General features: G+C 46.7%; 6 protein-coding genes and 1 non-coding gene across 7 annotated transcripts; 4 read left to right on the forward strand and 3 right to left on the reverse strand.

The window, feature by feature from the left end:
* The first annotated feature begins 819 nt into the window (after positions 1–819).
* Positions 820–11439, forward strand: LOC146612674 (cadherin-7-like). The gene is made up of 12 exons (XM_085378878.1): positions 820–879; positions 1355–1642; positions 2566–2860; positions 3372–3491; positions 3950–4117; positions 6116–6303; positions 7922–8175; positions 8253–8389; positions 8459–8580; positions 8848–8965; positions 9658–9912; positions 10967–11439. The coding sequence occupies exons 1-12, from the start codon at positions 820–822 to the stop codon at positions 11437–11439; spliced, it is 2478 nt and encodes an 825-aa protein (XP_085235004.1).
* Positions 11440–17259: 5820 nt separating this feature from the next.
* Positions 17260–23789, forward strand: dnajc1 (DnaJ (Hsp40) homolog, subfamily C, member 1). Its single transcript, XM_085377311.1, has 13 exons — positions 17260–17346; positions 17426–17620; positions 18391–18492; positions 18589–18635; positions 18715–18880; positions 18981–19078; positions 19154–19247; positions 20779–20860; positions 20955–21121; positions 21227–21346; positions 21753–21801; positions 22104–22471; positions 23318–23789. The coding sequence occupies exons 1-13, from the start codon at positions 17260–17262 to the stop codon at positions 23384–23386; spliced, it is 1644 nt and encodes a 547-aa protein (XP_085233437.1). The 3' UTR covers positions 23387–23789.
* LOC146612676 (U6 spliceosomal RNA) lies at positions 17343–17446 on the reverse strand. The gene has a single exon (XR_014907115.1). It is a non-coding gene; the product is annotated as a U6 spliceosomal RNA (small nuclear RNA).
* Positions 23790–24563: 774 nt separating the features above from the next.
* lg18h7orf25 (linkage group 18 C7orf25 homolog) lies at positions 24564–28735 on the forward strand. The gene is made up of 2 exons (XM_085378209.1): positions 24564–24659; positions 27210–28735. Exon 2 carries the CDS (start codon positions 27236–27238, stop codon positions 28490–28492), a length of 1257 nt encoding a protein of 418 aa, XP_085234335.1. The 5' UTR covers positions 24564–24659; positions 27210–27235; the 3' UTR covers positions 28493–28735.
* A 142-nt stretch (positions 28736–28877) lies between these two features.
* On the forward strand, positions 28878–37706 carry LOC146612678 (E3 ubiquitin-protein ligase RNF31). Its single transcript, XM_085378126.1, has 17 exons — positions 28878–28965; positions 29610–29700; positions 30866–30931; positions 31020–31186; positions 31377–31501; positions 31579–31796; positions 31873–32270; positions 32352–32534; positions 32604–32702; positions 33701–33790; positions 33869–33971; positions 36051–36169; positions 36501–36614; positions 36696–36762; positions 36834–36927; positions 37005–37173; positions 37306–37706. Exons 1-17 carry the CDS (start codon positions 28921–28923, stop codon positions 37432–37434), a joined length of 2277 nt encoding a protein of 758 aa, XP_085234252.1. The 5' UTR covers positions 28878–28920; the 3' UTR covers positions 37435–37706.
* Positions 37707–38198: 492 nt separating this feature from the next.
* On the reverse strand, positions 38199–44797 carry LOC146612679 (inositol monophosphatase 1-like). The gene is made up of 9 exons (XM_085376911.1): positions 44744–44797; positions 42892–42971; positions 42324–42457; positions 42007–42111; positions 40476–40521; positions 38844–38952; positions 38640–38748; positions 38418–38569; positions 38199–38348 (listed from the first exon to the last, which is right to left on the reverse strand). The coding sequence occupies exons 2-9, from the start codon at positions 42952–42954 to the stop codon at positions 38218–38220; spliced, it is 849 nt and encodes a 282-aa protein (XP_085233037.1). The 5' UTR covers positions 42955–42971; positions 44744–44797; the 3' UTR covers positions 38199–38217.
* Positions 44798–51694: 6897 nt separating this feature from the next.
* Positions 51695–54032, reverse strand: LOC146612680 (inositol monophosphatase 1-like). Its single transcript, XM_085377048.1, has 8 exons — positions 53973–54032; positions 53552–53685; positions 53241–53345; positions 52942–52987; positions 52763–52871; positions 52573–52681; positions 51920–52071; positions 51695–51843 (listed from the first exon to the last, which is right to left on the reverse strand). The coding sequence occupies exons 1-8, from the start codon at positions 54030–54032 to the stop codon at positions 51695–51697; spliced, it is 864 nt and encodes a 287-aa protein (XP_085233174.1).
* Between the last annotated feature and the right edge of the window lie 14698 nt (positions 54033–68730).

Below are 68730 nucleotides of genomic sequence, written 5' to 3' on the forward strand. Positions count from 1 at the left end.
TTTCGTGATATTTAATGGATCGATTACATTTTTTATTTTTCTCCGATACCCGATCCAGTAATTTAGGTCAGTATCGGACCGATACCGATACGTAATATCGGATCGGTCCATCTCTAATCTTTATGTGGCCATCTCAGCCACAGCAGCCCCACCCACCTGTCCAAACCTTCAGTCAGAAGAAACTGAGTGGAGAGTCAGTATCAGAAGGATCATTTTGAACTGTGAATCATACAAAGCTGCTCTAGAGACCTGGGACAAACATACAGCACTTAAATGAACATGTTTGAGGAATGCTTTGCTGTGATCTATCCTTGTTAGGAACTTGTTCCTATTAAAAATGATCTCTTCCAAAAATATCTCTGTAAATGTCAGCGAGAAACTGTGAGGAAGAGGAGCAGGAGGAGTTTCAGACAATGAAGATTTTTGTAATGGGAGGAGAAAATGTTGCATGACGGTGAGCTGAGGAAACCTGGAGGGTTAGAAGTTGCAGGGATAACGTTTGTGCTCCATCTCCGTCCAACACAGAAACTCGGCAGGGTTCAAAAACCCGTAAAAACTTCAAAATGACAAAGTCCTCATTACAAGTGTTCAGGCTTATTGAGGAGCACTTATTGAGAAGATGTTCATTAAAACAACACATGAAGAAGCTGCCGTCCTCGGTCCAAGTCATTTGACTCCTCCCCCCCTGCTGATGAGGCGGAGCCTAACACCCCCTCCTCAAAGGGAGCGGGGTTTGTGTGACAGACAGAGAGTGGCAGAGAGGGATAGAGCGTCGGAGCTGCTGCTACTCTTTCATCAATAATCAGTCATCGTCATCTGATGCAATTGCTGTCAATAACCTACAGATCCACAGGGGACGGTCCGATCAGCAGCTGGAAGGTAAGACTGCTGGTTTGTGTATTTAAGGTCAGAGTTGGCAAAAACAGCAGATTTAAGAGTGAGGAGAGTGCTTTCAGATTACTGGAGCAGATTTAACGGGATGAAGAGGAGCTTCAGATTAACAAAATCCTTTAAACTGGGCTAAAATATGTTTCTATAATCACACTTCTCCAACGTTGTACGTTTGCTTCATAAAAAGTTCAGAGGGTAACACAAAGAGATGCTCTGCAGCAGCACTCTGAGATAAATCCTTCAAACTGAGCTCATTTACATCGCAGTAATGTTACCAAACTGATCATTGGAAAATGACTGAGTTACATTTTGATTCATTTGTCTCAGGATTTTGTTAAAAATTCAAAGTGAGCTGAGAACTCATTCATGCCCTGATAGAGTTTAATGACATCATCAATATTAAAAGAGAGGACAGGTGCTTACCGTAAACTTTCATTCTCTTTGGCTCAAACGATCCCACCAGCAGCTCCTGCCACTGACATCTTTTTGCTGGCCACGCCTGTTAACCTCAGAGATGAGCTTTCTGCGTCTCCCGAGCATGCTCACTGTAATCATCCTTTCCCTGTGGGAGACGTCCGGCTGCGGGGCAATGACGCTGAACTCCACGGCCCTCCTTCAGGTGTCAGCAAGAACACGAGGAGGGGGAGCGGGTGTCTACTCCACCCAGAGCAGGAGGAGGAGAAGCTGGGTGTGGAACCAGTTCTTCGTCCTGGAGGAGTACACGGGAGACGAGCCGCTCTACATCGGAAAGGTACGAACTGTAGATTTACAGATTTAGTTTAAATGACGGCTCCAGGCCCAGGGCCCGTGCAGGTGCCCGTGCAGGTGCCCGTACCGGTCCGGGCCTACGTCCTGGCTCTGCATCATAGATGTGGGGTTCAGATGTGTCGGTGCGAAGGAGATGTTTCTGTGCAGCTTTGTTGCAGCAGATTTAAAGTGTCTCTGAACCAGAACAGAAACTCGTTTTTGTTCCCAGCAGCAGTTCATAGCTCATACTTTTGTTTTGGATGAGAACTTTAAGCATGTCACAGACCCAGAAGTCCAAACAGAAACCAATAATGAATAAACAAAATTCTTCAGGGAAAAAATTAAGAAACATAAAACTAGCGGTAATTCTACTGAATCTAAAGTGGATTAAAAATATGACAAACTTTAATCAGGAAGTTCTTCTGGGTACTGGATTAGGACTTTTCCAAGAACATCGGATATCAAACTGGTATTTGGAAAGCGTTCATTTGGAGAAAGCCCAAAGACGAAAGGGAACAGAGTGAGGGAACTAAAGGACATCAGGAGGAACTCCACTCTGAGTTTATGGTGTGGATGGATGTACCTGGTGAACCTGGTACAGTGTGGCTGTGGTTCAGGAGTAAGAGTGGGACGTCTCCTAACTGGGAGGTTGATGGTTTAATCCCTGGCGTATACTGAGCTCTTACTTGTCCATTGTACTGTGTGAATGTTAGCAGCACTGAGTCAGGCTTGTAGTAAGAAATGTGGCATAAAAACACCAGTTTGTTGATTGTGCAGTTCAAAGGTCAAAACAGTGAAACAGGTGATGCTTATTTAAAGTGAAACGGGCACATTTGCTTTGTTTCACGGCGAGCTCCACCTTTGAAGGTTCATTTTCTCGAAAATAACAATAAGAAATATTTGTTGTACTCAACTGGTTTCCTGCAGCTCCACTCTGACCTGGATAAAGGTGACGGACAGGTGAGGTACGTCCTGAGCGGCGAAGGAGCAATGTCCATCTTCTCCATTGATGAGGACACCGGAGACATACACACCACCAAAAGCTTGGATCGGGAACAGCAGGCGTACTACACACTGAGAGCTCAGGCTCGAGACCGAAATACCAACCTGCCGCTCGAACCCGAGTCCCAGTTCATCATCAAGGTCCAGGACATCAACGACAACGAGCCCAAGTTCCTGGATGGACCGTATGTGGCCCGGGTGGCTGAGAGGTCACCTGTAGGTGAGTCCAGAACCAGCTTTTGTCTTCACATAGTCCCGTGTGAACAGGCAGATTTCATGTGTGAGTGGAGTTAGCTTTTTTACAGTCCACTCGTTTCTATCTGCACTGAAGTCACCTCAGCTGAACGTGAATTAGATCAGCAGCGATTCAGCAAGCAGAAGCCATTTTCATAGACTTCTGCTTGTAACGTGAAAACCTGATGTCATGCAGGCTTTTAATGTGAAAGTCTGAGGTTGAACAGGCAATGTACAAACCAGAGCTGAGCAGGTTCTTGTTGTGAAACACCTGGATAGGTTTTCTGTCCTCCAGGTGAGTCTCCTGTTGTTGGTCCCATTGCACATGCTCACTAGTGTTGATCCTGAAACGTTAAGACTTCAGTTAAGTCCCTTGGTTTGTTTTATGAAGACACCATCTCAGAATTCACTAGTTGGAGCAAATCCAAATTTAGGTTTGACAGCGTTTCTACGAGACGGCAGCACTCCCTGTTTGAATAAAGTTTGATTTTGTACAGGTACGTCTGTGTTGACCGTGGTGGCGACAGACGCCGATGATCCGACCTATGGAAACTCCGCCCACCTGGTTTACAGCATCCTGCAGGGGCAGCCATATTTCTCTGTGGAGCCAAAGTCAGGTGAGCGTGTGGCTGTGAAACGCAGAGAGCACTTGGTGACGCCACGACCAGTTGGGATTAAACTGCTACAGACCATGACTGACTTTACCCATGAGCGTTTGGCTGCAGAGTTGTCTGTAACCACCTTCGTGTTGAAGGTGACACGGTCACGCCTCCTCTCTGAATCCTCCTTTGCTGCTTCACACATCAGATGTAGTCAGATTGCAGCAGATTAAAGCGGATTAAAGCAGCTTCGGCCTCTTCGCCTGAAGCCGCTTTATTTACTGTGTGTAAATGAGGCCACATGATGTCACGTTCACATCGGTTTGTGTCGGCGCCGCACAACACCTGTGACCTTTTTAATGTCAGCATGTGGATCAATTATGAATGCGTCATGTTGATTATGTCACATTCCGATGTTTGTCATCTGGGCGCTCATGCTCACCTTCAGACTGTGCTAATGTCTCACCTGTCTGCAGGTGTGGTGCGTACAGCCCTGCCCGACATGGACCGGGAGCTGCGGGACCATTACCTGCTGGTCATCCAGGCCAAAGACATGATTGGTCAGATGGGAGGTCTGTCAGGAACCACAACGGTCACTGTGATGCTGACTGATGTCAACGACAACCCACCTCGCTTCCCCCGCAGTGAGTCTCACCTGAGAGCATCCTGTTAACACCTGTTCATTGATATTTGACTCTCTCCTTTTCCTGTCCTTCTGGATTCAAACCTAACAGAGTTTCTTTAGAAATCACAGCTCCTCCCTCTGCCTGCTGGATTTTTAACAGTGAGCCTGCAGAGCGTCGTGACCTTATTCCAACATGATGTCCTGAGATTGCGGAGTGTTACAAGTATTTAGGGTTGTTCTTGACCACAAACTGTGTTTTGAGCCTCATGCTGATGCCACTACCAAACAAGTTCAGCAAAAACTGTTCTTTTTAAGGCAAATGAGATCTTTTAATGTCTTATCTGAAATTTTGTCCTTGTTTTACAGAAGTTTTATTGAATCATTTATCTGCTTGGTTTGGTAACATGACTCTGAAGAACAAGAATCGGTTGGGACTTTGGGTAAAAACTTGCAGCGAACTCTCAGGGCGTTTGGCAAGACGGACTTTTGACCATTTGTAACAAGCATGTGCTGAGGAAGGCTCATTCTGTTAACCGTTTGAACCATCCACTTCACACTGAGTTTGACTTGTTGCCCTCTGGCCGTTGTTTTAGAGTACCTGTGAGGACGACCAAAGACTCCTGGTTTCTTTTATCCCGACTGCAACCTGTCTTCTTAATGGAAAATAAATGTCTTGTGGCTTTTTATTATTGTTTTGTTTATTCTCATTGTTGCACTGGTCACAGGCTGCCTCTCTGACCCAGTGCTTTATTTTGTATTTTTGAGTCTCTTATGTTAAGGTTGTATGATAAGTTCCTTTGTTATTCTTATTTAAGGTTTAGTTGAGTTTTGGTTTGCCATTATTATCATCTGTCTCATGAGTTTTTTAAATTCTGTTTCTTGTCTTTCATGTGTTTTAGGGCTGTGTATTGTGTTGTCATGTCTACGTCTCCATGTTTCCTGTTTTATTTTGAAAGAGTCTGGTGCGTTCTTGTTCATTGTGACTTTCCACCTCGGCTGTATCCCAATTCAGGGTCTGCAGCCTTAAAGGCCGCATTTTAAGGCCGATTACGTCACAGCGACGCGCCGAAGGCTGTCCCAATTCAAAGGCTGCTCGAAATGCAGCCCTCAAATGCGTCCTTCATTCCCCTGAATTTTAAGGACGTGGTGGTTTAGACTTCGTGGCCCACCATATCCCAGAATGCATAGCGCGGCGGTGGGTGTGGATAATTTTGCCGAAAAAAACGGCGGATGAGGGGCGGCCGAAGAGTAAACTTTAAGTAAGTACTGAATATTATGTCACTTATTTATGTGCAAATGTTTAATAACGAAGAACATTAAAACATTCCTGTTGGCCACATGTCGGCAAAGTCATGTGACATCAGTGACGTTTGTACTAACTTGGTTTTAAAGCCTTTACTTTGAAATATACGCCGTTCAATAGCTGAGCTTAATCTTACAGAGAATGATCAAAGCTCATGTAGAAACAAACAAATGAACAAAAGATTTTCTCCTTCATCTCTGTCAAACACAGCTGTATGACACGTTTCCAGCTGTTAGTATCATGGTTGCTAAGCAACCTGGGCAGCGCAACGGAGGCTAGACCGTCCCATCTCACAAGCCTCGCACTTCCGGCCTTAGCGGTCTTTGAGTACGCGGCCCTTGAGGATCGTTGAGGCTGCAGACCCTGAATTGGGATACAGCCATTGTGTCAGCTGTTTCCCCATGTGTCCCCACTTCCCCTGATCACCTCCTGTGTATTTACGTCCTCTGTTTTCTGTGTTTCATTGTCAGGTCATCTGTGATCCCCACCATAGTCTCTCATAGTTTTCATGTTTATCTCCTGCCACCAGCCAAATAAAGGCTCGTTTTTTGGTTCACCTGACCTCTCCCTGCTTCTGGGTCCTGTTCACAACACATACCCCGCTGTGACTGCGCTTGCTGTTGCACTAATTTCCCCAGAGACAATAAAGAATTGAATTGAACTGAAGGGGGCGCTGCAGGCACTCATTCAGGCTTCATCCTCTGTGACCCACAGAGAGTTACCAGTTCAGCGTCCCAGAATCCACACTGGTGTCAGCGGTGGTCGCGAAGATCAAAGCTCTGGATGCGGACGCGGGTCCAAACGCTGAGATGGACTACAGGATCCTGGACGGGGATGGACTGGGAACCTTCAGGATGCTCACAGACCCCCACACACAGGAAGGACTGGTCATCCTGATCAAGGTTCTGGATTGTTTGTAGGTCACAGAAATCTCCAGTTTTTGGTTCTGATGTTTCTGTCCACTGTGAACTCTTCCGAGTCTTCTCGGGACGCGTCCCTGTGATCGTTGCATCATCGCGTTAGCACTGGCCTCGTGTGCGTCCCAGAGGACGTCCCTGCTGCTCGGCAGCTGCTCACAGCTGTTTAAATTTAGCTCGCTGCGTCTCTTGCAGATGACATTTTTTTTATTGTTCTGATTTTAGATTCATCGCTCAGATAAAGGTTTCCTTTCTGTTCTCTTCTGTCAGCAGTCGTGTCTGTTCCAGCACAATGAGAATAAATGTGGGTGTCACCTTCACATAATCGCATGACCACGTTTTACTGATGGCCACGCTAGTTTATTCAACCCAGTAACATGACTTACAAAGGAGAACAAAAGTAGATAGGTTTCCAGCTTCGGTCAGTCTGACCTCCATGTGTCGCTGGCTCCAGCGGTGGGCAGCAGATAAATCATCTCCCCGTGTGTAGTTTCAGATCTGGGCACCACTAACTGAAAGCCCTGCTGATATGAAGTCAGATACATCAGGGCCTGAGCCATCCTCCGACTTTTAAACCATTAGCAATACTTCTTGGAAGCTAAGACAGGGAGTTGGAGTGATGTGCTCTGTTTTCTAACTGCAGCCGTCTTTCCAGCCTTAGAGGAAGCCAGTAAGTAGAGCATCGTCATCCCTGTACACACGAATAAGCCTCTCAAGTCTTGCTGGACACATAAAACATCTCAGGCTTGTCTCTGTTAAAGTGCCAACTGTCCACAAAAAGGTCTTTTTGTGACAGAGCCAACTCGTCTGTGTAACCCACCCTGCATTCATGACATAATGGACTGGAGGACTGACCCTCGAGCCTCCATGAGGCATGGAGCTAATTCCTGCCTTCTACCTGTCTGAGAAGCACACCTGAGTTCTCACCTGTACTGAGGTGTAACAGTAACGGGGTCTGTTTTCAGGTGACCATCTTTTAACACATTTATGAGAGCAGCTTCTGTGCTGTGACTGAAACATTCAGAAGTTTGATTAAAAGTCACTTTCCCTTACTGGTAAATTTCATGTTAATGAACACTAAATGCAGCAGGATATAATTTCTGTTCTTTAGCGATGCAGAGAAAACGCCAGCAGGATGTGTAAGACGGCAGAAACATCCTGGTAGCTTCAGTTTTCTTTATACAGAAAATAACTGATTTGAGTTTGTAGGTGAAATAAGCTCCTGAGGTTTTTACCTTCTGATTACGTTGGAGAGCCGTGTTCTCGTCTGACTCGCAGCTCTCTTAATAATTACGCTGTAGTTCTTTTCCTATTTGCTGCCAATGTGACGTTTCTAATGTTGTAAGCTGGACCGTGGTGCACAGACTCTGTCATAGCTCTGGCCTCCATTCCCATGAAGGCCCCTCTTGATGAGGTGCAGCTCAAACATCTGTTGGTGTGCTGTCAGGCGGCTCAGCTTTGTAGGAGCATCCACAGCGCTTCAGAAACAGTTAATGCATCGTGGCGTTTTTGTTACGCTAAATATTCAGAAGTACTCGGATCTCCAGGGAGAACAGCCTGCACTCAGAGGCACCTGTGATGTCATGTCCTCCCTCCTCCTCAGACTCTGGACTTTGAGACCAAGACCAGCTACGCTTTACGCGTCGAGGCATCCAATCGCTACATGGACACCCGCTTTCTGTCAGCTGGGCCGTTCAGCGACGTGGCGACAGTCCGGCTGCAGGTGGAGGACGTGAACGAGCCTCCGTGTTTTTCCCCCCGCATCAGCCAGATGGCGGTTTCAGAGGCAGCGCCGGTGGGAACTGAGGTGGGATCGGTTTCAGCTCACGACCCCGACGCCTCAAATTGTCCCATCAGGTAAGACGCGAGGCGGTAAAATCACTGCAAACACATTTCCACCAAAACGCAAAGACAACACCTGTGCTCCTCTGCAGGTACGCCATCGACAGGAAGTCGGACGTGGAGAACTACTTTGACATTGACAGACAATCAGGCGTGATCCGGACGAGCAGACGTCTGGACAGAGAGCTGAGCGCTCTGCACAACATCACTGTGCTCGCCACAGAGAGCTGTAAGTCACATGACATCAGTTTGTCTTCCTGCGAGCAGCAGGTGTATCTGACAGGTGTGTCTGTCTCAGTGGATCACTCTCAGGTGGGCAAAGCCGTGGTTCTGGTCTCTGTGACAGACGTCAATGACAACGCTCCGAGCTTTCCCGTCGAGTACCAGACATCCGTCTGTGAGGACGCCCAGCCGGGACAGGTGAGGCTCACTTGTGGCTTACAGACAGGTGTTCACAGAAAGGTGAGCGAGTGAGCAGAAGGCGAGTGAGCAGGTGTGTAGACAGACAGGTAAATACAGCTGCTGTGGCTGTGATGTCACTGATATCCGTTATTTAATGAGCATCGTCTGTGAAATCTCTGTAATCTGTTACTGAGATGGATCCAGAAGTCCCTTCTCAGGTCACATGAGCGTTGGTGACTGGATGTGCTTCTGATTTTCTGCCTCTGTTTGACCTTTGACCTTTAGATCATTGTGACGCTGAGCGCCGTGGATTTGGATGAAGCCAAGAATGGACATCACTTCCTGTTTTCTTTGGCTGCCAAGGCTGCCTGGAACCAAAGCTTCGTCCTGAGAGACAACAACGGTACAGTCCACCTTAATCAGTATACAGCAGAACTGTGCAGTCCACCTTAAAACCAAAGATAACTTCAATGAAACAGAGCAGCTCTGTGGTGTACATGGACCAGCCTGAATTTAAGGTTTAACGCCTCCTGTGTCAGTGATGTTGTGGCTGGTAGTCACATTGGAACCTGTCACTCATTGGTTCATGAGGAAAATAAGGGCCCTTAAACTGGGTGTAAGGGGATCACTTTAGTGCTGCAACAGTGAATTTTATGTTAACAAGCTGACGTCATGCACCGCCTGTCCTTGTTGTTCACTGGTGGCTACCTGCACTGAAACAGGATCCGCCCGTTAGCCGTAATATTCCCTTTGGAGAGACTGTGAGTGAGGACTGTGTGGAGGACGGCCCGTTTGAGTTGTGTGACCTGTCGGTTCAGCGGACTGCCCGGTTGGTGTCCCACGTTGTCCCGTCTGTGTGTGTTTGTCCCTCGTGGTTTCAGCGAACACACTGAGCGGTGCCATCTCTTTCTAACCCATTACCACAAAGCAAAAACCTTCACAGGATCTCCAGCTGCCAATCATCCATGAGCTTCTCGCTGTAGCTCCTCCCACACGTTTTAGTTCTTTGCTTGGCATGGCACCCCCTTAGATAGCACTCTGTGTTCCACCTTAAAAGCTGCTGGTGATGACGTCGATCTGTCTGTCTGTCCTCAGACAACACGGCGTCTGTCCTGACGTGGCGGGCCGGGTTCCTGCAGCGGGAGCGGCCGCTCTACTTCCTGCCGGTGGTGATTTCAGACTGCGGGACTCCGCCTCTCAGCAGCACCAACACGCTGACCGTCACCGTCTGCGAGTGCGATCTTCATGGAAATCGTCGCAGCTGCGTCCAGGAGATGTCAGCGCTGCTGCTGCCAGAAGGCCTCAGCCTCGCCGCTGTTGTCCTCCTCACCGGTCTCCTCACACTGCTGGGTATGACCTGAGACAACGTCGTGCCTCTTCAAGTTAAACTCAGTAAAGTCAGAAACAAGAAGTAGAACCTGGTTGGCTTAGAGCTGATCCAGAACCTCTGTCCATGAGGTAGAATAAAAAAACTAGCTGAAGCTGGAGTAGATCATCAAACTGATGAAACTAGAACCAAATCTGAAGTCACCTGAAAGCAGCGAGCTTTTAGTTTTTCTCCTGTTTTTTATTTTATTGGGTATATTTTATGTTTGTTTTTTATTATTTAGTTCCAGTGTAGAGCATTTTGTGTCAGCTGTGGAGTGCTCTATAAATGATGATGACTTCATTGGGACACTGACGGGCTCAGCTTTCACGTGTCTGCCAGGAACATTACCCCGACCAGCTGTTCTCAGCGTCACCTGTACCATCTTGTCAGGGTTTGGTGGGGTCTGTGAAAATGATCGAATCAGCTGCCAGTCAGACGCTGCATAAGAAAACCTGTAGTGGTCTTTGGAGAATTTCTGACATAGAAAGGGTTACAACAGACGACCTTTTAATGTAATAGTTTAATTGTGAATTTTGTCTGTTTGTCAGCTCGTCTCTATGGAGATGGGTTTGGGGGGTAGCAGGAGGAGAGAAGCTGCAGAGAGGCGTGTAAGACTGCAACTCTGCTTCCTGGTCCCAACTCTGGATAGTCATATTTTGGGGGGTTTAATAAATTTGTCCATATTTCTAGAAATAAGAGCTGCTCCATCCAAAGTGGGATGGATGCAAGACCAGGTTTCCTCCAGAAGGCTTGCCAATTATCTATGAAGATAGCTGGAAGCTGTTCGTTGGTCTGTAGCAGGGAAGCAAACAACTCTACCAGTGCAGAGAACAACAACAAATATCACACAAGGAGTAAAGTAGGATTCTGATATTGTGTGTGTGGAATTCTGAACCCATGTCACTTTCAGGAAGATGAAAACTTCCACATCCAGGGTCGTGCTGCAGAACTTCATTTAAAATTACTTGACTTTGCCGCCATCACCTCTGCCTTGTAAACTTTTTAAGATGACTCCACCCCTTCGTCTGCCCTTAGGTGTCGCTATGGTAACAGGGGCCATCAGACGCAGAAGGAAGGAGCCTCTGATTATTGACGATGAGCGAGATGTTCGTGAGAATATTGTTTGTTATGACGATGAGGGCGGTGGCGAGGAGGACACCGAGGCCTTCGACATGTTCACGCTGAGACACCTGAACGAGACCAAACGGAGCTACCATGTCACCGCCCCTGAGCCCCCGCCATCCAGGGAAGATAAACACCAACTGTTCCAGGAGTTCATCGAGGACCGGCTCCGGGAGGCCAACCTGGACATGACGGCACCACCCTTTGACTCTGTGCAGACGTACGCTTTGGAGGGCAGCGGGTCAGCTGCTGTGTCGCTGAGCTCGTTTAGCTCGTTAACCTCGCTGGAGTCGGAGCAGAGCTACCACTTCCTGAGTGAGTGGGGGCCAAAGTTTCGGAAGCTTGCAGAACTCTACAAAGACCGCGAGGGAGGTGGTGCCTCATAGAGTGCACGCCTTGCGGCAACAGGTGTGTGGTCTGTTTAGCCCATATGAACTGGATTAGTCCTCACACCAGGAGCTCTGAGCACCCTGAACCAGAGCAGAACCTGTAGAAGTACCGGCAGCTGGACCTGGAACCAGCCAGCTCGAGCTTGAGCTGCCTGACTGGACCTTTACGTAGTTACTGTGAAATATTTCCTGCTGTTGCTATTTCACAATAAAAGCTTGCCAGTGGTGCTGCTTTTATTTTGTAAGCCTGAATGTGTAACAACAGAAATAAAACTGAATTTATGAAAACTGCAGCTGCTGTTTTTACTGCTGTAACACGTCCCAAACGCTCAGCCTCTCCATGCTGACGTCGTCCTGTGACGTATGCACAACTCTGAATTTGGAGGAAAAACTTTTCAGCAAAAATGTTTTTAGTTTGTGACTCACTTTGATTTATTTTTTTTTAAGATTCTGATGAGTCCAGACTGAACCACTGATGGTTCTTCACGTGTGCTCACGTGTGACAAGCTTAGTGGGCGGGGCACAGAGATGCTTTCCACCATACAAAAAACATCTGGTATGTTAAATGGAAAGAGTGTTTGCTGTCCACTGAAACTGAAATGAGTGACTGTGAGTCGCTGCTGGAACAAACCAAGTATTACAGATATAATGCATCTTTTTTTACCTCCAACTTTATTTCAACAGAAACTTTTAACGACCACCAGCATCATACAACTGTAGTGTAAAATTATCATACAGACAAAGATGGGTGTGTATAATTAAACACATAGGAAGAAATACCGATTAAAGGGGAAAAACAGTGAGAGATACAGTGACGCCAAATAATTAAATAAAGACATTAAAAATATTACAAATATGAATGGTTTTCAAAGTTTTCTTGTTGTGAGGAACAAATTGTAGATTTCTGTTTCTGTGCTGAAAGTCTGAGAACTTCAGATGAGCGAGTCTCTCAGTCAGTCGTTTTGATCAGACGCCGTCAGAAACGAGCGACTTGTTTCCACGAGACCGGAGTAAAGCTAAATGTTTCTATATCGCTCTCATGGGTTTAGAGGTGTTGGATTGTGTGTCCACAGGTGTTTGTACTTTGCGTCGTAATAAAATGACGGTAAAAGGCTCCGCCCACTCTCTATCCATGTCTTACCATGCAACGACTCTGTGAATGGACTGGAGAAGTGTAGTGGTAGAGTCCTCCGTCAGGAATGAGATATGTGTGTCGACTTTTTATTCTCCCTTAAAATTATTATGCCATAACGCTGCCCAGAGCAGCTCTGCTAACAGGTTATGGGCCCAGAGCAGCAGTAAAGAGATCCTAGAGATCCTGTAACTGCCAAAGGAAGGGCAGCGTTTCCTGAAACCGCAAGTTACCGGCAGGTGTTAAAAGTTTGGCACGATTGAGTGAGTAAGCGTTTTTGTGCATCATGAGCAGACGCACGGCAGAGTCGGGCAGTCGATATTCCCGTTTGCAGTTTGATGGAGATGAAAGGAAATATGAGATATGGGAAACGAAGTTCCTTGGTCATCTCAGACTACAAGGTTTGAAAGATGTCATCTTAAAGGCTGAGGGTGATGAAGAAGCCGATGGTGAAGATGATGACAAAAATGCAGAAGCATATGCAGAGTTGATACAATTTCTGGATGACAAAAGTTTATCGTTAGTTATGAGAGATGCAGTTGATGACGGACGGAAAGCCCTAAATATTTTGAGAGGTCATTATGCAGGAGTGGGCAAGCCAAGGATCATAAGTCTGTACACCGAACTTACTTCTCTCACAAATGAAAAGAATGAAAGTGTGACGGACTATATTATCCGAGCAGAAGCAATTATCACAGCGTTAAAAAATGCGGGTGAGTCATTAACTGATGGACTTCTGATCGCAATGATAATGAGAGGTCTACCAGAGACGTTTAAACCCCTGATTGTGCACGTTACACAGAGCGAAGCAAAAATCACATTCTCAGAGTTTAAAGTAAAACTCAGAAGTTATGAAGAAACCGAGAGAATGCGTGCGGCTGTAACTGATGACAACGTAATGAGGACAAAAGTGCAATTAGACCAGGATTCTACTTCATGGCGAGCAGATGACCGAAGATCAAAGAATAATGAGATTGTGTGTTTTAAATGTGGACTAAAGGGACACACTGCAAGAACGTGCCGATCCAGAGTATGGTGCAGTTTTTGCCGGAGTAGTACACACAAAGATGCGACCTGTAGAAGGAAGCTAAGACGGGATGAAGCGAGAGGGGTTGTGGAGAAGGACTACGCGTTCAGGACGGGCTCCGAACCCCAGAGGGTCCCGGACGGCGGCCAAGAGATGCTGAATAACCAGCTACTGGTGGATACGGGAGCGACGTCACATATCTTTACGAAGATCGAGAGTTTTAAGACTTTTGATGACACATTTCGACCCGAGGCTCATTGTGTAGAGTTGGCTGACGGAAGGCGGAGCAGAGGAGCTGCAAAGCGGCGAGGAGATGCTGAGATAAGTATGATTGACAGTAAAGGACGCAGTCACAAGGTAACATTGAAACAAGCACTCTACATTCCATCGTTTCCACAGGACATTTTGTCAGTAAAAGCAGCTACTAGTAACGGAGCCACTGTGGTTTTCAAACACGGGGACAGTTTTCTTAAACATGTTGATGGAACAAAATTCCCTATATATGAACACGAGAGACTGTTCTTTATAAACACTGTGCAAGAGTTTGAAGAGAAATGTAATGGATGTTTTGATATGCAAACGTGGCATGAAATTCTAGGACACTGTAATTATGAGGATGTTCAAAATCTGCAAAATGTCGTTGATGGAATGGAAATTAAGGGTAAAATCAACAAAAATATGCAATGTGAAGCCTGTATACAAGGGAAGTTTACTCAAACTAGGAACCGAGAACCAGATGAAAAGGCCAGGGCAGCATTAGAGTTGGTACATACGGATTTAGCTGGTCCGATTACGCCAAACTCTAAAGAAGGGTTTAAGTATGTTTTGTCGTTTGTTGATGATTATTCAGGTGCAACATTTGTATATAATCTGAAAAGCAAAAGTGATACAACTCAAGCAACTGAAAGATTCATTGCAGAGGTGGCGTCATATGGGAAAATCAAGTGCATTCGTTCTGATAATGGAACTGAATTTACAAGCAGACAGTTCAGAGATTTATTAAGTAGACACGGCATTAGGCAGGAAACTTCGGCGCCATATTCGCCTCATCAAAACGGAACAGCAGAGAGGAACTGGCGTACACTTTTTGACATGGCGAGATGCATGTTAGTTGAGAGCGAATTGCCAAAGTCTTTATGGCCATATGCAGTACAAACCGCGGGAGTGATTCGGAACCGATGTTTTAACAAACGCACAGGTCAGACAGCGTATAAGATGTTAACTGGAAAAAGACCTGATCTTTCTAGAATGAAAAAATTCGGATCATTGTGCTATGCTTATAAACAAAATAGGGGAAAGCTGGATCCAAGATGCGACAAAGGTGTTTTCTTGGGATATGACAAAAATAGTCCAGCATATTTGATCTATTTCCCAAAAACCGGGAAAGTTGAAAAGCACAGATTGATAAAAATACTAAATCCCGCGACAATGGATCAACAAACACAGAGTGATCAGATGTATGAAGATGAGGTTTATGAATCCAGAAAAGATGGTGAACCCAAACAGACGAAGGATGAGGATATTCCAGATGGTAGTGAAAGCAGTCAAACTGAGTCCGAGGTTAAAACTGATGATAAAGTAGATGCTGGAGCTACACGTTATCCATCCAGAATCAGAAAGAGACCTGATTATTTGAGTGATTATATCACGGATGTGAAAGAGTGTGAAAATGAACAGATGCAAACCAGTGTTGATTATTGCTACAGATTGTTGTGTGAAATACCCACATCATTTAGCGAAGCTATTGTGTCAAGTGAGTCAAAAGAATGGGAAAAAGCGATGAATGAAGAAATCCAATCCCTTAAGGAGAATGACACATTTACTTTAACCACTTTACCAGAGGGTAAGAAAGCAGTGGGGGGTAAATGGGTTTATGCCGTTAAAAAGAACTCAGACGGATCAGACAGATATAAAGCTCGATTTGTGGCTAAAGGTTTTAGTCAAACAAAAGGAGTTGATTATGAGGAGACTTTTTCACCGACTGCTAACTTATCGAGTGTGAGAGTTTTGATGCAGAAAGTGGTTCAGGATGATATGTTGGTTCACCAGATGGATGTAAAAACCGCCTATCTACACGCACCAATAAATGAAGAAATATATATACAACAACCAGAAGGTTTTGAGACAGAATCAAGTGAGACTAATAAACTGGTGTACAGATTAAAGAAATCACTTTATGGGCTGAAGCAATCGGGTCGTAACTGGAACCAAACCTTACATGACTATTTAAGCAGTTGTGGATTTAGACAAAATATTGCTGATCATTGTGTGTATTCAAAAGAAACTGAAAGTGAAAAAGTAATCATAGTGTGGGTGGATGATTTACTCATTGCAGCTAACAATGAAAATGTGCTTTCAGGCGTGAAAGAAATGCTCTCTTCTAAATTCCAAATGAAAGATCTGGGGAAACTTAACCATTTTCTAGGAATAGATTTTATTCAAGAAAAAGAATGTGTCAGAATGTCACAGAAAATATATATTGAGAACATTTTAAAGAGATTTAACATGCAAAACTGTAAGCCAAGGTTAACACCCTGTGAACAGAAATGGACTCATTCTGATAAATTCGAGACATTACCAGATGTGAGGAGATATCGTGAAGCGGTAGGATGTCTTATTTATCTGAGCTATTGTACGCGACCTGATTTAAGCTATGTTGTCAGCAAACTGTCACAACATTTCAATGCGCCAACTGTTGATGATTGGACAGCAGTGAAACATGTTCTGAGGTATCTAAAAGGTAGTCGAGGAAAAGAACTGTGTTTTAGGAAATGTTCAAGTGGAAAACTAGGTCTACAAGCATACAGTGATGCAGATTGGGCATCCGATGTTTCTGATAGACGCAGTATGACAGGTTATTGTGTAAGCCTAAATGAAAATGGTCCTTTGATATCATGGAAAACCAAAAAGCAGACAACTACAGCACTATCAACTTGTGAAGCCGAATACATGGCATTAGCAGCAACAATTCAGGAATGTATGTATTTGACTTATTTGATTCAAGATCTTGATGAGTTTGAGTATGAAATACCTATGATATTGGAGGACAATCAGGGAACAATCGCTTTGTCAAAAAATCCAGTGAACAAAGATGTAAACACATTGATGTGAAATATCATTTTATAAGGTCAGCTGTACATGAAAGGAAAGTGCTCATTGATTACTGTCCAACTGAGTCAATGGTAGCAGATATGATGACGAAACCAGTTTCAAAGTCTAAGTTAGAAAAATTCTCTGTATTTGTGTTTGGAATGTAAGATGTTTTTTCCGGAGGATTGTTTTTCCCCAACCTGTGTACAAGTGGGGGTGTTGGATTGTGTGTCCACAGGTGTTTGTACTTTGCGTCGTAATAAAATGACGGTAAAAGGCTCCGCCCACTTCCTATCCATGTCTTGCCATGCAACGACTCTGTGAATGGACTGGAGAAGTGTAGTGGTAGAGTCCTCCGTCAGGAATGAGATATGTGTGTCGACTTTTTATTCTCCCTTAAAATTATTATGCCATAACGCTGCACAGAGCAGCTCTGCTAACAAGAGGAAGCTCCAACAGGGTAAAACGAAATGACGTCAGTACTCCAACGGGGCGGAGCATAATCACGTGATTGAAGAGGCGCGCGGAGCTGCAGCGGGCCCGCGCGGGGGCGCTGCTCCTCGCAGCCATGAACGCCACAGACGAAGAAGAAGAGCCGGATGTTCCGGACCGTGTGAGGTGGCTGTCGAAGCGATCGGGTGCCCGGGTCTCTATGGTCTCTGTAGCTTCACGAATTTGCGTGTCATCCTTGCGCAGGGGCCATGCTAATCTTCTCTGTATCGTATCCAATTTAGCGTACGCGCTTGCCGAAGCAAGTCTCTGTAGCCGGATCCAGGAGCGGGTCCTCGGGGATGGGGCTCCTGCTGGTCTGCTTGGCCCTGCTGGTCTCCGCGGTCCCCCCTCTTAGCGCATGGGACGAGGACCTGGAGCTGCTGGACCTGGTGGAGGAGATCCCGCAGACCTTCTACCAGTTCCTGAACGTGGAGCAGGTCCGTGCCGAGCCGGGTCTGGTTAACTCTTGTCATAATGAAAGATTATTGCGACGATCACAGCTGATAGATCCGTTAGAGAAGGTGATCGATAATCAGACCAGATGTTACCTGATCATGTGTTTTTTAACCTGATCAATAGAACCTGCAGCAGGTGGAGCCAGGTGGGTGGGGAGGCTGTTATTGGTCCGTTATTGGTTGCTTATTAATGTAATGCTGTGTTTCTGAGCATGTGCAGTTCGCACAGCAGCAGGTTGCTCTGTGATGCAGACGGCGGCGTTGAGCTGCTCAGAGGAAGTTGGTGTTTTTAAGGGCGATGAAAAAAAACCACAATGACTCTTCTTCTTCTTTTAATAAACGGGCTGAAGAGGCCTTCTCTGATTGGTCAGCAGGTGCCTTTATCTAGCTTTGACTGATTCTAATGCAGGTGCTCAACATCTGTGACATCACAGGAACCCTGGTGGGAATCAGCTGCGAGAAAGTAAATGTTCAAATAAAGACGAGTCACAGGAAGTTCATCATGTGCAGGTTTTCTCTTAGTTATCTCAAATGCCATCAGAGATGATGTCTGTGGCCACGGTGGTTGTCCGCCGTCTCCGTTAACCCGGGCTCTGCCGCCGCTGTGTTTCCTGAGCCCCGTGACAGAGACTCAGCAGCAGATCAGCGTCGTGTTCTACACCATCACACGGGCCTTCATTCACTGCTGTCAGAGCAAACATCACCTGGTCTCAGGTGTCCAACGCTGACCTCTGACCTCTGTCTCTCTTCAGGAGGCGTCGGGAGCAGAGATAAAGAAGGCGTACCGCCGTCTGTCCCTGATTCTGCACCCCGACAAGAACAAGGACGAAAACGCAGAGACACAGTTCAGACAGGTGGGAACAACGACAAACAACAACAACCTTAAACACAACAGCAGCACAAACGACACTCGTGAGACCTGATGACTGTTAGCGTGTGTGTCTTTGCAGCTGGTGGCCATCTATGAAGTCCTGAAGGATGAGGAGAGGCGCCGCAAGTGAGTGTTTACATCTGTTTACGTCAGTCAGTGAGAGCCAATCAGAGCTTGGCGTTCTGACAGGTGTGTGACTCCTCAGGTATGATGACATCCTGCTGAACGGGCTCCCTGATTGGAGGCAGCCGGTGTTTTACTACAGACGGGTGAGGAAGATGAGCAACGTCGAGCTGGGCTTCCTCCTTTTCGTCATCCTCACCGTGGGGCACTACGCCGTCATTTGGTCCATCTACCTGGAGAAACAGCTGGTGAGTTGGCCAATCAGAGCGAGGTCATGGTATATCTGCTGCAGCCAATCCGAAAGGAGCAGATAGAAATAGCCAATGAGGGCCGGTCTTCTGTCTGCAGGATGAGCTGCTAAGTAAGAAGAAGAAGGAGAAGAAGAAGAAGCTGAACTCCAAACCTGCAGAGGAGCTCAGGTGTGTCAGTCAGGAGCGGGCTGACAGGTACGGTGTGACATCATCACCTGTGGAGTTCCTTTGTGTGTGTGTGTGTGTGTCTGATGTGTGTGTGTGTTTCAGAGACCAGGAGCGACCTCATTGGCAGGACATCCTCCCTCTGAAGCTCAGCATCTGGATCTACCTGTCCATTAAGAACCTCCCCCAGGCCGTGCAGGTAAGAGTGGGCTGGTCTCCTCAGTAAGCCATAGCCACAAGGCCTGTTTGAATCCACAGCTGTGAGATGTGCCCACACTGATCTGGGTCACATTTGTGATCTGAGGGATTCTTTAAAGTTTAACGCTCTGGATTCAGAGCAGATCTGACCCCAGCTCAGCCGGTGTTTTAGGACCAGAACAATTAAACTGTAGCAGGATCGTGTCAGATGCTTCACACCCTAATGCTCTAACCACAGTGGGATCTTCCAGGAATGATGACACTATTTTCCAGTGATACGATTGGTCGATGAAACCCCGTCAGAGATGACGACCGTCAGCACAGAACCAGCTGAGACCCGAGGGCCCTCCTGGGCTTCCTGCTGAAATCAGTGGAGTGTTTCTCTGCAGTTACAAAGCTGTAAATATCACAGCAGATGTTACGGTGTCAAAGAGGCTGGGACACAGGAAAGTAGGTCGCCTCATTGATTTTTGCATTTTATTGCATAGAGCCTCTTTGAAAATATGCTTCAGTCGACAGGAAATATATTCATCATCTGTGCAAAGATTTGTGCTGTGAAGCAGTGAGAGATTACTGTTGATGATAACCAAGCGTTTGGCACATCTGTCAGTTACATTTAGAGATGAAAGCAGAAATGATGGAAGTTTATTTACACACCTAAAAATGTTTGGTTTGAGTGTTTGTCAAGAGTCGCCTCCACTCTCAGCGGCTGTAACTCTGGCTTCTATTGGCCGGTTTGCATGATTGACACCTCTTTTTAATCGTTGAGCCAATAGAATCACGGTATCGTTGTCGTGTTTACGTCAGTTCCATCAATCAGAAGTTGCAACACGAAAAGTACACGTGTTACTAAATTTAAGATCCTCGTCCAATCAAATGTCTGTAACTGGGCAGAAAACTGGATTTTTTTTTAACAGGAAACGGCTCTGAGGCATTGTGGGAGATTGAGTTATTAAGGAAACAAGCTGGATGTTTATTCTGTGAAAGCAACAGGAAAAGTCTGACTTCATGAGCGGTCTGCTTCTGCGGCTGGTTCGGTAAATCTTCGTTGGAGCGTGACGAAACTCGCAGTTTAGGAATTTGTGAAATCTCTGCTTTCAGAAAATGTACTGTTCGCTCGGGTAGCTCGTGCTATCGAGGCTCTGTTCTGCTTGTTTATGGACATTTCATGAAATGATGTGACCGTTAACTGTTTGTTGTTTTCGCTGTTTGGTGTTCGTAGAAACAGTTCATACGAGCTTGTAGCTGAGATTCAGAGGTTCCTGTGGATGCCACACACGCTGGGACTTACACAGCCTGTAACTCCTGTTACAACCGATGTAACGGGAACACACCCTCGGTACCGGTACGCTTTGAGCTGGTTAATGTGGCGATCTTTGGCACAGAGCGGGAAAAGGTGACAGCTGCAAGATAGAGCTGTATCCATGGAAATATGAAAGCTTCCTGTCCCACAGCCTGATGACGTAGCAGTGGAAATCCCTTCTGGTCCCGGCTCTGGTGCTCCTGGTTCTGACCCAGTCTCTCTGTTGCAGGAGGTGAAGCAGTACTATGAGGACTATCAGCAGATGAAGCAGGAGCAGAGAGAGGCTGAAGCTGAGCAGGAAGTGGCTCCACGTAAGAACAGCTGATCAATAATCAGTTTTCAAGCTGCCAGTTTGCCTTCAGAGTGATCAGTAATCAATCAGTAATCGCTGACCCGTCCTCCTAGGAGAGAAGCGGCCGAAGGTAAAGAAGCCGAAGGTGGAGTTTCCCATTTACGAGCCATCGGCAGAGAACCAGAACCACACCCAGAGCTATGACCCGGCCACATCTATCGAGGACATCGAGGAGCAGATGGACGACTGGCTGCAGGACCGCAGAGCCCCCAAGAAGAAGGTTATTGATCGCGTATTGATTGCTCACATCAGGTGTTAAAGAGGACCTGTTCTGGTTCTGTTAAACGCGATCCAGCCTCTGTGAACGCTCTTTGTCTGTCCTCAGGCTGCCGATTGGACTGAAGACGAGCTGAGTCTCCTTAGCAGGTTGATGGTAAAATTCCCAGGTGGAACTCCGGGCCGCTGGGAGAAGATTGTTCATGAGCTGGGTCGATCTGTCAGCGATGTAAGTGTGTTTGGTCTTCACTCTGCTGTGAAGGCTGTCCTGTCATCATCTTCTCCAATCAGTTCAGTTCAATTCAGTTTTATTTACACATAAATCACAACAGTCACCTCAAGGCGCTTTATATTGTAAGGTAGACCCTACAATAATACATACAGAGAAACACCCAGCAATCATATGACCCCCATGAGCACTATGAGCAACAGTGGGAAGGAAAAACTCCCTTTTAACAGGAAGAAACCTCCAGCAGAACCAGGCTCAGGGAGGGGCGGGGGGAGGAAGACGTGCTGTGGAAGAGAGCCAGAGATGAATAATCACTAATAATTAAATACAGAGAGGCGTCATTTAACAGGGACATACTCTCCTGGACCTTCTCTGCTTCCTGTAACAGAGTCTGTTTCTTCTACAGGTGACGGCTAAAGTCAAACAGATGAAAGACAGCGTGAGCCACACCTCAGGTAACTCCGCCCACCTCCAGCTTGCCTTCTGGACAAAAATGTCGCTGCAGTTCAACGTCGATAAACTTTCCAGGTCGTGTTTCTGTGGCGTAGCTTTGATTACTGATTACCGTGAACAAAGTTTGTAGATGACCAAATAAGACGCTGTAAAAATATGTTGTTACATTTTTGACACCAGTGATAATGTCAGTCGTCTCCATATGTGTCCAAGTTCCTTATAGGACAGTCACGTTCTATTCTTTGGTTCTACTGTCGGTTCTGTCCGGTTTCATCAGTCGTACTCCGATTCTCTCGTGTTTCAGGTCTGGTAAAGCTGTCGCAGCTAAAGGCGCCTCCTCTTCCTGTGAAGTCACATAATGTGGACGACAGCATGATGACTCAGAGGGAGGGCGAGGCTTGTGAGGAGGAACAAGAGGAGGAGGTGGAGGCACCGACGGTTCGCAGGAGGAACAGGAAGTGTTCGGATGGGGGGGGGGTGAAGGTCAGAGGTCGTCGGCAGAGAGATTTTGACCCGGCGACGGTGGACGAGGAGGACGCGGAGCCTCAGGCGGAGCCCACCGTGTGGACTCAGAACCAGCAGAAACTGCTGGAACTCGCTCTGCAGCAGTTCCCTCGCGGGACGCCCGAGCGCTGGGACCGCATTGCCAAGGTGGTCCCGGGAAAGAGCAAGGTGAGGTGGGGGCGGGCGAACTTTCGACAAGCGATTGAGAAGCGATCAATAACTTTTATTTTTTTTATTTATTTATTTTTTTAGAAAGAGGGGCAATACATATTAATGAACATTTTAACAAATGTAAATATGCCAGATTATAGCCTTGGGCTAATTTCCATCTGCAGACCCTCTGGCAGGTTGGTGTTAAACACAAGTTAGTAAAAACATACAGAGACACTATTTACAGGTCATGTGACAAGGACAAAAACAGTGATCACATTATACTAGAACAAACAATGACAAGGAGAGTGGACACAGAGGACAGATAACAATAACGGAAACACATCAATTATATTGCACAAACCCCAGTATTGCACATGCCCTGACCGTCGTGATATTGCGTTCACCCATTGCACTAACAGTTGTTTCCCTTTTTGTAATACACTAACTCTTTTTCCCGTCCAATATAAAACATGATTATTAAACATGATTACATGTTTGTGTGTCCCTCAGCCGCCCTTTTAAGTGACTCTTAAAAATGGGTAGACTTGTACTTTCCCTCACTGACAGTGGAAGACTATTCCAGAAGCTCACTCCCTGATATGACAGAGCATCTGTGAAAAGGTGGTCCGCCTGAGTGCCAGTTCACAATCACCTCTAACAGTGGCTCGAGTCAGTCGAGACCCGGCAACACTGCTAGACTTTTGTTTAATAAAATCACTCATTGGTGGAGGCACCAGACCATGTATAACTTTGTATATTAGACAGGCAGATTTAAATAATTTGAAATTAGTAAAATTTAAAAACTTGTATTTTTCTAAAATTTGACAATGGTGACTGACGGATTGTGTGTATCGATTACAGGAGGAGTGCATGATCCGGTATAAGATCCTCGCTGAGCTCATTCAGAAGAGGAAACAAGCCAAGAGCTGATGCAAGGTTATGACTCCACCCCCTCTGGTCAGGTGACCTTCCGCTGCCTCCTGATTGGACAGAATCACAGCACTTAGAGGATTGGACAACGAGGCGACACACACACAGATAACTGATCAGAATATTGATTAGACGTTCTTCCAGACTGAGCATGCTCACAGCATTGATCAGAAATTCTGTGTGATATCAATCGACTGATCGATATTCTGATTTGTGATCATCAGCCGGTCACGCCTTTGCTTTTGGGCCCCACCCTCTGCTGTGTGTGTGTGTGTGTGTGTGTGTGTGTGTGTGTGTGTGTGTGTGTGTGTGTGAGAAACAGGAAGTGACCTCACAGTCTGATGTGCCTTAATCTCTCTTCAGCCAATCACGTGTTTACTCATCAATAAACAGTATTTATTAGCTGCCTATTTGTTTTTCTTTGACTGAAATATTTACAATAAAACCTTGTTTCGTATTGATTGATTGTCATCGGCACTGATCAGCTCATGAAATAAACGTCTGATTTCTTTTCCTCTTTACCTGTGGTCAATAGTTTGAGTTCTGCTCTTTAACACGTTTTTAAAATATTGATCAAACTCAGTTGATAATGTTGTATTACAATATTATTTTATTGATCATTTTCACAGATCAGTGCCCTGTAGATGCTGAAGTGATCAATAAGGTTATGCTTATTCAATTCCACCGTCAGGCCGCGGTCTGTCTGTGTGTGGTTAACATGTTCCCGTGTCTGAGTGGCTAACTGCCCACAGGTGTGAATGTTTGTCTTCCTCTCTGTGCTAGCAACACCTGACCAGGGTGTTTCTACCTAAGACAGCTGGGATAGGCTTCAGCCGCGAATCAGAATGGATGGATGCATATTTCCATGGTAACCAGGTAACCAACTGACAAAGAAATGAAGCAGCAGGAAGCGCTGTGGAAAGTACAGCGTTTATAGAGATTGACAGACCACGTGACTTTCGCGCATTGCATTGTAGGTACGAGTGGCAACAAAATCAAAACACTGCATCAAGCGCTAGCACCGGTAATCACCTGGGATCACATCCATAACAGCAGCAGTGACCGGAACCTGGTCTGTGCAAGCCTCTCTTATTACGAGCTCTTATTTTCTATTTAAGGTTTGAACTCCGCCTTTGTTCTGAAAATCCTGCCGGAAGCGGCCGGGCTCTTCCTGCCAGCTGAGCAGAGCCGCAGAGGAAAAAACTGCTGTCAGTTAGCGTTAGCATTAGCCTCGCAGGTAGCACATTTCTGCCGCGCACACGTCACTGCTGCCGTAAGTAACGTCAAAGTTTCCTTTTAGCTTCTGGACTTTTTAAAAAATATATATATTTAAATGAATTACGTCACAGATCAACGTTTAATACCGGGCTGACGTCATGTTAGCATCATAGCTAACGTTCAAAGGTATGCGAGTTTGTACAGGTGAGTTCATACCTGTACAAACTTCAGCTTTAAGGGTCGAGTAAAGGAAAACCCAAAGCTGTCCAATCAAATTTCCCACGTGTGGGACTAATAAAGGTTATCTTATCTTATCTTATCAGAGCACCTCAGAAATATCGCCTGCATTCAGATCACGTGGGTAGCTTCAAGAAGAACAAGCCGCACGGGACAGCGATCAATTATCAGTAGTGAATAGACCGGATCAGCAGCGTGTGTGATATAAACACCTGTGTAAGCAGCATGCAGCAGCTGTACAACAGCTGACGTCATCAAACTTTCCTGACCTCTGACCTTTAGGAAGAGCTCTGTGAGTAACGCTTACAGTACAGTATAGATGGGTTAGTCACGAGGTGAGGAAGAATTTGGAGAACTGCCCGACCTTTGATGGGGTGATGCTGAAGGCGCGACCCTGCAGAGGGTTCATGTTTGTTCAGGTTAGCTGAAGTCGACAGATGTGTCTCAATTGTGACGTGGTCGGAGAGCTGCTTCGTTCATTGTAGTGTTTGAATAAGAGGACAACGTCATCAGACTTCATGTGTAATCCACTCAAAGGGTAGAGTTGGGATTATGGCAGCAGTACAAGCTCTGTGCCCCAAAGCTAGGTCTGCGTATCGCTGGTTTCTACAATCTGCAGTTCTGATTCACAAGGTCCTCATTCAATTTAGCCTCAGACAGAAATATTATAATTCATTTATCAGTTATATCCATGTATACAAACAAAGCTGTGAGACTTCATCAGAGGTGTGAGCATCACAGCTTTGTGTCAAAGTAACTGAGGATAAAACATGAAGCAGATGTTCCTGGCCTGGCTTTTTATAGCAGATGACCTTAAAATATTCTGCAGTAGAACAAAAACTGAAGAAAACCATGAATCAACATGTGAACATGAACTGGTGCTGCTGAAGGGAAGCAAAGTTACAGAGGTTTGATTACAGACACAGCTGAGCAGTCATTGAGGTTTACGTGTGTTCAGTACTGTAGAGCAGAAATGGGGCTGTGACGTCAGAGGCCGACACACTGAACACAGCAGCGACTGGTTCATGATGATAGCAGAGCTTTGATGGTAAACTGGTGTGTGAGCACACTGAGAGAGAGAGAGCTGTAGGGCTGTGCGATATGACCAAAATCTCATATCCCGATATAAATCATCTGTCGTCCGATAACGATATAAATCACAAAAATGTAACATATTCTGTGAATCTCGGGCAGCTCGACTTGCGTGAAGTGTTTCCAGCTGGGCTTCTAGAGTCCAGTGTTTTAACCGATGCATGAAACGATACATTTTTAGACATAAGTTGTAACAGCCGCCGTTTTCTTTGTGAGTATTTATTACACGGCGTGCTGCGGGGAAAAGCCTGCTCTAACGTTTGAGTCTAAGGTTTATTTTTTCTCATCCGTAAACACTCTGCATCTTTCACGTGATTCAGTTTATTTTGAAAAGTCTCAACAGGATCTTGAGCTTTATTGTGAAAGGTGTATGTGGAAAATAAACAAGCGGACACGCGATGGTTGTACCATTGTTGTTGCTAACGACAACGTATAAAAACAAGCGCTTGTCTGTCTGTAGGGTGGTTATATATAAGAGAAAGAGAGAACTTTAAGAAATTAATATAGCCTCTACAGTGACATCAAAGCCATGAAAAAATATTACTGTAAACAGTTTATTTTGCGACACCACGAAACAAACGATAGCGTAAAACGAGAGATGTTTTTATATCATCATCCGATATATATCGTTATATCGAACAGCCCTAGAGAGCTGTGCAGGAAGTAAGAGCCAAACTCCGAGGGGATGAATGAGGATGTTTGAAGCGTACTTTGGATCTTCTTTGGCTGCTGGTTCAGTCAGTTTAGCTCAGCGTGAGGAAACCTGCAGAATCTGTCAGATGTCGACTTTCAGCCCGTCTGTGAACGTCTTTGTGTGGAATGCGTGTACCTGCTGTTTGCTGTTGTTGAAGTAGTTTTGTGAGCTTTAAGCTGAGAATCAAAATACATTTAAAACAGATTCAATGAGTCGATGTCACAAAAACAAACTAAAAATTTTTACTTTTAAACCCACTGTCCCCAACCGTGACAGGCGGTGAGCGTAGAAGGATGGCGATATCAGTGCTAGGTGAAACGAGGCGGAGCAGGTGGTGTCTCGTCAGACGGGCGCCGTACAAAGGTTTTGGGTGTAAACAGAGAGTGAAATAAACACTTACGATGACATCATAAAACAGGTTAGACTGGGTTTAGTCACTGGCTACCTGACTTCCTGTCACTGCAGGTGATCTTCCTGACCTGTGCAGGTGAATCGGGAAGATGCACTTTGAATGATTCGTTTGGAGTCGTTATCTTGGCTACAAACAGGAAGTGACCTCTCTGATACGCTCTTTGTCCTCAGGTGTCCTCAGGTGTGATGCAGATGCCATGTCCCTGCAGGCTGTGCTCCAACAGAGGATTAGCTCTGCCCAGCAGCTGCTGCAGCGGGCGGAGACGCTGTGTCTGGGTGTCGAGGGTCACCAGAAGCTGTGTGGGAAACTGCGAGCCGAGCTGCGCTTCCTGCAGCGGGTAGAGGCAGGAGAGGTGCACGTGAAGGAGTCTCACCTGCACAGCACCAACCTCACCCACCTGACAGCCATCGTGGACTCTGCACAGAGTCTGGATGACATCACAGCGCTGCTGCACGTCTTCACCTACCAGGACTCTGCCGGGCACCGCCGCACCCTGGTGGTTGATGTGGTCGCCAACGGGGGACACACTTGGGTGAAGGCAGTGGGCAGGAAGGCGGAGGCTCTTCACAACATCTGGCAGGGGCGGGGCCAGTATGGCGACAAGAGCATCATACGGCAGGCCGAGGACTTCCTGCAGGCAAGCCGCCAGCAGCCTGTACACTACTGCCACCCGCACGTCATCTTCGCCTTCTACAACGGCGTCTCCAGCCCCATGGCTGACCACCTGCGGGACATGGGCGTATCCGTCCGCGGTGACATCGTGGCTGTGAATGCTGTGGCAACTGAGGAGGAGGAAGAGCAGCAGCACGAGGAGGAGGAGGAACAAGCTGAGGAAGACAAGGATGGTGAGGTGGACGAGGAGGAGGAGGACACGTCAGAGCTCACGCGGGTTGACCGCGGCACAGTGGTGGCCAGCCTGGCGTTCCCAGCACAAGTGCATGTGGAAGAGTGCCGGCGGGTGAATCTGGACATCACGACACTCATCACGTACGTGTCATCGCTCAGCCACGGCCGGTGCCACTTCGCTTTCAGGGAGCATGTGCTGACAGAGCAAGCCGCCCAGGAATGCCGCCAGCAGGTGCTTCCGCAGCTCGACGCTTTTATGGAGGGCAAGGAATTGTTTGCCTGCCGTGCCGCCGTCCACGACTTCCAGGTCATTCTGAACACGCTTGGCGGGCCTGGTGAGAAGGAGCGCGCTCAGAAGCTGCTGGCCCGTCTCCACGTGGTGGATGACCAGCCGTCGGAGCGCACTCTGCACCTCACGCCCAGTGCCAAGATCAACCGCCGTTCACTCATGATCTTTGGCACCGGAGACTGGCTGAGGGCCGTTACCATGACAGCAAACAGCCGCTTTGTGCGGGCGGCAGCCAATCAGGGCGTCCGGTACAGCGTGTTCATCCACCAGCCAAGAGCGCTGACCGAGGGCAAAGAGTGGAGGGCCACACCCGTCTGAGGCCACGCCCACAGTTGACTCATCTGCGGCAGACGGTTTCAATCAATCAGGCTGATCAGACATCAGTGTCAATAAAGCTTGGGTTTAAATTAAAGTTTACATTGTGGAGAAAAAAGGTTTAGTTCAAAGAAAGGAGAGAAAAATGGAAAACTTTAGTTTGAGTCTTTGTGTGGTCACGTGCTGCCTAAACTTCCTGTATATGTATCTGCTCAATAAAGTATATGTACTGATCAATTCACTGAAACCACGAGCCTTTTTAAATAAAGTAACCCTCCAGCTGCGAGGCTATGCCTTTACTCTGAAACTCTGTGGGCGGAAGAGGGCGCGTCTGTTTTTCCAGTCGGGTCAGTTAGCTTGTTAGCATGTGACTGTGGGAGCGGCTGGATGTTCAAGCTCTTCCCCGCTTCTGAGAGGCATTTGTGGGGGAGATGCCGCAGGTCGAGCGGGAGGCGGAGCTCCGCACTCTGACGGAGGTGAGAACGAGACCGTGAAGCTGCCCCTGAGCTTCAAAATTAAACTTTATAAGTCTGATAACAACTTTCTGCTGCTGCTAGCCGGTCAACTGGGGTTAGCTCGGCAGCTACATGCTAAAAGCAAGCTCCTCCTCTTCCTCACTCTGGCTAATGTTTCTTCCTCCTCTTCCTCACTCTGGCTTATCCTTCCTCCTCCTCTTCCTCACTCTGGCTTATCCTTCCTCCTCCTCTTCCTCACTCTGGCTTATCCTTCCTCCTCCTCTTCCTCACTCTGGCTTATCCTTCCTCCTCCTCTTCCTCACTCTGGCTAATGTTTCTTCCTCACTCTGGCTGTTGTCTCTTCCTCACTCTGGCTGTTGTCTCTTCCTCCTCTTCCTCACTCTGGCTGTTGTCTCTTCCTCCTCTTCCTCACTCTGGCTGTTGTCTCTTCCTCCTCTTCCTCACTCTGGCTGTTGTCTCTTCCTCCTCTTCCTCACTCTGGCTGTTGTCTCTTCCTCACTCTGGCTGTTGTCTCTTCCTCCTCTTCCTCACTCTGGCTCATCTTTCCTTCTCTTCCTTACTCTAGCTAATGTTTCTTCCTCACCCTGGCTAATGCATCCTTATCACTGTGGTTTAATCCTCCTCTTCCTCACTGTCTTCCTCAGTGTGGGTACCTGCATCCAGGTGAGACCCTGTGTGACCTTCACTCGGTTCAGTCTCTGTTCCCTGATCTTCGTCTCTACGTTGATTTTTACTGTGAGTACCTCAGAAATGACTTCCTGTTGTTTTATTTTGTCAGGCCCTTTCTCAACTCTGAAGCGCACGAGTCCGTGATCGCGTTCTCTCGCGATTTGTACAATTGGAACGCCAGCGTACTTGATGATATCACAGGTCTGGAGCCTCTTAATTTAACTGTGATTAATATGTTATGAAGCTTAACTTCAATCACAGCCAAACTGATTTATTCAGGAACAAATAAAACACTGAAATAAACCGAACATTAGTATTTAGAAGTGATCCAAGTATCTTATAGATCGTGTTTAACCTGAGTAGCGAAATCTCTATTAATAAAATCAGTGTACATGCATGCCTTAATAAAAAGCAGGTGAGCTGTTAGAACACTTTTATTTTAGTGGACACTCAAACATTACAGACAGCTGCTGGGGTTTGGAAGAGAACTGAACAAATATTTAAATTATAATCTGATCATTTTGAAACAGCCTTCAGAATCTCCACATATTAACATGCTGGTGAAAAACTTTCCTCCTGAATTGAAACATATCTCAGCCAAAACACAGGAGCAAATAAAACACTGAAATAAACCAAAAAATTGACATTTTGAAGTTACCTGAGAGACTTGTATATCATGTTTAACCTGAGTAGTGAAAGACCACGGGGGGGGGAACGATGTGCCGGGAGTCCGCTGTTCTCGCCGGCTCTAGTGATCCTCGACCTCGCTGTCTGCTATGGAGCTGGCGGGTCACAGACGTCTCCGAAACGTCGCACGTTCGGAAATATGATATCTTGATAAACCGAGCAGATATTTGAAGCTTACACAGCTACATTCTCGCCTGAAAATAACTTAAAAGTTTATTTTGTGACCCAGAAAGAGGAATATTTAAAAGTTTTTAGCCGCGCTCGTCCGCCATTGCCGCGTTTCAGTTTTGGACGAAATGCATTCTGGGATATTTAACTGTACCAAGTCCACACAAGTCACCACCGATGCACGCTCGATAAAACGGGCGGAGCGAGAACACATCCGGGACTTTTTCGCGTTCTCGGCTTGATGCGTACTTTAAATAGGAACAGTACTTGGTCTCCGACTGATGACGTATCACGAGTACGCACAAGTACGCATATTGAGACTTGGCTTGGTAAATCAGGGCGATTTCCTGTTTCAGAATAAGAGTTTGTGTTTCAGGTTTCCCAAATAAACAAAAGAAGAAGTTGTTGTTTCTCGCCGGGACACTTCCTGTTCAGTACGAAGGTGAGCCTCCGAGCTGTCGGCCATGTTGTCTGTTTACTGTTTGTAGTGACATCATGAAGGTCAAGCTGGCGCTTTGGTTTTTATACAGGAAGTGAGTATAATATCCCAGTATGCATCTGGCTCCACGAGACGCACCCATCATCGAGGCCTCGCTGTTATGTTTGCCCATCGGTCTCCATGGTGATAAACCCGACCTGTCCGTGCGTGGACGCTGCCGGGAACATCAGGCTGGACGCGCTCACAAACTGGGCTGAGGTAAGATGTACTGAGCATGCTCAGTGGGGCTGAGTCAGCTGGCTCAGTGGACAGGTCTGACCCAACAGAAAACTAACTATTAGTGAAAATATACCTGAAAACACATGTTTAAGAAGGTGGAGCCTCCACACAGGCAGAAGGTGGAGCTAAAACACACTCTAAACATTATGTTTATGCCACTTATTGCTAGGGCGTGTCCAACCTGTCACTACTCGTGTCAGAGATGAGGCGGGCCTTCCAGAAGGATACCCCCCTTTATAGCAGGTGCCCTGTGCAAACTCCGCCCCCTGCAGGTGAACAGGTGTCAGCTGACAGGTCAGTTCCTCACTGTGTGTTCAGTCAGTGTTTCGGTTACGTAGATGGACTGACGAGAGTGGTTTCTCCTTCTGCAGCCTCCAAAGTCCCCTGCACAACTGCACCTCCTCCTCCCCGCAGCGTCGCCAACTTTCTGAAGTCACCTTCCAAAGTCCCGCCCACTCCAGCCAGCGTGAGCAGAGTGGGGAGGTGAGGGCAGCGAGGTCATACACCGATGAACTGCTGGGGATTGACTTCAGTGCTCTGCCTCTCACCTCCAACCGCCACACCAACCCCTTCCTAAACTCCTCCTCAGGTGAGTCTCAGAAAACACGAACAAGCTCCAGGTGAACGTGAGAAAAGTTGAACCCACCTGGTTCTGGTTCCCGCAGGTACAGAACCCCTCAGCAGGATGATGGGTGAGCTGAGGCTAGATGGAGACTCGTCTGCACGATCTGTCCAATCAGAAGCAGAGCGACGCCGTCCAGTTACGAGACGGCCATCCGCCGCAGCACCCGAGCTACAGCGTCCTCAGAGATCTCAGTTACAAGCGGACCAGGTGAGCCAGACTCTGGCGTCTCGGCAGCTTCTCCAGTCTGTGTCCCGGATGGCGGCGCGGCTCCCTCCGGACCAGGCGGCGGTTTTTCTGTCTCTGATGGCGATGGAGGGGCGGAGCTACAGTCTGGCCGATGTCTTGGAGGCGGTCCAGATCAACAGAGACTTCGCATCAGCTCTCAGGTTCCTGAGCCACAGCTGCCCCATCTGTCAAGAGCAGGTGTCTTTCAGCAAGGTGAGCCACAGGTTTGAACCGGCCAATCAGAGCGCGCGCAGCCGGCTGATGTTCTTCTTCTCTCTCTGTGTTTCCCCGCAGATCATCACAATGACGCACTGCTCCTGCTTCCTGTGTCAGACGTGCTTCAAGATGTTCTTCACAACGGCCATTAAGGAGCGCAATGTCGATCAGCTGGTCTGCCCTCAGTGTGGCCGACCGGAGGTCAGAGGTCAGGGCGGGCTGGAAGAGTCCATGGACTACTTCAACCTGCTGGATACACAGGTGAGGTGCGTTCCGGCCTAGTTTACGTGGCGATGACCAGTTCTGACACGTGTCTGTTTGTCGGTGTAGATCCGCCACTTTCTGCCTGCCGACGTCCACGAGCTGTTCCAGAGGAAACTCAGAGACCGAGCTCTGCAGGAGATGCCCAACTTCTGCTGGTGTGCTCACGTAAGAACCCGAACGATCTGAGCCTCGCAGTCCAGAAGCTCACAGAAGCAAGAAATGAATACCGCTGCTAGTATCAATACAAACTGTGATCATCTGCTGCGTGACGTTCGGTCCTCAGACCCGCTGTGGGATACTTTTTGTCTCTGCAGCGTGGCTGTCAGAGCCTGTCCTGAGCCATGACTTCATGACAAATAAAATCTTAACCATTAGAGCAGCGGTCTCCAACCTTTTTTGTGCCACGGACCGGTTTATGCCCGACAATATTTTCACGGACCGGCCTTTAAGGTGTCGCGGATAAATACTACAAAATAAAACTAGTACCGGTACCGAAAAAAAGAAGATTTATTCATAACACACGTGAAAAGACCCAGGAAAACTGAGTTAACGATCAAAACGATAACAAAATAACACTGAAAACCGATAAAAACCCTGAAAACTATACATTTCACACCTGAGCCTCAACTTTCGCGGCCCGGTACCAAACGACTCGACAGGCCTACTTGTTGTTCCTAGAGTATTTGAAAGTAGAATGGGAGGCAGAGCCTTCAGTTTTCAGGCCCCTCTTCTGTGGAACCAGCTTCCAGTTTGGATTCAGGAGACAGACACTATCTCTACTTTCAAGATTAGGCTTCAAACTTTCCTTTTTGCTAAAGCATACACCCAGTGCATCATGGGAAACCCCCAGCAGCCTAGACCTATAGCAGCATAAATAAGGGAGGCTTCAGGGTCACCTGATCCAACCCTGGGTGTTTCTTCTTCACTCACATGTGTTTATACACCCTTCTGTATTTAATCATTAGTGATTATTCATCTCTGGCTCTTCCTCCCCCGACCCCCAACCAAACCCCTGAGCTCTGCCGGAGGTTTCTTCCTGTTATAAGGGAGTTTTGCCTTCCCGCTGTCGCTGAGTGCTTGTTCGTTGGGTTTCTTTGTATTACTGTGGGCCGTTGACCTTACAGAATAAACCTTGTTGAGATGACTGTTGTTTGGTGTTTCAGTGTTCATTCGGGATGCTGCACGAGGCCCAGCGCCTCAGGATGGACTGTCCAAGCTGTAAGAAGAGCACCTGTTCTCAGTGCAGATCACCTGTAAGACACTCTCTCACGCACACACACAGGTGAACCAGCCTCAGATCGGGTCCTGACCACAGTCCCTGTGTTCTGCAGTGGTCCCCCGAGCATCAGGGTCTGTCCTGTGAGCAGTTCCAAGTGTGGCAGCAGCAGAACCAGCCAGACCCTCACAGCACCTCCCAGCTGTACAGCAGCATCGGTACGAACCCAGAACCAGGTCCAGGAGACTCTGAGGGCCTCCTGCAGGACCTGAACCTAATGTTTCACCCCATCACTCAGGTGGTTATAAGCAAGCAGGTAGAAGTGGAAGCAGTCAGCATGTGACTGAAGGCTTTTTTACTCTTGCTGTTTACAAACTAACACACGAGGCCTTCAATCACCGAAAGCGTGACGCTCAGAGGACTTGACCCGGTCCAGTCAACGATCGGCGTGGGTGTTCTCGCCAAAAAACCCAGAAAGCAATGCCTGGGGGCTCTGAGCTGACATGCCGGGACCTGGTCTGTCCTGGTCTCCAGCTGTTCCATTAACGTTTAGCATCCACGAACAGAGGACATGGTGGCTGCTCAGGCGGTAGAGCAGGTCATCCACTGACTGAATGGTGGTGGTTTGATTCCTGGCTTTCCCGTAGTCTGCATGCCAAATATCCTTGGACACCATGTTGCTCTGCGACGCATCCATCGGAGAGTGAATGTGATGCATGTTAGACGCTAACGCTAACAGCTCAGAAAAAGTGCTTGTGTGAATGAAGTATAAGAACATCCGTTTACAAACTGTCCAAATGTTGATTGTGTCCTTCTGGACGTTTCCACCATCAGGTGACTTCTTCAGTGTCAGCTGACTGCAGGTTTCAAGGTTCAAGGTTCTTTATTTGTCACATGCATAGTTATACAAGTATAACACACAGTGAAATGTAGCCTGACACGCTCCTCGACATGTGCAAAAATTGGGGGGGGGGGTGTAGAGGAAGAACATTATACATATATATATATATATATATATATATATATATACACACACACACACACACATTGGGTGAATGTGCAGTAGTAGCAGCAAGCAGGTGAATTCTGTACATTAATATGAATAGACATCTGACTATTTTACAGGATAGACAATATAAACATATTTAAAATTAAAGGAATTGAAATGTACATTGTGCCTTGGTTTAGTGTCTGGAAGAGTCCTATCTCAGTCAATTATAGATGATGTGAGAGGGCGGGTGTGTGTGTTTAGGGCACGGATGGCTTGGGGATAGAAGCTCCTCTTGAGTCTCTCTGTCCTTGCCCGGAAGATGCGGAACCTTCTACCAGATTGCAGAAGTTGGAACAGTTTGTTGCCAGGATGGGACGGGTCCTTCAGTATCTGCTCTAGTCCGGCATCTCCTGGTGTAGGTGTCCTGAAGCGGGGGGAGAGCAATCCTGCAGCAGCATTCTGCTGTACGGATCACTCTCTGGAGAGCTTTTTGGTCCTTCACACAGCTGTTCCCAAACCACGATGTCATGTTCTGTGTGAGGATGCTCTCCACAGCGCCTGTATAGAAAATCCTGAGGATCTTTGGAGAGACCCTGAACTTCCTCAGTTGTCGAAGGTGATACAGGCGCTGCCTAGCCTTTTTGGTCTGGACCTGAATGTGGGCAGCCCATGTCAGGTCTGAGGAGATGTGGACACCAAGATACTTGAAGGACTGCACTCTCTCCACTGGAGCTCCATTGATGATAATGGGCTTGTAGTCTCTGTGCTGACCCCTTCTGAAGTCCACCACCAGCTCCTTGGTCTTGCCGACGTTCAGCTGGAGGTGGGTTGTCCTGGCACCACGATGCCAGATTCTTCACTTCATCCATGTAGGCCGCCTCATCGTTGTTGGAGATGGCACCCAACACCACTGTGTCGTCAGCAAACTTCACAATGGTGTTGGAGCCGTGGGTGGCCACACAGTCTGAAGTGTAGACTTCAGACTTATATTAAATATATTATATTTACATAATGGCTGAAACCAGCCCACTGAATGACCAGTGGGCTGTGAGGTCAGTTTATGATCATTAGTAATATGCAGATTGCCACGCCCACTGATCAAAGAGTCCCATTCAACGAGAGTTGGCTGCATTCACAGCATTGTAGGTAGGATGGTGGCCCCCTCCTCAACTCTGAGATGGCCTTACGTCTTTTCACTCGACTCCTCGCTCAAACCAGCGATTTCCCCACCTGGACGAATGAGGTTTAGTCGCACTAAGGCTCAGCCTGGTCCGTCCTGGTCTAACGTTTCCCTCTGTGTCCTCAGAGTGTCCAAACTGCCAGCTGGTCTTCAGCCTGTCCAAAGGGGGGTGTCTCCACTTCACCTGCAGTCAGTGCGGTCATCAGTTCTGCGGCGGCTGCAGTCAGCGCTTCGTTCTGGGCTCGGTGAGTTCCAGCTGTGCTGTGTGTAAGTGGAGCTCCAGGTGTTTGGTCAGAGAGAGATGGATTGTGGGTAACGAGTGTTAGACGACTGAAAGTTGTTCCTCGGTTTCATATTTACATCGTTATCAAACGAGCCAATCACAGCGTCTCACCTTATAAACGGTCTGATTATGAGTAAAGGCACCTGCTCTGATTATTCATCGTGCTGATAATTTGAGTTCTTTAATGTTTTTGAAGTTAACAAGAAAATGGTTCGGCTTCCAGCACCGAAGTGGCCAGGTGCACGAGACAGGTGTGTTAGAGACTTGACACCTGTGTTGTTTAACCTCTGCAGGCCTGTGGCTTCTCTGCAGACTGTACGAGCAAAGGTCTTCATGCTCACCACCCCAGAGACTGCCTGTACTACCTGAGGGACTGGAGCCTGACCCGCCTCCACCTGCTGCTGCAGGTGAGAGCCAGCAGATCAACCTGAGGTGTTCCCAGCTGTTCTGTGATCAGTACTTTACAGGTGTGCTGTCTCCTGTCTCAGCATTACAGAGTGTCTCCCTCCTGGTTGGAACCGCCCAAGGTCAGCTCACCTGACACCGCTCTGCCAGGTGAGACCTCTACCTGTCTACCTGGCATCTCCTTTGTCCTAGAGTCACTGACAGGTGTGTTCCCGTTCCAGCATCCTGTCCAGTGCTGGAGCTGAGAGACGATGGCAGCCAGAGGGAGGAGCCCTGTGGTCGACCTGCGTTACCTGAACACCGAGGATACTGCCAGTAAGACCACAGCTCCCAGTAAAGATGTTCTGCCAGATGTGCGTGGTCTTAGAGGCTCCGCCCCTTTCTCCTGACAGGTCACACTATAAGGAGCGTTTGGTGGAGCTGATTAACCGTTACCATGCTGACCCAGCGGTCCTCTTCAGTCTGGCAGAAATAAAGGCGGAGCTTCAGCGTTGGCATGTTACCGTTCCGACCAGAAAACCCGAGGAGCCAGAGCCACTCTACACTCATCGCCTCCGCATGGTCAGTGACATCACCAGATGGTGTTGTTCGTCATCAACAATGACGTCTGAGATTTATTTTGAAAGTCTGATGCGCTATTTCAACCATGTTTCTTTTCAGCCAATCACAGTGCAGAATTCTGTCTCTCTGCAGACGCTGACCAATTGCACTCCTCTCAGGAAACAGCGCTGCTCTCCGGTTAAACGCATTAACAACCTCTGTCCTCTGCCCGTCACCGTGCCTGCTGGAGCCCCGCCCCCTCATGTGCTGCTAAGCGATTGACTCCACCCACTCCTAAAGTATGACCTCCCACTACACCCATCAGTTGCTATGACAGGGCGGCCCTGTGTTTTGATTGGCTCAGCACAAATATACTAATTAGGGACCAAATATGAGCAGCCAATCAGAGTTCAGCTAACAAGCTAACGATGGAAGCTGCCAGTTTTAGCATCTGTTAGCATGTCTTGAGCAGACTTCAGGAGGCGGAGTTTGAGCATCCTGTTTTTGTTCGCTGCACTTTACCTGTTTAACCAAGTTTAATGAATAAAAGCTGTCCTAACACACCTCGGCGTCCTGTCTTCCGTTTCCATGGGAAGTTGAGTTTTAACATTAAAAAAAAAAAAAAAATTGTTTGAACATTTTTATAGAGAACAGAATATACTGGAGTTTTCTGCCCCAACTCAGCAGGAGCAGATAAACGGGGAGCCAAGGTCGTAGCTTAGGCGCCGTGTGAGAGAAAAGCATGTGAATGTTTAGGCTTTTATGATAAGGTGGAGGCACCAGAGGCTATAAGAGTTTGATTAATGCTCCACCATTTTGAGATCTGAGGCTGTCTGCATACAGTGTCCATCTCCCGCGTGTGTTCATTAAAATCATCGTTTGACTCAACCCGGCCGGACCAGTGTTGTTATTGTGGTTTTTTCTCTTGTCTCCATCCCCAGTATTTTGAACCTTAACAATGGTGACCTGCCGTCAGTCACACAAACACGCGGGTGCTTTCATAGAAAACTTTTATTTAAACTTTCCAAACAGGAAGGTGTGCTCCTCACACCTGTCAGTGTGTGTTTAGCTCTTCTTCGGTGGTGTGGCGTCGTCTCTGGGCAGACTGAAGGGGACGATCGCTTTGACGAGTCGCTCTGTGATTGTTTTGCTGTTAGCGGCGATGATCCTCCTGGACATCAGGTCCACGTCGCCACCTGAACACGGAGACACCGTTAGCTGGAAACACCTGAGCAGGGAAATGTGCTGTTGATGGGTTAGCTTACCATCGACGTCCATCAGCACGCCGCCAGCCTCGGACACGATCAACGACGCGGCAGCCACGTCCCAAACGTGGATCCCGATCTCGTAGTACGCCTCCACACAGCCCGACGCCACCAGACACATGTTGATGGCGGCGGAACCCGCCCCGCGCACCCTGAGACGGATGGACACGTCAGCTATGGGAAAACAAGCGTGCAGTGATGTCAACGTGGCGGCAGCCTTACCCGTGAACAGGGAGGCAGAGGATGTTTCGGAGGCTTTGGAAGATTTTATCAACAACGTCGGCGTCTCTGTCCGATCCAAACTCCGTGGCCACCATCGCCTGTTCCACGGCTGATGACATCACACACAGATAAACAAACAGGTGATCGACCGCCCGCATAAGTGATGTCACTGATTTATTGGTTATCGATTCGCTGAGCGCTGACCTTCCTGCCGGGACACCTGCAGCGGCTCGCCGTTACAGAATGCTCCCTTTCCCCGCCTCGCCGTGAACATCTTGTCCTCCACACAGCTGAAGACAACGCCAAACTCCACCTGAGGGAGGGGAAGAAGAGTAGAGGCCGCTGTGAGGTCAACAGGTGAGGTCGTTCATGCTCATCCTCAGGTGGCTTGAACACCTGAAGCTACCTGTTAGTGTTTAGAGAGCGCTGACGTTTTGCCAGCAGGCTCAGTAAACTGATCGCAAGGCCAGTAATGTTGTGGGGATGGAGCTGGACTCGTTAGGGTGGTGTCAGAGAGGCAAAGACAATGATGGATAATACCTCCCACCCACTCCATGACGTGCTACCTACAGGAGCACGCTCCGTGAGAAGCTGAGATTACCCATAATGCACCACACTCATCTGCCTGTACAACTCCATCTAACACACTGTAAACACTGCAGTAGTTACAGCCTTTTGCACACGCTCTTTCTACTCTGATGTTGCTGTTAATCCTTGATATTTATTATTGAGGGATTTCTATATATTAGGGCTATTTCTTAAATCTGTAGCAGTTTCTGTACTGGAGCAGCTGTAACCCACATTACCTGAGGGATTAATAAAGTATGCTGATTCTGATTTTCTCTTTTTAGCTGCCAAATCGCCATGGTAACAGATGCTGAGCACCTCACCTAGTCAGGAGCAGGTGAGGTGCCGCGTTTACTCTTTTGGTCATTTTATATGCTGCAGCAGGTGGAGCACCATCGCTTGCTAACGCGTGTGTGGGAACAGCCACGCCACCTCTCCACCTAAGGAAACACTCCCAGGTGAAGCAGACAGTGGTGATGCTGCGCCTGTGAGCCAGGGCGAAGCTCAACTGAAGAAAGATAAAACCAGAAATGGCGCCACTCTGAAAAGTTTCCACCAGAGGGATGAGACCCGGGCTCAAGTAACCGAGGCTCACCTGAGGCTACGTCTGCACGTACACGGGGATTTTTGAAAACGGAGATTTTCTGTTTTCTTTTCTTTTTTTAAATCCCTTCCACAGACGCAAAAATGAAGGAAAACGCTGCTAGGAACATGCCAAAGCAGCAGTTGGCGATATATTCCTAACCGTGTAGGAATGTTGACCAATCAGAAGCCTGGGTGGGAAAGAGTAAACAAAGTCGGGGCATAGAAGCAGAACTGAGTCCTATGTGTGGAGGGACAGTAACTGTTTGTAAGCATGTAAACTCTGCAGAGAGTAAAATTAACAGTATTTTGTCCAAGTCTGCCATTGTAGAAATTCATTTCACAAAAACATGGCACACAGTGTGATGTCAAACGAGGCGCACACCTTTGACGCTGCGTTTTCTCCGTGTTCCTCGTCCACATGTAAACGCAAAATCTGAGTTTTTAAAAATCTCCGTTTTCAGTGACCGAAAACGCCGTTTACGTGTGGACGAAAGGTGCAAACGCATAGAAAAATCTGCGTGGGGTTAGCGGCCCCGTTTTCACTTTTCAGTATTTATTGCTGCTCATTAATAAGACAGAAGGATTTCTTATCTGATTAATCGACTACTAAAGTCAGGGCTGCAGCCCTGTGATGTCGCTGCTGATGTCAAAGGTCAGGAGGATGGTGCTGATGTGGGCTCAGACCTGTTTGTTGATGGCGAATCCGATGGAAATGGCAACAAAAGGAAACCTGTGAAGGAGAAACAGACACAGGAAGTTAACGTGTTGGCACCGTCATACGTGTTCCTGCAGAGCAGGTCTGTTTACCTGTTAGGTCACCACGGTAACCAGTGCCCATCAGCGTTTTAAATGAGCTGATTCAGTGTGCCGAACACCAAGCCAAACAGGAAGTCATCTGCTTCAAAGTAAAGGTTCATCCTAACGTTCATGATGATCACATCATCGATCTACCCGCTGAGGGACGGCTCGAGCTGAACATTGATCATCCTTCATCGATCTCTCAGTGACTCTCTGATCGATTCCCTCTGAGTCAGTTGGACCAAATAAACCTCAGATCTGGAGGTAATCGATCAGAAGAGCCGTAGACCCCGCCTCACTCTCTGAGTAGAGCAGGGCGATATGGCCAAAAATATTTATCACCATATACATTTGAAAATTTGTGATAACGATATAACTGACACGAGACAAAATGCTTTACAACTCCACAACTTTATTAGTGCAAAAACCCATCAATGTATTTTCACTTCAACAAGCAGCTGTTTTATCTGCATTAAAGTTATATAAAATGTAACAGTGCAAACTCCTCGCTGACAGTTTAACCAAAAAGCGTTTCCAGTGGAAACTGGCCGACACATCCTCAGCATAACCATGTATAACATCCACAACACTTAAAAAGAGGTTAAACACACACAACACGGTAACATTATGCTGAAGCACAGCACGTATCACTCCGCGAGGCTCCGCCTACGATAGCCGTTGTTGTGCCAAAGTAGGTATCCCCGACAGAATTTGTTTCCCCTGTGCTGGGAGCAGGAAGTACTGATGTTTTCATTTTGTGAAAAATTAGCATCGTTACATTACCATTCAGTTTGAGGGTTACAACAGAAAATGATATATTTATTGCTCACGGGGTATCAGATGGGATTATTTTAATAAACCATTAACATTTTGGCTGATAACTATTTTTATTCTCCTGTAACTTCACTATATAAAGAGATAAATCCTCCAAAGTTTCAGGAGTAATGCGTCATAATAAGAAGTGTTTGTGAACGAAAAATCAGCAATGTGGGAGACTGTTTGTCCGTGAGTTACACAGGGGGAACAAATTGTGGCAGGATCAGCCTGATATTATTTGTATCCCACTATAACTTTGTTGTATAAAGAGCTAAGATCTCAAAAATGTCAGGAGTATCAACAAAATCAACAATGTGGGATACTGTTTGTCCGTGATTTGGACAGTCCAGCGTGTGCTCCCGACGCAGGGGAAACAAATTCTGTCGGGGATACCGAGTTTGGCACGACACCGGCATGTGCGTATGAAAACAAAGGCACTGCGCATGCGCGTTTTACCCATATTCTATCGCCATCTTTCATTTTCCTATCGTTGCCCGACATTACACCGGTGCTACCGTGAACAGTATGGCCCAGCACTATCTCTGAGCGCCCACAGGAAACAAAGAAGCTGCAATGATGATGTCAGAGAGTGCAAACTCACGCGTGAACGAAGTTGGTCGTGCCATCGATGGGGTCGATGATCCAGGTGGGCAAGTCAGAGAGGACGCAGGGCTCACCTGCAGCCACTGACTCCTCCCCTATGAACCTGAATCGCACAGAACAGGTGAAGCCGTTACACGCTGAACGAGGAAGAGCCACGAGACGGCAGCCAGAGATGTTCCAGCAGGTCATCTCTGCTACTCCTCAGCAGCACACAGCTGGATCCCTGAACATCTGGATCTGATCATAACGCTTATCTTTGTAAACTGATGATCAATAATCCGACTGGACATGCACAGAGGGGGTGGAGCTTCATACCTGTGGGTGGGGAACTTTTCCTTCACTGACTGGATGATGAGCTGCTCCACCTTCTGGTCGGTCTGCGTCACTAAATCCACCACCGAACTCTTCGTCATCACTGCCCTGTCACCACGCAGAGCGTCACACACCACCTGATCAATGCACCAATAACTGATCAATATTTACTCCTGATCAATGCACTGATAGCTTATCAATCAGAAGCTGATCAGCCAATAGTTTCAGTTACTAAGTCTGTCATCTGGGGTTAACCTGAGATTTCAAGATAAAAGCCTTTGTTTCCTCTTTGCGCTCAGAACGTTTCAGAGAAGAAGAAAGTGACTCCACCCCCTCTGTTTTGGAGCGTGCTCAGTAAGTGAAGAAATGGCAGGAAGCGGATTCTGCAGTCGTGACGGCCGTGCGGCTCACTGTCAAGCAGTCGTCAGCTGACCCTGAAGGTCACATGGGCGAGTGACGTTCAGGTGAAAAGAATGAACTTCCTGAGACTCCTCTGTTTCATAATGAAATCACCTGTAGGCCCTGACAGGTGAGTCTCAGGTGGGAAAGAAAAAGGAAGATGACGACTGACCTCTCCAGCTTTTCGTGCCACGGCGACAGCGTGGTCCATGGCGTTCTGCCAGGGGTCAGCCATGTTGGAGGAGGAACTTCCTGTGGAAAGAGGAAAGACTGCGTGAGGTGTGTTCCAATATTCCACTTTGATCAGGAAGGTTCCTCACTGACATACGCTTCAGTTGTCCATACACTAGGGGAAGCAGCTTCAATGCTTCCTTTATGACCTCCTTTAGCAGAGGAGACACTGGACCGTCTTTATGAAAAGGGAGGAGAAAATGGCGTCCCATAATTCGTTATCCATCCGACCATTCATGAAAACATAATCGCAGTAACCAAAGCGGAGCAGATCATGTAAATTCTAAGTGTTTTTTCTTTTCATTCAGAACCTGTATATATATTTATTTACAGCTTTTATCAGCAGCAGTGAAACTCACAGCTGAACCCTGAGCGTCACATGAAGAACACAGAACGCTGTATGAGCGCAACATTATGATCTATACGAACTGATCAAAGTGTGCTTGTATGATCAGTGATCGTTAGTAATGTCCAGTGTTGGGAAGGTTACTTTAAAATGTATTCCACTACAGATTACAGCACTGCTGAGAAACAGAAGCTGAGTTCACTTCATTTCTGCTGTTTCATGGAAACAGTTACTGAGGACCAATAAGTGGGCTCGCCTCTGAACGCTCAGCGTGACACTGATGAAGAGTTTTGGGACACAAGTTTTAGTAATATCATCATTTTAGCAGTATTGCAGAAAATGTTCCTCCTCCTTTAAAACACCAGAAAGATATGCTTTACAGACTGTTATCGTTTCTATGACCTCCATAAAACAAGAACACACACTGTGGTGAAGCTAGACCAGCCTTTTGTAGTTCGTCTTCTGCACATTGTAGTTTCAACACGCCAGACTTCCTGTTAAAGAGACACCAGTGTAAGGTTGTTCATGTTTCTTTAAGTTCCCCAAGAAGTATGATAAATGTTTTTTCCTGATAAATTTGTTAATACTTTTAGCTAAATTTTTTATCCATAAATGTAAGTTTACTAATAAAACACCATATTTCTGTCATTATTTTAAGGATGTGGAAATGTACATACAATCAATATCAGACTCCACCAACAAAAAGGCTCAAAACAATATATGTATGTGAATTTTTGCGTGTATTCTTATAATTGTTACCTTTTTCTTTACCCCTGGCTTTGTGTGTTCATGTTCTGTTGTTTTGTATACTTCATCTGTTCGTATGTTGTATACTCATTGTTTGTTAAATAAAGTTTTAAAAAAAAAGTGTAAGGTTGTTCCGGTTCTAAGTGCACGCCTCTTCCCTTTTCCTGAGTCCTCAGCAGTTCTCCTTCTCACCTTTGACCTCAGTGACGTTTTCATCGAGGTCAAGGAAGAGCGTCAGGAATAGGAGACATGAGGGACTTCTGGAATGCACCAGGAATGCCCAGAGTCCTCATCATAAGGACCACATCAGTAATCAATAACATCAATCTGGGAGGTGATGGATCGATAATCCAGTAACACCAATCCTGACCTATCACAGCGGGTCCTGAATTGGCCACAGGTGACCGCTAAGTGGCTGTCTCAGCGCGTCCTCTCATCGAGTTTACGGTCACTAACCGAGTATATACTGATTATCAATGAGCGTTACCTGGTGGCACGTGACGAAGTGTCAAGCGCGCCGACACCTTTCCGTGCGCGTGCCCACCGGCACTGCCGCGCCGTATGAAATCAGCTGATTTCTGAACGGAAGTACTACGCCGCTGATTCCCGCCACAAATTCCAAAACCGGAAGTAAGGCGGCGGATCAACGAGACGTTTCGAAAACAAGTAAAGAGGAACAGCGCGAACCCTGAAAACGCACCTGAGGCTCTCGAGGTCGGTCTGAAGGTAATCCGTAACGGGTTAGCAGCTCCACTTTCGGGTTTCTTCTTCTACGTTCTACGACTGAGCGCTGCCGCCTCCTACTGGACATTGACTGTCACAACAACAACACTAGAAAAGGTTGCATTTCCTGCGAAAATGCAGTGAACGCCGTGTAGTGGAATCTGAAAACAGCAGGACAGCTATCTGTTGAAAACAGGTGTAGAAGCTGAACTCTGCTTTATTTGAAAGACTACACTGAAGACTGTCAAGAAAGCAGATTACATGCAAGCAGGGGAGATGTCCAGCATCTGTCCCATGTAGTGCTCGAACCCTTGCCACCAGATCTCACAGCAGCTGCGCATCCCACTGCGCCAAACCAGTTCTGGTCCCAAACAAAGATATGATGAGAGGAAAAAAACGTGCACTGTGCAGAAGAAGCTAAATGCGCAGAAAAGAGGTGAAAATGCTGAATGTTCAGCAACAAAGAGATAAGGAACCTGAAAATTGTGCTGAAAAGAGGTGAAAAAGCTGAAATTTGTGTGGAAAAGTTTAAACAGTTGAAGTGTTAACTGAAGAAAATGTTGCCATAAGCGGGATTCGAACCCGCGCCTCCTACTCTGAGAACGGCTGCTCATCTCACTGAGCTAAAACACGACTCAGCAGCAAAACTAGTGATCACACTGATAATGTGGTACCTGTCAGCAAAATGGGCCAAAAAATGGCATAAAAAGCTGAATATCTCAAAAAGTATAAAAGTTATCATCACCAAAAGATATAGCAGTGGAAAGCAGAAATAGCAGAACAGTTTAAAGTTTGAATGGTGAAAATCGACTGAAAACTGAGGGAGTAGTTAAGCGGCAAAGAAACGGAGCAACTAGAATAATAAAGGATAAAGAATAAAGAGAAACAGGAACTCAACAGTGTGCCTTTGAGGCATCCACACAAATACACCACTAAAGCCTACTACTACCTACTGGCGTGGCACGGTTTTCAGGGTTTTGCATTAGGTCATAGTACCTGGTACTTTTACGGTACCTGCACAGCCGTAGCTCCGTACTTTATTTCAAACACAGAACATTACAGATCAAAGATCTTGTACATATCCAGATAAGCAATGTTAGAATCACAATCAGCATACTTTGTTAATCCCTCAGGAAACGATGTGGTTTACAGTTGCTCCAGTACAGTAACAGAAACAGACTATTTAACAATACAATATGTTACAGATTTAAGAAAAAGCACAATATATACAAATCACTCAATAATAAATAACAAATCAAATCACTTTTATTGTCACATCACATGTGCAGGTACATTGGTACAGTACATGCAAGTGAAATTCTTGTGTGCGAGCTTCACAAGCAACAGAGGTGTGCAAAATACAATAACGTAAGAACAAGCAAATATAAGAATGGCTACATCTGAGAGTAATAAATATATGTACAATATAAGAGTGTATGCATTACTAAATGTTAATATTAAATGTGTGTGTGTGTGTGTGTGTGTACACATATTTTACAAATTAAATAGAGTAAACAATAATAAATATATAAAATATACAGAGTTGAATATGTGCAAAACAGTGGCGTTACTGTACAGTGTGGAGTGCATAATGTTAAAGTTCCAGTAGTGAAGCTGAGGTGTCTATGACGTGTTCAGCAGTCTGATGGCCTGGTGGAAGAAGCTGTCTCTCAGTCTGCTGGTACGGGACCGGATGCTGCAGAACCTCCTTCCTGATGGAAGCAGTCTGAACAGTTTATGGCTGGGGTGACTGGAGTCCTTGATGATCCTCCCCGCTTTCCTCAGGCACCGCTTCCTGTAGATGTCTTGGAGGGAGGGAAGCTCACCTCCAATTATCCGTTCAGAGCACCGCACTACTCGCTGGAGAGCTTTGCAGTTGTAGGCGGTGCTGTTGCCATACCAGGTGGTGATGCATCCAGTGAGGATGCTCTCAATGGCACAGTGATAGAAGGTCCTGAGGATGCGGGGGCTCATGCCGAATCTTTTCAGTCTCCTGAGAAAGAAGAGGCGCTGCTGCGCCTTCTTCACTGTTTTGTTTGTGTGTACTGACCACGTAAGATCCTCAGCCAGATGTACACCAAGGAACCGGAAGCTGCTCACTCTCTCCACAGCAGCGCCGTTGATGGTGATGGGGGTGTGTACTTCTCTGCACCTCCGGAAGTCCACTATCAACTCCTTTGTCTTTGCGACGTTGAGGGTGAGATGGTTGTCTTGACACCAGTGGGTCAGGGCGCTGACCTCCTCCCTGTAAGCCGTCTCATCACCGTTGGTGATAAGACCCACCACTGTAGTGTCGTCCGCAAACTTCACAATGATGTTGGAGCTGTTAGTGGCTGTGCAGTCGTAGGTGTAGAGTGAGTACAGGAGAGGGCTCAGTACATCAAGGATTGACAGAGGTGATTATAAATAAGCATCAAGAACACTGACAGGAATATTACAGTAAAATAGAAAAGAGCGTGTGGAAAAGGCTGTAACTATTGCAGTGTTCACAGTGTGTTAGATGGAGGAGTTGCACAGGGAGATGGCCATGGGCAGGAACGACTTCCTGTGTCATTCCATGGTGCATTATGGGTATCTCAGTGAGCGTGCTCCTGTGGCTGACCAGCATGTCATGGAGTGTGTGGGAGGTATTCGCCAGCATCACCTTTATCTTGGACAGCATCCACCTCTCCGACACCACCCTGAGAGAGTCCAGCTCCAGGCAGGTGACATTAAAGATGATATGACACTGATATGAGAAATAAAGGTAAGGGAATGATGTAAAGTAACGCTCTTCGTGGTCACACTCATGAATGTTGTAGTGGAGGAAAAAAGACAAACATAAACAAGTAAAATAAAATAATTCTATGCAAAGAGCAGTTTACAGCAGGGTTGTTTCGCACTAGGGGGCGATAACAGACTAGAGAAAGAGGCTTCTACAGCTTTAATTGCCTTCAGGTTTTGTGATGGTTGAACACACTGAATGTGCTGTTTGAATTCATCTTTAGAGAACATAATGCAGGGTTAGTGCCTCTGAATGTACACTTATGTATATAAAACTTGGCCATAATCAGGTCAGTTATATTTACTGTGTCAGGCTTCTTTTGTAGATCTGTAGTTTTCTGTAAGATGTCCTTCCAAAATAAAGACTTCAGCACTTTGTTCACACTTGTTAATATTCAGATCTAAGCCAGAAGCTCCAGAGAACGCTTTCACTGACTCCAGAGCTGCAACATTTGGTTTTTGTTCTTCAGAATAAGGGTTAGGGTAGTACCACCAGCCAGCTGAGTGATGATCAGACTTCTGTCCAGCAGAGAAATACATTGAATTTTACTGGATCTAATATGGTCTGCTAAGAGTTGGGCGACTAGTAAAAAGAGGTACGGAGAAACAGGCCATCCTTGCCTGATGCCTGTCGACAGATCAGATCTAGGACAGGTTCCACCAGCTAGTGTCACTGAGCTGTTAGCGTTTCTGTAGTCTCTCTGCAGATGAAGTCACTTCCAAAGCCAAGTTTATGTCAGGACTGTGAACTGGTGTTTCACAAAAACCTAAAATAACACGACTCCATTGTCATCAAAAAGTTGACAGTAGTCTAAAATGTCCAGCACTGATCTGATATTGTTGGTTATGTCTGTTAGCCACAAACCTGATTGTGTTCATCTATGAGGGAGCTCGGGACCATTTTGAGCCTCTTTGCTAAAATTAGAGCAAACGTCTTGTAATCATTACTAAGCAGACAAATAGGCGCCAATTATCTTGAAGTAAACGATCTTTATTGGGTTTGTGAATGAGAGAGGGCAGTCCCAACGCGGGCCCAGCTCAGCAGCAAAAACCTGATAAAACTGCAGATAGACCGTCTGTTCCTGGTGATTTGTTATTTTTGAGAAGATTCATCTTCAAAGCTCCCATCGCTTTCTGACAGGTCGTCTAATTTAACTTGAAGATTTGCCAATTCCATTTCTTCTTCCTCTAATAAAGTTTCTGGTCTTTTATTGGAAATAGTGAAAATATTTGCTACAATATTAGCCTCTTAGGCTTTCCTTGAACTTTTTAACAACCATGTTTCAAATTTACAAAGTTATCAGTTCCTTCTAAAATCAGTATCTTTTGTCCAGAACGTGGAGATCAAGTCTTTTATTTCTGTCTGAAACTGATTATTGTTTAATAGTGAGCTATTGGGTTTCCAGTAACCAGAGTTAGTAGCAGGTTCAGAGATGGTGGATATGTTTATTTTAATTGATATAACTTTGTGATCAGTAAATGGTGCAGGGCAGTGATTCTTAACCATGGATGGGCCGCCAGCCACACCGTGAGTTTAGTTTTACACCTGTGGACCGCGTGATATCATAAGTTACTAATCAAAGACACCGGGGACTACTCTCACCCATGAAAATCTCAGTTACAATACAGCTCCCCACTGCTTGGTGAGAGGTGTTTAATCAGCTCAATAAGCAAGCAGAAGAAGACGCTGTCTGCCATTTACAGTTAGATATGGAGAAGTTCTTAAAACAAAAGATGAAGATGAAAGTGACAAATGACACTGAGCTGCCGTATCACAGACAGGGCCTGAGACATACAGCATCGGTTTCTGGGAAGAATAAAAAGAGTCCATTTGTCTCTTTGCAACTAGGCGAGTCCACTGATGTCACCATTGCCACCTGACACTGGTTTCTGTTCGTTATTGCTGGGACAGCAGTTTGCATGAAGACTGGCTGTTTTGGAGAGCTACCAACACTCAGGATGTTTCACTGAGAATGACCTGGACTGGCAGAACTGGTGTGCAGTGATGCTGCAGCTTCAATGACTGGCAGCTGTCAGGGCGTCATTATGCTGATTCTTGATCGTGCACCAGAAGCTAGAAACGATGTGACCAGAGTTCCACGAGATGATGGAAGTGAAAACAATCAACTTCATTGAAAACAATGCTGTGAACTCCAGATGTTTTGTGAGGACATGGAAGCAGATCATGTCCAGCTGCTCTACCACAGTGAGGTGAGATGGGACAGGACTGGTCCTCAAGTGTTTGTTTGAACTGAGGAACGAGGTCTTCTCTTATCACACGGAGAAAAGAAAAGAAAACAAAGAAGAAAGGAGTCTCCTCTTAGACATTATCATGCCAACTCAAAGGTCACAGCTGAGCTTGTCTACCTCTGTGACGTTTTCTCACTGCTGAACATCTCACTTCAAGAGAGAAACTTGCTTTGTGGACTAAGAGGGCCCAGGAGAAAACGATGGACATCTTTCCACTTTTGTCCCACACCTCAGAAAACTCCCCTCAGGTGAAGGTCAGTGACTCAGCCTGTCAGCACCTTTCACAACTGACAGAGTCATTTGATGATCCCTGAGAAGGGCATGTGTGGATTTATGGACCCATTTTCTGTGAATACCACGGAAAATGATGTTGCTTTGCCCTCACATCTGGAATCCCAGCTTCGGGAAGTTTCCACCGACAGCACTCTAAAGTTGCAGTGGGGCAAACTGGACCTGGGCTGGAGTCCTGTCTCAAAGGAGTACCCATGTCTGGCACTGAGAGCTGTGAAACGCCTTCTCCCATTCACAACTACACATCTGTGTGAATCAGGATTTTCCATTTAATTCAGTTTTATTTACACAGCGCCAAATCACAACAGCAGTCACCTCAAGGTGCTTTATATTGTAAGGTAGACCCTAGAATAATACATACAGAGAAAAACCCAACAATCATATCACCCCCTGTGAGCAAGCACTTTGGCGACAGTGGGAAGGAAAAACTCCCTTAAACAGGACGAAACCTCCGGTTCAGGGAGGGGCGGGGCCATCTGCTGTGATTGGTTGGGGTGAGAGAAGGAAGACAGGATAAAGACATGCTGTGGAAGAGAGACAGGTTCCATCCTCGACCGTATCGCTCCACGTCAGACACGGTTCGCCACTTTAATGGCCGACTCTGAACCAGTATCAAGAAGGTTAACTCCCTAGCATCGCTCAGCATTTTCAAGCCTGATTGGTGGAGGTGATAACAATGATGCTGGTGGTGATGAAGGTGATTACAGGCATCCTGCTTAAACTGTGAAACAAACAGTGAATGAAGCGTATTTGTTTGTTACCCACAGCAACAGGTGATCAGGATAAGAGCCAGTTCAGAGCGCACAGGTGCATCTACAGTGGACAGACAGCGAGGCACAGGAGGAAGAGGAGGGGAATGAAGAAGACCAAGAACAATCATCACTGATGATATTTAGTCAGCTATTGTAATCCATGTCTGTCCTGTTACTGCAGCCTCTGCTGCTTTTACTGAACTGTAAACATTATTGTAATGTACATAAATCTGGAGTGCCTCTACTGTAAAGTCTCTGTGTCACCTACAGGAAACTACTGCGCGTCTGTTTTAGAGAAACCTGGAAAGGCCCCATGAATACACCGTCACAGATGAAGCAGGCTTTAAACTGGCGAGGGGAAGGCGGAGACGCTGCAGCATAACAGCGGGGTTCTCCTCACGCTTCTGTGGCACACAGGATGTGAACAGCTGGATCACATTCCCAGGGAAGATGTTGCCTGATGTGGATGAGGTGTTCCGACATGACGCTGCAGAATTACCCTCAGCAACTCACAGCGATGTGCTTTCCACGGAGATTTCATTGTGCTGATTTCAGCACTGGCATATCAGTTTGCTAAACACACTTTCAATAAAAACTTCCTGTTAACAACGGCTTTCGCCTTCCGTCTTAAGCTCCGCCTTCCGTCTGATGATCGGCCTGAGCAAGTCTGACATCACCACGGTCATCTGAGAGCTCACACTTGTTTAGTCTAAATCAGTCGTGTGTTCAGAAGGTTTAAGCTCACCAATCAAGAACAGGAACGTTTGCACGCAGATTTTTATTGGTTCATTGATCACAGAAGTGTCACTAATCGCTTTCAATACGTTATCGTCTGCAGCAGCACACTTCCTGTCAGCTGACCTACAGTCTGGTCACACCGGTCGCCCCACACACACACACCTGTGTTGGTCATCATCGTCACGGCTACAGGGGAACGGCCGGATCACCTGAGCAATGCGACTGGCTACGGCGGCGGAACTGGCGGCGATGACTCTTCGGGACATCATGTCAAACTCTGAGCCTGAGGACACACGGACCAATTAGACGACGCCTCGCAGCTAAAAAAGGTGACACGACATCATGCGGCAGATACAGACCGTCTGTATCTTTGACAACTCCTCCAGCTTCCCGGACAATGATGGCGGAGGCAGCGATGTCCCAGCAGTGCATCCCGATGTGATAGTAGGCGTCGGCACCGCCTGTCGCCACCTGACACATGTCAACCGCTGCTGTGCCCAGTGCACGCACTCTGAAACACGCAAGCAACAACACGTCAACACAAACGCGAAAAAACAAAAAAGTTCAAAATGCAGAAAGAGCTGTGGTCTCTTCCAGGCTCGTTCAAAGAGGAAAGTAGGTCGGTACATGTGTGCCAACAGGTCAGAGAGCATGCAAAGGTCATGTGACCTTCACATCTTTTAAGAAAGCTTTGGGTGTGAAGCCCACAGGAAGGTCGGTTGGACCTGAACACCACACCAACCCCGAGACCGACCTCTGACCTCTCAGCTATTGCTGCACTTCGAGCTGCTCTGTGATGGATCCAATCAGTGATCAATGAAGCGCTCTGAATCCTGATTTTCTTTCTTCTTAATTTCATTGGTGTGCTGATTCAAACTTTATTTATACAGCACACCAATGAAATTAAGAAGAAAGAAAATCAGGATTCAAACCTCAGAGTCAATGCAGGTGCACTGAGCATGCTCAAAAAGCAGGGCCGGGGGGGCAGGGGGGCCCGGGGGCAGGGCCTTACCCGTGCACAGGAAGCTTCAGCAGTCTGAAGATGTTGGATGTCATGGTGGACAACGCAAGGTCATCACGCTCTGCCCCAATCTCTGTCACCACCACACACTGGCTGATATCTGATTGAGACAAAGGTCAGCGTGAAGCCGGATCCACCTTAAATGCACGCCACACAAGCATGGTGTCCTGTGTGATGTCACCTTCCTGTCCAGAGACGTGCAGTGGCTCTCCGTTCAGGAATGCCCCTCTTCCTCTTTGAGCGTGGAACAGTTTGTCATCAACACAGCTGTACACGATCCCGAACTCCGTCTGAGAACAGCAGTACGAGTCAGTCGGACCACTCTGACCCCCGACCCCGGAGACCGATGGCTCAGCCTACCTGCTTGTTGACAGTGAAGGCGATGGAGATGGCAACAAACGGGAACCTGATGAAAGACAGCAAAGGATCTGTCAGCGCAGTGCTTCCCAAAGCGGGGCGGGGCGGGGCGGGGGGGGGGTGTAAGAATTTAAAATAAAGGGGGGCCTTGGGAAGCACTGCTCTAACCTCTGTTACCTCGCGTTCTCCGAGGGCAACGACGGTCCTAAGACTTCATGTTTTCAGGTTCTCAAACCTTTGTGGGGTTTTAAACTGGGGACACCGTATGTGTGCGAGTTCATAATGTGGGCGGAGCCACTCACCTGTGGACAAAGTTCACGGTCCCATCAATAGGGTCAATGATCCAGGTGGGGAGATCGGTCAGCTCTACACGCTCACCTGCAGCCACAGACTCCTCCCCGATGAACCTGAGGTCACAGGTGTAATATTATCTACCTGCTAACTTCCTGCCCGCCGTCACTAGGCAGACTTTAAAACAGTTTACAACCTGGGCGTCCAATCTGAATCCAGTTTGTGTAACGGGTCCCTCCCCAGAGTTCATGCTGGATTCATTAGTCGACTGTGACACAATGAAGCAAAATAAAGACAGTGTGACAGTAGAACTCAATAGAACCTGTGCTGAGGATACTGGCTCCTGATGGCAGATAAGATGATCGTCTCAACTCGTTGGTCCGTTTCTGTCACCAGGTCAGCCGGAGAGCTTTTGAGCTTCACTTCCTTCTCCTGTTGGAACGCTGTCAGCACCACCTGGTAGCAAAGACGCAGGTAAAGGCACACAAACGTTTGTGTGCGCGCGTGTCCGTTCATGCACGTGTCTGTGTGTGCGCCTGTGTGTGTAAACTCTGCTCCGTGACATTCCTGAATGTTCCTAGGAAACCTGACCGCTTGCTGAACCGCAGTGTCATCATCACCTGTAGCTGACTGAGCAGCCGTCCAATCAGGATTCACACCAGAAGCACCTGTTACAATTAAAAACGCCACACCATGACCTGTGACCTCAGTGCTGTGTTGTGATTGGCTGCTGTGTCACTTACCTTACTGGCCTGTTTGGCAATGGAGATGCCGAAATTCAGACAGTCGGTCCAGTCGGCCATTGTGAGCGAGCGGTGTTGGCGAGGAGGAGGAGCAACACTGAGGACACGAAGAGAAGGAGAGAAAGCAATGAAACCAGAGAGAAAAGAACAAATCAAAAGATGAAAGAAAGAAGAGACTGAAACACACGGCGAGGAGGAGGAGGAGCAGTGTTCACACCTGTGACATGAAGAAGAAAACTGTTGCAAACACCTCAGCTTTTTCCTGTTTTATGCTACAAACAGCCAATCAGAGCTCACCTCCCACCACCTGCAGTACAGCTGACCAATGCTAGCTCTGCTAGGAGCACCAGGCTCCTCCCCTTCATATCAACCTCATGCACTAACACTGAGCGTGCTCAGAATCAGCATCAGGAACAGAGTACAGCACACTGTGGCTGTGTCCCAATTCAGGGTCTGCACGCTGGAAGTACGCATTTTAAGTGCGGTTACGTCACCGCCACGCGACGACGGCTGTTCCAATTCGAAGTGTACTTCAAATGCATACTCCAAATGCGCCGTCGATTTCCCCAAATATCAAGCGTGGTCCGGTGCACGCTTCATGGTCCCATATATCCCACAATTCATAGCGCGGCGGTGGGTGTAGAGAATTTTGCCGCAAAATACGGCAGAAGGGAGCGGCCAGAGGTTTTTTTTTTTCCCAAACTTTATTAAACTTATAAAGCCAACAGTCAGTCATTCCAGTTCAGTTTGTACAGTAGACATACAAGGCAAATAAAAGTAACAATATACAGTACAATGAAATAAGAAGGATAAATAAATAAAGGATAAAAAAGAAAAAAGGGGGAATGTGACAGACTTCATAACAACTGTAACGGTCTTTTGCATTTGATGTTTGTTGCATTTGATGTTTGTTGCATTTGATATTTGTTAAGCTGTATGTCTGGATTTTGTCCCTTTACGCCCTCTGGTGGTGAACTGTGTAGGGTACAGCTTTGCTGTTTGGGTCTCCACCCAGCCACTTTTCTTTTGCTAGCGCACATGGTGTCTGCATGCTGCAGCTCACAGTTAGCTCCACACATGGAGAAAATATCGTTTAAGAGTGGAAATAATTGACAAAGACGATGGAAGATAAGGCAATAAGGCCATAAAGGACTATTTAGTACCTCCTGGATGTCAGCTCACGAGGTTTGTGTATTTTAAATGTTTATTTTCTGTAATTAAGGATTTTTGATTGATTGGCACTACGTACAAGAGCGCATTTTGATGTGATGTTTTTGTTTTATTGTTTTGTCCGTGAGCAGTTCTCACAGGTTGCCAAGACCAGAATAAACCCTGTTTTATAACTACATCGTGTGTACGTCAATCCTTGAGGGTGCTACAACAACTTTGTACTTGAAAGTTGTGACAGCTCATTCGTTAAACATTTCTGAATGAATTTCAATCAATGATAAACCTTTTTTATTTGAAGTTAATTTAAGAGAGTTTAAGTAATATTCAATTTCAATCAAAAACAAATTAAATGATGGGGTTGAGTTTTGAAATTTACATTTATGTATGTGGAATTTCCCCAATAAGATGGAGCGGCCGAAGAGTGAACTGTCAAAAGTACTGAATATGACGCCACTTATTTATGTGCAAATGTGTAATAATTAAAGTCAGTCATATATATATATATATATATATATATATATCACGGTGGTTAGCACTGTTGCCTCACAGCAAGAAGGTCCTGAGTTCAATTCCACCATCAGGCCGGGATCTTTCTGTGTGGAGTTTGCATGTTCTCCCCGTGTTTGCGTGGGTTCTCTCCGGGTACTCCGGCTTCCTCCCACCGTCCAAAGACATGCAGCTTGTGGGGATAGGTTAATTGATTAATCCAAATTGTCACTAGGTGTGAATGTGCGAGTGAATGTGAGTGCGAATGGTTGTCTGTCCCTGTGTGTTGGCCCTGCGACAGACTGGCGACCTGTCCAGGGTGTACCCCGCCTCTCGCCCTATGACAGCTGGGATAGGCTCCAGCGCCCCCCGCGACCCTGAAAAGGATAAGCGGAAGCGAATGGATGGATGGATATATATATATATATATATATATATATATATATATATATATATATATATATATATATATATATATATATATATATATATATAATATAATTGATCCAACATGGCGGCGCGTGCACACGCAGCGGCTTCTCTCTCTCCCAAACAAACTACTTTTTCGTGTTTTTCGTCCTGTAAGTTGCAGTGTTTCTGTAAGTCTTTGTCGCGTCTATCTGTGTGCAAGCGAGGATATGCCCGAACACTTCTTCTCGACATCAGCAGAAACAAACTTTTTAAGTTAAACTCTGTGGACACCGAGAAGCTGAAAGATCTGGGTCTGCTCCGAAGGCCTACTCAATCACCGACCCCCACTCCCGCACTTCGCCCACAATGGATGCGCCTCAAGTGGTGTGAGAGGAAGCAGAAGAGGGGTAAGCGCGGTGGCATCCGAGCTAGGCTAGCGGCTAGCCCACACAAACCCGCCATCCCCTCTATCGTTCTGGCCAACGTACGCTGGCTAGAAAATAAACTGGACGACATCCGACTGCTACGTTCATCTCAAAGGAATGTAAAGGACTGCTGTGCTTTTGTGTTCACGGAAACATGGCTCAGCGACAGTGTCCCGGACCGCGCCATTCAGCTCGACCAGCTAACATGCTACCGTGCTGACAGAGTCATCGTCGCGGGAGGTAAGACCCGCGGGGGAGGACTTTGTGTTTACATCAATGATGCCTGGTGTCGCGATGCTGTTGCGGTCTGCAAACACTGCTCACCAGTGCTGGAGTTAATGGTTATTAAGTGCCGGCCATTCTATCTACCGAGGGAATATACAGCCATACTCCTGTGCGCTGTGTACATCCCTCCCTCCTCCAATGTCAACAACAGGAATGAGGCACTGAATGAACTGTACCAGCACATCAGTGAGCAGCAGACAGCCCATCCTGATGCTTTTCTCATCCTGGCTGGGGATTTCAATCATGCAGACTTAAAGTGCGTGTTTCCAAAAATGCAACAACACATAGACTTTCCAACAAGGGGAAATAACACACTGGACTTTGTTTACACCACCCAGAGAGGAGCTTACAAAGCTTTTCCCCTCCCCTACCTCGGCGCCTCAGACCATATCACTGTCATGCTAATGCCTGCTTACAGACCGCTCGTTAAAGTGACCAAACCGGTTCGTAAGCGGATACAAGTGTGGCCAGAGGGGTCTTCAGAGGCTCTACAGGACTGCTTTAATACTACAGACTGGAACATGTTTAAGCAGGCTGCCACCTATAACAACACCACTGACCTCCAGGAGTACGCAGAGACTGTTACAGCCTACATCAACAAGTGTATTGAGGATGTAACAGTCACGAAAACCATAACTGTCCGGGCCAATCAAAAACCATGGATGACAGGAGAGGTCTACAGGCTGCTGAAAGCTCGGAATGTTGCCTTCAGAGATGGAGACGAGGCAAGCCTGAGGACAGCTAGGGCCAACCTTTCCCGTGGCATCAGAGAGGCTAAGAGACAGTACTCCAGGAAAATATCTCATCACTTCAAAGACAGCAGAGACTCACGGAGCCTGTGGCGGGGCATTCAGACCATCACAGATTACAAGCCCCCACCACAGACCTGTGATAGCACTATCCCCCTGCTGAACGAGCTGAACACTTTCTTTGCTCGCTTTGAAGTCCAAAACAGCACCACTGCACAGAAGACCCCACCCCCTCCTGGTGACCAGGTGATGACTCTGTCCCCGGACAGCGTGAGGAGATCCCTCAGCAGGATCAATGCACGTAAAGCTCCGGGTCCTGACAACATTCCTGGTCGTGTACTGAGAGACTGTGCAGTGGAACTCACTGATGTCTTCACAGACATCTTCAACATATCACTCATCCAGGCTGTCGTCCCCACATGTTTTAAAGCCACCACAATCATTCCGGTTCCAAAAAAGTCATCTCCCTCCTGCTTTAATGACTACCGTCCTGTTGCACTTACTCCCATCCTGATGAAGTGCTTCGAACGACTAGTCATGCAGCACATCAAGACTGTCCTGCCCCCCTCCCTGGATCCCTTCCAGTTTGCGTATCGGCCCAACCGCTCAACCGATGATGCCATCTCCACTGCACTCCACTCGGCACTCACACACCTGGACAAAAAAGACTCATATGTTCGAATGCTGTTCATAGATTTCAGTTCAGCATTCAACACCATAATCCCCCAACAGCTCACTCAAAAACTGGTCCAGCTGGGGCTCAACACCTCACTGTGCAACTGGCTGTTGGATTTCCTCACCGGAAGACCTCAAGCAGTACGGGTCTGCAGTAATACATCCAGCACCATCATTTTAAACACGGGGGCCCCGCAGGGATGTGTGCTGAGCCCCCTCCTCTTCACTCTGCTGACCCATGACTGCACTCCATCATACAGCTCCAACCTCTTCATCAAGTTTGCGGACGACACAACGGTGGTGGGTCTCATTAGCAACAGGGATGAGACCGACTACAGAAGTGAGGTGAGACGCCTGGCCACGTGGTGTGTTGACAACAATCTCTCTCTGAATGTGGAGAAGACGAAGGAGATTGTTGTGGACTTCAGGAGAATGCACACCCAACATGCTCCTCTGACCATTGACGGAGCGTCTGTGGAGAGAGTGAGCAGCACCAAGTTCTTGGGTGTGCACATCACAGAGGATCTCTCCTGGACGTACAACACCACAGCACTGGCCAAGAAATCACAGCAGCGTCTCTTCTTTCTCCGCAAACTAAGAAGAGCAGGAGCACCAGCCCCCATCATGCACACTTTCTACAGAGGCACCATCGAGAGCATCCTGTCGAGCTGCATCACTGTGTGGTTTGGAGTTTGTAATGCGTCCTGTCATAGAACCCTCCAACGCATAGTGAGAGCTGCAGAGAGGATCATTGGTGTCTCTCTCCCCTCCCTCCAGGACATTTACAGCACCCGTCTCACTAAAAAAGCCCTTTGCATGGCGGCTGATCCCACGCACCCAATGCAAAGCTTCTTCAAGCTGCTGCCGTCGGGGAGGAGACTGCGGAGTCTCCAGGCCAGGACCAGCAGACTGAAGGACAGCTTCATCCATCAGGCTGTCAGGAAGCTTAACTCCCTCCCGATTCTGCCCCCTCTCCCCTCTCTCCTCCACGGTCTCACTGAACTCTGTCACACACACTCACACACACACACTCTCTGACTCACTCACTGGCCTGCACCAGTTACCAGTCACTTTGTGGAGCATTGGACTGCCATTACCTCATAAGACTTTGTTGTTACACTTTCTCTTACCGTACATTACTAAATCTCCATTTGCACTATTTGCCTATTTGCACTACTCTGCCTGGTTTACACTCAATGTCACTTACCCATTATATTGTATATTGTATAGCTTTCTTGTTATATGTAAAATTGTATTTATTTAAATTTTTACTTTTTAATTATTTTACTTGCATTTTTAATCACTTTTATATTTAAATATATTTAAATGTTCATTTGCTATTTATCTAGGGATTGAGAGTAACGCAAATTCTATTCTCTGTATGTCCTGTACATGTGGCAGAATCGACAAATAAAGTTGACTTTGACTTTTGACTTTGATATATATATATATATATATATATATATATATATATATATATATATATATATATAGTGGGGCAAAAAAGTATTTAGTCAGCCACCGATTGTGCAAGTTCCCCCACTTAAAATGATGACAGAGGTCAGTAATTTGCACCAGAGGTACACTTCAACTGTGAGAGACAGAATGTGAAAAAAAAATCCATGAATCCACATGGTAGGATTTGTAAAGAATTTATTCGTAAATCAGGGTGGAAAATAAGTATTTGGTCACCTCAAACAAGGAAAATCTCTGGCTCTCACAGACCTGTAACGTCTTCTGTAAGAAGCTTTTCTGTCCCCCACTCGTTACCTGTATGAATGGCACCTGTTTGAACTCATCATCTGTATAAAAGACACCTGTCCACAGCCTCAAACAGTCAGACTCCAAACTCCGCCATGGCCAAGACCAAAGAGCTTTCGAAGGACACCAGGAAAAGTATTGTAGACCTGCACCAGACTGGGAAGAGTGAATCTACAATAGGCAAGCAGCTTGGTGTGAAAAAATCAACTGTGGGAGCAATCATCAGAAAATGGAAGACATACAAGACCACTGATAATCTCCCTCGATCTGGGGCTCCACGCAAGATCTCATCCCGTGGGGTCAAAATGATCATGAGAACGGTGAGCAAAGATCCCAGAACCACACGGGGGGACCTGGTGAATGACCTGCAGAGAGCTGGGACCAAAGTAACAAAGGTCACCATCAGTAACACACTACAACGGCAGGGAATCAAATCCCGCAGTGCCAGACGTGTTCCGCTGCTGAAGCCAGTGCATGTCCAGGCCCGTCTGAAGTTTGCCAGAGAGCACATGGATGATACAGCAGAGGATTGGGAGAATGTCATGTGGTCAGATGAAACCAAAGTAGAACTTTTTGGTATAAACTCAACTCGTCGTGTTTGGAGGAAGAAGAATGATCCGTGTTAAGGACAGAATGAATGGGGCCATGTATCGTGAGATTTTGAGCCAAAACCTCCTTCCATCAGTGAGAACTTTGAAGATGAAACGAGGCTGGGTCTTCCAACATGACAATGATCCAAAACACACCGCCCGGGCAACAAAGGAGTGGCTCCGTAAGAAGCATTTGAAAGTCCTGGAGTGGCCTAGCCAGTCTCCAGACCTCAACCCCATAGAAAATCTGTGGCGGGAGTTGAAAGTCCGTGTTGCTCGGCGACAGCCCCAAAACATCACTGCTCTCGAGAAGATCTGCATGGAGGAATGGGCCAAAATACCAGCTACTGTGTGTGCAAACCTGGTAAAGACCTATAGTAAACGTTTGACCTCTGTTATTGCCAACAAAGGTTATGTTACAAAGTATTGAGTTGTATTTTTGTTATTGACCAAATACTTATTTTCCACCCTGATTTACGAATAAATTCTTTACAAATCCTACCATGTGGATTCATGGATTTTTTTTTCACATTCTGTCTCTCACAGTTGAAGTGTACCTCTGGTGCAAATTACTGACCTCTGTCATCATTTTAGGTGGGGGAACTTGCACAATCGGTGGCTGACTAAATACTTTTTTGCCCCACTGTATATATGACTGACTTTAATATTTAATATATTTAATATTTAATATATTATTATATAATTACATAATTATATAATTTATATATATATATATATATATATATATATATATATATATATTAGGGGTGCAACGATATTCGTATCGATATTGAACTGTTCGATACAGTGCTTTCGGTTCGGTACGCATATGTATCGAACAATACAAAATTTGTAATTTATTTTATCAACTTTCCTTCTGACGATGCTGTCTGTGTTGAGCGCTCAGTGAATCTGCGTTCGACTGCTCCGCCTAGGGTCGACAGTGCAGCCTAGGCGGAGTAGTCGAACGCAGATTCACTAAGCGCTCAACACAGACAGCATCGTCAGAAGGAAGAGCGCAGGGCAAGCTAGCGAGACAGAAGTTAAGCTCTCCTTACAACATGGACCTCCCCCACCCTCATTCAGATCTGGCGTTTGGAATTATTTTGGTTTTCATGTGACGTATGACCCTGAAGGTAAGCGCGTCATGGACTAAAGTAAAACAGTATGTTGGATGTGCCATGCAATGCTCAATTACATGGGTGGGAACTAGTGTGTTAGCGCAGTTAGCTCGTTAACGTGTTGGCCGTCTAGCCCCATGCACGGGGCGATCGGCGGTAGCTCGTTAACGGAGATTTGCCGTGTTGTGGCGTTAGGGTCATTTCAACGAGATTAACCTGAAAGCACTAGTGGGTACACAACGAATATGACTGCACATTTACGCCGACATCATCCTAGTGCAAAGACAAGTGGAAGCAGAAAAAAACAAGCAAGCATGCTACTAACTTTAGCCGAGTCATTTAGACAGCTGTTAGCACATGATTCTCCTTATGCTGCTGAGAATATAGCCCAGAAGAAGCGGATAGTAGAGCTTTTATTTTGGAAAGAGCCATTTCTCTGTAATAAACTCTCTTTTCCAAAGATGAGTGATTCCTCAATCAGATACACGGCTTGCAAAATCGCTAGCCCGACGTCCCGGAGCTAGCGATCTTTCCAGTCGGGCTACCAAAATCTATCTCTGCCCTGCCCGTCGGGCTATTGTAGGAAGGAAAAATATATGTCAATGCTTTTGCATTCTTTCGGAAATGTAGCTGGGTAATTATGTCATTGGCATCGGTGAGCCACTGTCAATATGTGACATATTGAAATCGCGTTTGAATTTGCGCTTGTTTTTTTGCTTTCACTTTGCAATCGCGCGAACTGTGTATAGAGAGCGACAGCACTGATCTGAGTGATGATAATTTGTGCACCAATTCCTCTGACATCGTCTTATCAATCGTTAGCTTACTATGCAAACATGACAAGTGAAATCTCCCGCAGCAAGCTTAAACATGTGAGAGGTTGATCGCGCAGAGAATCGCTGAGCTTATGTGAGTCCGTGTGTAAAACCAGCAGCATATATATTTTAGTTCTGCTGAGCCAAATAAGACAGGTCAGGGTGAAGAAGTGATAGCCAAAGAAAAGCTTACCACAAAACGGAGAAGTTATGACAAATCAGACTATAAGGCAAAAAGAAAGTGCAGCTTTATGGTTTCATGGACAAAAGAATTTCTGTGGCTGCAATATGACGAGCTAAATAACCAGGGCTGCACATAAGTGGTCCGCAGGTGCGTATTCGCTGTCAAAATAAAAAACGCGCACAAGGGTTAGGGTTAAATTTAAAAACTGTACTTTTGAGTTAAAATATATATTTATAATTTTAATAAATGACAAATTAAAAAGGCATGAACATTTTTTTTGTATCAAAAAAATATCGAACCGTGACACCAAAGTATCGAACCGAACCGAACCGTGAATTTTGTGTATCGTTGCACCCCTAATATATATATATATATAAACAGCAGCTGGATAGCGTAGTGGTTAGACTACACGCCTTTGGAACAGAGGATCGCAAGTTCGATTCCTGCCTGGGGCGTCTGTATCCAGTAAGGGTCCTAAGGCTAGACCCCCTATGCTAAGCAAGCCTACCGCAGACATAAGCGAGACAGATAAATATGAAGGCATGCCGGCTCGGACGTCGCCCGGATCAACAAGGTCCGCGTCAACAAGGTCAGGGCACCCTGACGAAAAGTGGGCTACTGGAACAAGAAGGCATCGGTGGGAGATTGACGAGGTACAACACAAATGCTATGGCAAGGAGGAGTCAGGACGATATCATCACCCCCACCCGAGATTGGGTACATAGCCCCAAGTGCGATAGGAGAAGGATCGTTGAGTGCGAGAGGAACTGACCTGAAAAATAGGATCATGGCCAAGCTTGAAACCTGTATCCCCCGTAGTCGGTTACCAAGATTACGTGAAGTACCCTCAGAAGGTCGGCTAGATGATGTTAATGCAGCACAGTAGGACGATACCTACAACCACAATTACCGACACTAACAAGCTGATCTACAATACGGCAGCAGTGAGATGCTTGGCTACAAGTTGAACAGCCACAAGGGGCAGTACCCTCCATGGAGAAGGAGGCTAGAGGGCAAGATCAAAGTAGCACGGAGGGAGGTTAGCCAACTAACGGAGTTGCAGAAAGGTGCGACAAAGAAGGTGCATAAGAAATACAGCAAGCTGTCCATACCTGAGGCCTTGGAAACTGCCAAGCAAAGACTCATAGCCTTGGCCAGCCGCTTGAGGAGGTACACCAGAGAGATAGAAGGCAGGAGAATAAACCAGCTGTTCTCCACAGAACCAGCAAAGGTGTACTCTCAGTGGCAAGGGAACAACAATAATAATAAGAGAACAGCACCACCAAGGCTGGAGACGGAGCAATACTGGAAGAGCATATGGGAGAAGGACGCAACCCATAACGGCAATGCTCAGTGGCTAGTGGATCTGAGGGCAGACCACAGCGACCTCCCTGAACAGGGTCCAGTAACCATCACAGTGGCAGATATCCAAGAAAGGGTCTCCAGTATGAAGAGTTGGACAGCACCAGGGCCCGACATGGTTCACGCCTACTGGCAGCACAAATGAACCAGCTGCTAGTTAATGAGAGACACCCGGAATGGCTAACCGAAGGTCGGTCGGACGGTCCTGATCCCCAAGGACCCCAAGAAGGGACCGGTCCCCTCCAACTACCGACCAATAACCTGCCTCAGCACCACGTGGACGCTCCTGTCAGGCATCATATCGGCTAAGATGAACAGGCACATGGGTCAATACATGAGCGGGACACAGAAAGGGATTGGCAAGAATACCAGAGGCGCAAAACACCAGCTACTGGTAGACAGTCAGCCGAGACTGCAAGACCAGACTGACCAACCTGTGCACTGCCTGGATTGATTACAAGAAGGCCTATGACTCAATGCCCCACAGCTGGATACTGGAATGCCTAGAATTGTACAAGATCAATGGGACCCTAAGAGCCTTCATCAGGAACTCAATGGGGATATGGCGTACAACACTAGAGGCCAACTCCAAGCCCATAGCACAAGTCACCATCAAGTGCGGGATCTACCAAGGAGATGCTCTGTCCCCACTGCTGTTCTGCATAGGCCTGAACCCCCTCAGTGAGATCATTAACAAGACTGGCTACGGATACCGACAACGGAGCAGTTGTCAGCCACCTCCTGTACATGGATGACATCAAGCTGTATGCCAAGAGTGAACGAGACATCGATTCACTGATCCACACTACCAGGCTATACAGCAATGACATTGGAATGTCATTCGGACTGGAGAAGTGTAGTCGGATGGTAACAAAGAGAGGGAAGTTAGTCAGAACTGAGGGGATTGAACTACCAGAAGGCAACATTGCAGACATAGAGGACAGTTACAAGTACCTGGGGATCCTGCAGGCGAATGGGAACCATGAAGAGGCCGCTAGAAAAGCTGCAACCACCAAGTACCTGCAGAGGGTCAGGCAAGTCCTGAGGAGTCAGCTGAATGGTAAGAACAAGATCCGGGCCATCAACACGTACGCCCTGCCCGTGATCAGGTACCCTGCTGGGGTAATAGGCTGGCCAAAGGAGGAGATAGAAGCCACTGACATAAAGACAAGAAAGCTCCTTACCATGCATGGAGGGTTTCACCCCAAGTCCAGCACCCTGAGGCTGTACGCTAAGCGCAAGGAAGGGGGCCGGGGACTGGTGAGTGTCAGCACCACAGTCCAGGATGAGACAACGAACATCCAAGAATACATTGGGAAGATGGCCCCAACTGACCGAGTGCTCAGTGAATACCTCCGGCAGATAGAGGAGGTGGCTGATATCCAGAAATCTTACCAGTGGACAAAGCTGGACTGAAAGACAGCACAGAGGCACTAATCATGGCAGCACAAGAACAAGCTCTGAGCACAAGATCCATAGAGGCTGGGGTCTATCACACCAGGCAAGACCCCAGGTGCAGGCTGTGTAAAGATGCCCCAGAGACAATCCAGCACATAACAGCAGGGTGCAAGATGCTAGCAGGCAGGGCATACATGGAACGCCATAACCAAGTGGCCGGCATAGTGTACAGGAACATCTGTGCCAAGTATAATCTGGAAGTCCCGAGGTCAAAATGGGAGATGCCCCCAAGGGTGGTGGAGAATGACCGAGCTAAGATCATGTGGGACTTCCAGATACAGACGGACAAAATGGTGGTGGCTAACCAACCGGACATAGTGGTGGTAGACAAACAGAAGAAGACGGCCGTAGTGATCGATGTAGCGGTTCCGAATGACAGCAATATCAGGAAGAAGGAACACGAGAAGCTGGAGAAATACCAAGGGCTCAGAGAAGAGCTCGAGAGGATGTGGAGGGTGAAGGTAATGGTGGTCCCCGTGGTAATCGGAGCACTAGGTGCGGTGACTCCCAAGCTAGGCGAGTGGCTCCAGCAGATCCCGGGAATAACATCGGAGATCTCTGTCCAGAAGAGCGCAGTCCTGGGAACAGCTAAGATACTGCGCAGGACCCTCAAGCTCCCAGGCCTCTGGTAGAGGACCCGAGCTTGAAGGATAAACCGCCCGCAGGGGCGTGCTGGGTGTTTTTTTTTTTATATATATATATGTACGTGCTTTCTTTATAATGGGCCACAGCTTCAGTCTTTTTTCTTTGTCCTCTTTCATCAGGTCTTCAGTGAACCGCAGATGATTATTTTGAAGGAAAGTATTGTTCTTGGCAGCTTTCCACACCGGATCACGAATTCTCCTTGAGATGAACCGGATGATGATCCCTCTGGGTCTCGGGTCATTTTGTTTTGGTTTCCCCACTCGATGAGCGATGTCTAAGACCTCTGAAAACTTTTCCTTTTCCGCAGGCAGAACCGTTTGGCATATCCCAATCAACTTTGCGCGCACATCGGCTGAAGAGTAACTTAGTAAACTAAGTACTGAATATTATGTCACTTATTTATGTGCAAATATTTAATAACGAAGAACATTAAAACATTACTGTTGGCCACATGTCGGCAAAGTTATGTGACATTAGTGACGTTTGTACTAACTTGGTTTTAAAGCCTTTACTTTAAAATATACGCCGTTCATTAGCTGAGCTTAATCCTACAGAGAATGATCAAAGCTCATGTAGAAACAAACAAATGAACAAAAGATTTTCTCCTTCATTTCTGTCAAACACAGCTGTATGACACGTTTCCAGCTGTTAGTATCATGGTTGCTAGGCAACCTGGGCAGCGCAACGGAGGCTAGACCGTCCCATTTCACAAGCCTAGCACTTCCGGCCTTGGCGGTCTTTGAGTACGCGGCCCTTGAGGATCGTTGAGGCTGCGTACTTTAAGGCTGCAGACCCTGAATTGGGATACAGCCAGAGATGGGCAGTAACGCGTTACTTGTAACGCGTTATTGTAATCTGATTACTTTTTTCAAGTAATGAGTAAAGTAAGGGATTACTATTGCAAAAACGGTAATTAGATTACTGTTACTTTCCCGTAGGAACGCTGCGTTACTGCGTTACTAAAACTGTGATTTTTTGCGAGAATGTCTCACGACAGTGACGTAAGCGAGTGCGCCGCTAGTGACAACAGCTGTGTGCAGATCAACAATGGATCACATATCGATTGTGGGAGAGAGTATGAGCGTGCAGCGTTTAAAGCGTGGAAGTACTGACCTTACTTTGAGTTTGATTCCATAAAAAGTGACAAAAACATTAGTGTCCGTTGTGCGTGGGAAGAAAACTTCTTTTTGCAGCGAAAAAACCCCTAAACTTCCAAACAAGCACCGAGTGCGCAACGAGGTAATGAGAAACTCACAGAGAAACTCGCGGATTCTTCAACTGACCGCTGCGGCACACCTGCACCAGGGTAAACCTCCGCCTACACCACTCCCGCTTTACAGGTGAAAATAGAGCAACAGGACCGCTGATTCTTTGACTTTATTTATTTTCTGCTGTGTTTTACTTGCATCTATTTGAAAGACTGAGTGTAAACACAAAAAATATTTTATATTATGTGCAGAAAATAGGTTTAAATGTTAAACTAATTTCTTCCAGTCAGAGAATGTTGCATATAATTACATTTTTGCTTCATGCATAAAGTTAAAAGATTAAAACTAATAAAACAAGTTAAAAAAAAGAGACTTTTCCATTTGATTACATTTTGTATGATGGATTATGCAGAAAAATTGGGCTGAAAGATCTATCGCTTTATCACCTATTCAGGTTGTAAATCGTGTTTTTAAAAAGTAACTAAGTAACTAAGTAATTAATTACTTTTGAAAATAAGTAATCAGTAAAGTAACGGGATTACTTTTTGGGGGAAGTAATCAGTAATTAGTTACTGATTACTTTTTTCAAGTAACTTGACCAACACTGGATACAGCCTGTGTGTGAGAAGCTTGGGGGCAGACAGACTCTGGAGGTTCAGCCTACGACTCCCAGAGTGCATTTCTCTTCATGTCTGTGCTTCATGGCTGGTGCCATAGCAGCAGAATTATAGAGGGCTTCCTCTGGGCCATTCAGACTGTTTAGGGAGAATTAGCTGAGTGTGAGGATTATGGGTAGTGTAGTGTTTATGACAGCCGGAGGAAGGACTTCCTGTAGGACCTCCGAGTCCTATCTGAAAGGTTTTTTTTACCTTCAGGTGTAAAGAGGCGTCATTGAAGGGAGGGGCTAAACACTGACAGCCCTGTCACATGACTGAGTTTAAAGCACAGGCTCTGCTACAGCTGGCATAAATATAGTTTACGCTTTAAAAGCAGACAGCCCAATTGTAATCTGATTACATTTCATGCTCACATGTGATGGCAGACTGAGATCCAGTCATCAAATGATGTCAGACTGCATTTTAAAGCACCTGAGTATCACCTTAATCAGCCTCAGCAGGTCAACTTGGATCCACAAACCAGGTCCGAGTTCACCTGGACGGAGGGGCGGGTCCAAGGTGAATCCGGATCACAGATTCAGGCTGATCCAGCTCATCTCACAGCGGCTTAAGTTTTCCCAACACTGTTCCCGCACATGACTCATCTTCCTTCGCCATGGCAAATCCAGCTCTCACCACTTATGACTAATCGATGCAGAAGGGGAGGAGTCAGAGGAAGAGGGTGGGGAGGACTTTATTTATAGACCAAACCCAGCGAGGGGGTGGGGCTTCAACCAATGAATAATCAGAGAGCAGT

This window comes from Diplotaxodon limnothrissa, linkage group LG18 (assembly GCF_057381915.1).
Source record: "Diplotaxodon limnothrissa isolate DT_005_m linkage group LG18, D_limnothrissa_male_GT1.1, whole genome shotgun sequence".
In the NCBI taxonomy this organism is placed as follows: domain Eukaryota; kingdom Metazoa; phylum Chordata; class Actinopteri; order Cichliformes; family Cichlidae; genus Diplotaxodon; species Diplotaxodon limnothrissa.

Coding starts and splice junctions, on each gene's coding strand:
- LOC146612674 (XM_085378878.1), top strand. CDS start 820: ATGCAATTGCTGTCAATAACCTACAGATCCACAGGGGACGGTCCGATC. Junction 8,176..8,252: donor GCCTCAAATTGTCCCATCAG/GTAAGACGCGAG, acceptor GCTCCTCTGCAG/GTACGCCATCGACAGGAAGT. Junction 8,581..8,847: donor AGGACGCCCAGCCGGGACAG/GTGAGGCTCACT, acceptor TTTGACCTTTAG/ATCATTGTGACGCTGAGCGC.
- dnajc1 (XM_085377311.1), top strand. CDS start 17,260: ATGAACGCCACAGACGAAGAAGAAGAGCCGGATGTTCCGGACCGTGTG. Junction 18,636..18,714: donor GATGAGGAGAGGCGCCGCAA/GTGAGTGTTTAC, acceptor GTGACTCCTCAG/GTATGATGACATCCTGCTGA. Junction 21,347..21,752: donor TGGGTCGATCTGTCAGCGAT/GTAAGTGTGTTT, acceptor TTTCTTCTACAG/GTGACGGCTAAAGTCAAACA.
- lg18h7orf25 (XM_085378209.1), top strand. CDS start 27,236: ATGTCCCTGCAGGCTGTGCTCCAACAGAGGATTAGCTCTGCCCAGCAG.
- LOC146612678 (XM_085378126.1), top strand. CDS start 28,921: ATGCCGCAGGTCGAGCGGGAGGCGGAGCTCCGCACTCTGACGGAG. Junction 32,535..32,603: donor TCAACCTGCTGGATACACAG/GTGAGGTGCGTT, acceptor TTGTCGGTGTAG/ATCCGCCACTTTCTGCCTGC. Junction 32,703..33,700: donor ACTTCTGCTGGTGTGCTCAC/GTAAGAACCCGA, acceptor TTGGTGTTTCAG/TGTTCATTCGGGATGCTGCA.
- LOC146612679 (XM_085376911.1), bottom strand. CDS start 42,954: ATGGCTGACCCCTGGCAGAACGCCATGGACCACGCTGTCGCCGTGGCA. Junction 42,112..42,323: donor GAAAAGTTCCCCACCCACAG/GTATGAAGCTCC, acceptor TGTGCGATTCAG/GTTCATAGGGGAGGAGTCAG. Junction 38,953..40,475: donor GATTCGCCATCAACAAACAG/GTCTGAGCCCAC, acceptor CCCCTCCCTCAG/GTGGAGTTTGGCGTTGTCTT.
- LOC146612680 (XM_085377048.1), bottom strand. CDS start 54,032: ATGGCCGACTGGACCGACTGTCTGAATTTCGGCATCTCCATTGCCAAA. Junction 52,988..53,240: donor ACCGTGAACTTTGTCCACAG/GTGAGTGGCTCC, acceptor GTCTTTCATCAG/GTTCCCGTTTGTTGCCATCT. Junction 51,844..51,919: donor AGTTGTCAAAGATACAGACG/GTCTGTATCTGC, acceptor GTGTGTCCTCAG/GCTCAGAGTTTGACATGATG.